Source organism: Zingiber officinale, chromosome 11A (genome assembly GCF_018446385.1).
Source record: "Zingiber officinale cultivar Zhangliang chromosome 11A, Zo_v1.1, whole genome shotgun sequence".
Classification (NCBI taxonomy): Eukaryota; Viridiplantae; Streptophyta; class Magnoliopsida; order Zingiberales; family Zingiberaceae; genus Zingiber; species Zingiber officinale.
In genome coordinates, this window is record NC_056006.1 from 97006439 (window position 1) to 97077248 (window position 70810).

The 70810-nt window shown below is 38.4% G+C and overlaps 5 protein-coding genes across 7 annotated transcripts; 3 read left to right on the top strand and 2 right to left on the bottom strand.

Moving 5' to 3' along the window:
• The first annotated feature begins 11009 nt into the window (after window positions 1–11009).
• LOC122032959 (glutamate synthase 1 [NADH], chloroplastic-like) lies at window positions 11010–25023 on the top strand. 3 transcript variants are annotated; one of them, XM_042592274.1, is made up of 23 exons: window positions 11010–11308; window positions 11551–12165; window positions 12292–12411; window positions 12591–12704; window positions 13416–13568; window positions 13672–13772; window positions 13950–14046; window positions 14513–14622; window positions 14718–14821; window positions 15192–15371; window positions 15452–15795; window positions 15883–15953; window positions 16032–16501; window positions 16757–17620; window positions 18099–18253; window positions 18531–18692; window positions 18850–20418; window positions 20667–20885; window positions 22025–22293; window positions 22891–23196; window positions 23575–23842; window positions 24146–24403; window positions 24512–25023. In XM_042592274.1, exons 2-23 carry the CDS (start codon window positions 11800–11802, stop codon window positions 24779–24781), a joined length of 6570 nt encoding a protein of 2189 aa, XP_042448208.1. In that variant the 5' UTR covers window positions 11010–11308; window positions 11551–11799; the 3' UTR covers window positions 24782–25023. The 3 variants fall into 3 exon arrangements, with proteins under 3 accessions (XP_042448208.1, XP_042448209.1, XP_042448210.1); XM_042592275.1 differs by lacking the exons at window positions 11010–11308; window positions 11551–12165; window positions 12292–12411; ... (1 more) ...; window positions 13416–13568; window positions 13672–13772 and adding an exon at window positions 14280–14354 and having other exon boundaries at window positions 13987–14046; XM_042592276.1 differs by lacking the exons at window positions 11010–11308; window positions 11551–12165; window positions 12292–12411; ... (2 more) ...; window positions 13672–13772; window positions 13950–14046 and adding an exon at window positions 14055–14332.
• A 4181-nt stretch (window positions 25024–29204) lies between these two features.
• On the bottom strand, window positions 29205–30687 carry LOC122030839. Its single transcript, XM_042589885.1, has 2 exons — window positions 30114–30687; window positions 29205–29444 (listed from the first exon to the last, which is right to left on the bottom strand). Exons 1-2 carry the CDS (start codon window positions 30670–30672, stop codon window positions 29338–29340), a joined length of 666 nt encoding a protein of 221 aa, XP_042445819.1. The 5' UTR covers window positions 30673–30687; the 3' UTR covers window positions 29205–29337.
• Window positions 30688–32629: 1942 nt separating this feature from the next.
• Window positions 32630–40658, bottom strand: LOC122032070 (mitochondrial adenine nucleotide transporter ADNT1-like). The gene is made up of 8 exons (XM_042591322.1): window positions 40287–40658; window positions 38168–38216; window positions 35419–35582; window positions 34783–34820; window positions 34070–34182; window positions 33858–33971; window positions 33167–33511; window positions 32630–33075 (listed from the first exon to the last, which is right to left on the bottom strand). Exons 1-8 carry the CDS (start codon window positions 40451–40453, stop codon window positions 32992–32994), a joined length of 1074 nt encoding a protein of 357 aa, XP_042447256.1. The 5' UTR covers window positions 40454–40658; the 3' UTR covers window positions 32630–32991.
• A 7296-nt stretch (window positions 40659–47954) lies between these two features.
• On the top strand, window positions 47955–51441 carry LOC122031793 (jasmonoyl--L-amino acid synthetase GH3.5-like). Its single transcript, XM_042590935.1, has 5 exons — window positions 47955–48300; window positions 48947–49255; window positions 49337–49438; window positions 49764–50584; window positions 50687–51441. The coding sequence occupies exons 2-5, from the start codon at window positions 48975–48977 to the stop codon at window positions 51232–51234; spliced, it is 1752 nt and encodes a 583-aa protein (XP_042446869.1). The 5' UTR covers window positions 47955–48300; window positions 48947–48974; the 3' UTR covers window positions 51235–51441.
• Window positions 51442–52312: 871 nt separating this feature from the next.
• On the top strand, window positions 52313–55328 carry LOC122032582 (protein phosphatase 2C 51-like). The gene is made up of 3 exons (XM_042591886.1): window positions 52313–53092; window positions 54331–54436; window positions 54535–55328. Exons 1-3 carry the CDS (start codon window positions 52370–52372, stop codon window positions 54855–54857), a joined length of 1152 nt encoding a protein of 383 aa, XP_042447820.1. The 5' UTR covers window positions 52313–52369; the 3' UTR covers window positions 54858–55328.
• Window positions 55329–70810: the final 15482 nt, after the last annotated feature.

A 70810-nucleotide genomic window follows, 5' to 3' on the forward strand; every position in this document is an offset into this window, starting at 1 on the left:
AATAGTTTTAAAATGATTTTTAAAATAGTTTTTAAATGATTTTTAAAAGTTTTTTTTTAAAATAATTTTTGAAATAATTTTTTAAAGTTTTTAAAATGATTTTTAAAATAGTTTTTAAAATGATTTTTAAAAAGTTTTAAAAGAATTTTTAAAATAATTTTTTAAAGTTTTTTAAAATAATTTTTTAAAGAATTTTTAAATAATTTTTAAATAATTTTTAAAGAATTTTTAACATAATTTTTAAGGTTAATTAGTAATTTTTAAAATGATTTAGTTTTTAATTTAATTTTTAATTAATTCGAAATTTAATGTGAATTTGAAATTCAATTTGAAATTTGAAATTTAATTTTAATTAATTTTAATTTGAAATTCAATTTGAAATTTGAAATTTAATTTTAATTATTTTTAATTTAATTTGAAAATTAATTTGATCCTTATTCATCTCACCCGATCTAGATTATCAATCAGGGAATGCTATAATTTTGTGAGATGAATTAGATTTAATTATAGAGTTTGGTTTAACTTTTGTTAGATTTAGGTTTAGCTTTGGTCTCAACAAATAGGCATTCTTCGGATAAACTTCTAAGCTTGGTGAGTCACTTGGACGTCATTAGAAGTAGCCAACCTTTCGAGGTTTTCCGAATAGTCCTATCCACGGAGCTTAGTATTAAACCTTGGTCTAACTAGTTAGGATCCATTTAAGGGTAGCTTCGGTCAGTTCCACTTGGCCAAATGCACCAGATCGAAGCCATATCTTTCTAGACATGCGATGCCCAAGCTTCCCTAACGTACTATCATCCAAAAACTTCACCAGTACCATGATTCAAGTTAAACTTGGTCTCTTTTTAACTAATCCTAATTGCCCTGCCGGGTTAGTTTGTTTGGGTTACCCTGTCGGGTAAGTTAGTTTTGGAGGTGCCAGCTATTCTGGAGCCTCCCCCTAAATCATTGGTCTTTAATTTAAGATTTTTGTATAATTAGAGTTTGTTTTAGTTAAGTTGTAATGTTTAATTTGTAATTTAAATTTAAGTTTTTAATTTTGAATTAATTAAATTGGTCAAATTATCTTTCTTTAAAAGAGTATATTCAACATTTAAATTTTCTTTCAATTTTATTGGGTTAATTGAATTATCTTTCTTTAATAGCTTATTTTTAAAGTTTAGGTTTTTATTTATTTTTGAGTTAATTAAATTGTTTGAATTATATTTCTTTAAAGGTTTATCTTTTAACTTTTTATTAATTGTTAATTTTAAATTTTCTAGATTGTTTTTGTTTAATATGTTATCTTTAACATTTAATTTTAAGTTTGTTAACTTTTGTTTTGATTTTATCAAAGTGTTTGATTTTATCCTTATATTTTCTTTACCTTTTAAGTTGATATAATTAGTGGAATTTATTAAATAAGTCTTATCATCAAAATTTAATTTTTTGTTAATTAAATTATCTTGGGTTTGGATAGAATTTTCCAGATTGATATTGTCTAGATTATTAAATAATTTATTAATTATGTCTAGATTAATATTGACCTTGTCATCCTTTTTGTTCGAATTTTCAAATTTGTTTAGGTTTAAATTCGAATTTTTAGATTTATTGATTATTTTTAGATTTTCTGTATTTTCTAAATTAATTATATTTATTTTATCAGAAAATATCCTAGGGGTATTTTCGCAAGTATTGTCATGTATACTATTTTCACATATACTTTCAGACATATCCAAATTAACATGCACATATTTTAAACTACTACTAGCAAGGGTGTTTTGGTAATTATTACTAACCTTGAGCGCAACCCCTAATTCAGCAGGCTTCTCCGTTGGATCTGACTCGAGTCCGGATTCGACTTTAACTTGATCTTCTAGCTCCATTGGCGTCTCGTGAAGCTTGATCAACTGGGTCCATAGCTCATATGCATTCTTGTATTTTTCTAGTCTGCATATAATATTGTTAGGTAAAATATTATAAATAATTTTACTTACGTTTTTATTCAGCTCCGAGTTCTGAGAAGGTTTTTTCAATATTAGCATATAATCGATATCTACGCTTCCTAAGAAGCATTCCATTCTTCGCCTCCAGTAGTTGAAATCTTCATCGTACGGTGGTGGTTCATTGGGGTTCCATCCTTCTTGAAAAGACATTGTTCTTGCACACAATGAAACAAAGACAAAATCCCAAGACTTGGTCTTGGATTAGCAGTGCTGAAAAAAATAATATTTCACTACTAATTTTTTTTTTAAATAATAAAATATTATTAAAATATTAATAAAAAATATTATCTCAAATTTTTGAAAATGTAATATTTTGTCGATACTAAATAATAGTGAAAAGATGACGATGTATTTTTCAAAACCAGTTTTGGAGGGGAAAAACGAAAGGCGTAAGGTTTTATTTTAAAAACGAACGATATATAATTTTTCTTTAAAAAGACCCCCTCTTTGTCTGATTGGTGGTTGCACCAAATCAGAGCGGATACCACTTGTAAGACCGTTGGATTCGATAGAGGGGGTGAATATCGATTCGAAAATCTCGAGTTAAAATGCAGCGGAAAAGTAAGGAAGTAAAGAAATGAACACGGTTGATTTTTTACTTCGTTCGGAGCCTGTGACGACTCCTACTCGAAGGCCGTACTCCTTGAGTACCTTCGTTGGGCAATTCACTAGCAATTCGGATAATTACAATTTACGTACAAATATTGCTAATGAAAAGAAAGAAAACAAAGCTAACCGACAAACAATGAATTAAAAGGAGAGCCGGAGTGAGTCGTCGGAGCTTTGTGAACGTTGTTGGAGCGCAGAGCAGCAGAGTGATTGGACTCAGAGTTCTCAGAAGACTGATGTATTGAAGCTCCTGCCTGGGGCTTCTTTTATATGCTGCTCCGGGCGCCTGGATCCCTTCCGGGCGCCTGGAGTGTGACGTAACACTCCCAACCAGCATGCTCCAAGTGTCAACGTCGTCCTGGGATAAAATTTGCCTCCGGGCGCCCGGACCCTCACTGTTCCCTACCTGCAAAACAGTGTTAGTCCGAGGCAAATAAACCCTGCAGCACAGTTTGTTAGCACATTTTTACAGATACGCTAAGTAATAAAAATTAGCATCAAGAGTATGACTTAGATTCCGTCTTTCCGAGACCGGAATCTAGTCACGATCTCGACTTAGATATCCGAAATGGATCTAAGCCGGATCGACGCCTAATGTTCCCTTCCCGGGAACGCGTCCTCGCAGTCACTCCCCTCCAGTGACTTACCTCACTTACCTGCCAGACGTCCGGTCAGCCCGTCGACCCGTCTGGACTTCTCGCCAAGCGTCCGGTCAGCCCGTCGACCCGCTTGGACTTCTCGCCAGCTATCCGGTCAGCCCGTCGACCTAGCTGGACTTCTCGCCAAGCGTCCGGTCAGCCCGTCGACCCGCTTGGACTTCTCGCCAGCTATCCGGTCAGCCCGTCGACCTAGCTGGACTTTTCCTGCACACTTGATCAAAGTGTCAGACAACAACACAACTAACTTAACCTATTTGTCATTCATCAAAACCTGGGTTAGACCGTTAGTGCTACCCGCACCAACAATAGCAGCTATGATTTCGTAACCGCTACAACTATAATTTGTAGGATCGTTAAGCATGTGAGAGGGGGAAGGTGAATCATGTGGTTTTAAAATCTATCTTTTTCAATTTTTTAAAATGAGTACGTAGTGGAAAAACTAAGTAAAACAAAAATCAAAAGCGCACAGTATGCAAGAGTATTTTTAATTCTAACCTATAGGCTATTCACCCACCCCTCCTCTAGCCTACCAACTAGGACCAATATTAAGGTATTTGGTTCTTTGGCTTATTATTACATTATTCCTCGTAATAGAGGAAACTTTGATGGACAATGAGAAATGCATCTTCATTGACTATAGTGATCATTCCAAATGCTAGGTTGCATAATCCCAACACTCAAGAGTTGATAATTTCAAGAAATGTAATTTTTGATGAAGTGCATGGTAATGAGAAGACAGAGTTTGAATCACATCTAACACCTTCCCTAAACAATGAAGTCACTCGTATAATTTCTACAAATCAACAAATCAACAAACTCTAAGTTTTTTTATCATCAAGTAATGATCAGTTGATTTCAGATACAATTGATTTACTAGCAAAAAAGGGTCATTCTTTACAAGAAATATATGAAGCATGTGATGTTGCTTTTGTTGTGAGCCCGAAAATTATGTGGATGCTGTTGGAGAAGAAGTTTGGGTACAAGTCATGAACGAAAAAATAAAAATGATAAAAAAAAAAAAAAAACACTTGACAACACATTGAAAAGCCACCATCCAAAGACATTATTGGCTTGAAATAGGTCTGTGAGACTAAGTATAACAAAGATGATTATTCAAAAGCATAAAGCTCACATTGTTGCCGAGGGCTATGATCAACAACATGTAATTGACTTTGGCGAGACATTTACACTGATTGTTTGTATGGAAACTATTCGTACATTTATAGCTCTTGCTGCTCAACTCAAGTTGCTGATATATTAACTATATGTTAAATTTGCATTTTTGAATGAAGAAAACGAAGAAGTATTTCTCCATCAAGCTCAAGGATATATAATTTCAAGTCAACAAAACATGGTGTGTTGACTTCAAAAGACTCTTTATGAGTTAAAGCAAACTCCACGGAATAATAAAATAGGCAATTATTTTTAAAAAAATGGATTCCAAAGAAGTCCGAGTCATCTTTGTATATAAAGACAAAAGGTACAATAAATTTTCTTATAACATGCATTTATATTGATGATTTGATATATATGGGCAATAATATGATGATGATTGAAGGTTTTAAGAAAGTCATGATGAAATAATTTAAGATGACGGATCTAAGATTTATGAAATATTTTCTTATAATACAAGTGAAGTAAGAGAATGGGAGAATTTTTATCTCTCAAGGAAATTATATTGTTGATTTGATAGAAGAAAATCAACATGACTTACTGCAAAGTCTCTTATATTTTTATGGTAGTCAATAATAAGCGTTCAAAAAATGATGGAGCTATGAAGGTCAATGAAACAATCTAAAAAAACGTGTTGGATCACTCATTTATCTCACAACCACAAGATTGAATATTATGTATGATGTTGGCGCTGTTTCAAGATTTATGAGTGAGTCTAATAAACTTCATTTTGCTGTAGCTAAACATATTCTTAGATATGTGCAAGGAACTAAGAATTATGGACTAATATTTGAAGCTAAAAAAGATAGTGAATTGTATGATTTTTTGATAGCGATTGCCAATTAGCAGGGGCAGATCCAAAATTTTTTTCAAGGGGCAAAAGTCAGATATCACAAATACATATATAAAAAAATCATCACATAAGAAAAATTAATTGATGAAGATTACCGACAAATAACATCTATGAAAAAAATAATTCCTTTTTATTCGGACATTAAGTTATAGATTAATGGAAGGGGTTTTTGGAGGATATTTTATTAAGAGGGCAGCTATGTTTTTGACTCGGACATTCGACTGCAGATTAATGGAGAGGTCTTTAGAGGATATTTTATTAGTGGAGCCACCCCTGATGATTGGGCATGTTCAATAGATGGTCACAAGAGTACATCGGGCTATATTTTTTTTTTTTTTATAGGAACAGAGTCTATTTCTTGGTTATGAAAGAAGCAAAATATTGTGGCTATGTCTTTTGTCGAGGCTAAGTATATATCAGCATGTGGAGCAGTATATGTGAGGCTATCTGGTTAATGACAATTCTCAAGGATATGAAGTAAGAACAATTTGTGCTAACCATACTCTTATATGCCAATATGTTTGCTATTACAATGACCAAGAACCCTATTTTTTTATATTCACACAAAGTACATCAAGTTACATCATCACTTCATCATATATAGCAAGTAAAGGAGAAATTGAATTAGCTTTATGCAAGAGTGGAGATCAAGTAGCAGATATCTTCATAGAGTCACTTTCAATTGAAAATTTTCTCAACGTGTGTGAATAAACTTAGCTTGTTAGATCTTTTAAAATTAAGAGGGAGTGTTAAAAGTTAATTTTGAGAATTAATACACATACATGCAAAAAAGAACATCTATATTAATTTCTCTATAATATCTCTAAAATTTAAGATAAACTATCTACTTTATTAATTTTAGACAATTATTTTTCACTATATTACATAACTATTCTAAAATTTATATTATCTTTACTTTATTCTCTTTCTTACTTCTTTTATTATCTTTTCTTTTCATATGTAATATCTATCCTATCTATTCCCTTATTTTTCTCTTTCCTAAATTAAATGGTATTTTAATATTTTAAAAAATGGATTTTATTTTCTAAAATTAAAGAGTTACTATTTAGGAATTAAATTTAAAAAATAAATAGAATAATGATATAAATTTTTTTATTTACGTAAAATGTAAAATTGAGGAGCTTAGATTCCATCCACACGTACGAAAATTAATCAAGGTCCATGAGAATTTCTTTTCTTTTTCTTTTTGAAAAAAATGGGCTTTTGAATTTAGAAATATTCGGGAAGCTTGTTCACTTAAAATTCAAACAATACGTGAGCAAGTATCTCACCAGGATCAATCAATTAATATCCTAATCAGATTTTTAAAGTAATTCGAATTTTTTATTCTTCTAAAGTAAGAAAAAGTCATCTTGTAATTCTCTTCTTTGATAAGCAATTTTCCAATCTACTTTTCTTTTTTTTTAAAGTAAGAAATAACATATTTATGACTAAAACCTCCTTTTAATTCCATTTATGTGTCATTTTAAGACATTAAATAAGTCTAAATCAATAATTTAGCAACTCCAAAGTGTGTGCAAAGTTAAGGTCATATCAATAGATTAATTTTGTTATTATTATAATGAAGTAATAGATTTTATTGACATTTATGTGGAATTTTAAATTCTAGTTTGAATGGAAATTTGTGATTTAATTATTTATTGAGATTAATAGTGAAGGTCAATTGGAGTGCATGTCAAGAATCACAGCAGTTTGTTGCTTGATGGAATAGTACTTGTGACGATAAAGTTGATGTAGATGTTGATTCCGAAAGAAAGGCTATAGAGTAATTAATTCTAAACTTCATTTTTTAGAAAGTATTTTAGTTAATTAATCAACTCTCAATCAAACTAAACTGAATTTATATTTTAGAAATATTTAAATAAAATCACTCGTAAGTTGTTAAATGTTGATACATAAATTGTGGTAGAAAATTGGATTTGTATATGATATGGCGTATAAATAAGGGCCCCACAATATTTAGAAGTTAAAGAGATGTGACAGCCAGCAGTTAGGATAGGAAAGAAGGAGTTAGACTGTCTGATATCATCAACCGCATAATTTTCGATCGGGAACAAACAGATCAAGGTCCCAGATATGAGACATAAGGTGTAGCCTGGGGTAATGCTAGATCTACCCCGATTAGTCGGGTTTCCTCAGCTTAGTCTGCATAGCCAGGTCTGGTACTTTCAGTAAGACAACTCACAGTCGGTCCTTTAGCAATCCAAACGAGAAAGATGAGACCCTCACCACAGCTCGTCATTCTTATCAAGACTTGAGCCAAGTGGCACACTCGAATGGTCATCCCAAGTTGTCCGTAGCTAAACCCGAGCGAGACAGAAAGCATTAGGCGACAAAAATGTCAGGAAATCGTAACCTCCTATTAGGGAATCACTACCATACGTCAGGAAATATTTCAGTGCTCCGCTATCAGCTGCAAATGGAATATTCTTTCAACCAATGAGAGAGCACCATATATCCTCATCGCCCAACAGGTCCTGATACCTGACATTCTCTGACATCGGTCAGGTTCCAGAGGTATGTATTGTCATATAAAAAGGAAGGTTCTCTCCCTTAGCCAGCACACATTCACACTTGTCTTCTACATTCTTTTTCCTTCATACACTATGCTTCTAAGGAAAAAGTACTTGATTTGAGAATCGGAGGACATGCGTCGGGGACTTTTTTTTTCTGATTTCTGGTCTCTAACATTTTGTGTACTTATCTGAATATGCGCATAGCCTAAGTACTGCCGATTTTGTCACCATTGTCCTTCAATCCCACGTGGGGGCCGCTTTCCTAGGCACATATGCTAGCTGTGTCCCCATCATTTCTCTGTAAATACCGACGATATCTTAGCCCACCTTTGTCTGATTCATATTTCAGACAGGATCAGTATATTTAATTTTTTTCTCAAAAAAAAAAAATTGTGGAACCGTCGCATCAGCGACCCCCTAGAGCCGGCCCCACAGATATGGAGGAAGGTAAATGCAGGTACACAACTGAAAGCACATGGCCGAGACGCTAACCCCAGATAATGACACCTTGAGAATCGAACCCTGAACCTTTCAGCCACGAAATCATACGATCCTAGCTATGCTACGCCCTGAGGATTTTAATTTTTTTTCTCAAATTTACAAACTTTGTGGTTGTTGGAATCGCATAATCATCTCCAAGATCTTAGTCAAAATTCTACAGCTGAAAATCTTTTTTAATTAGTTAGTGGAGTGCCTTATCATTATCAAAGTCATCAGCTGATTCATCAATTAAAATTAGAGGGATTCTTTAAGTAATTAATTAACAAAGCAAGATCAATTCTTAAAAGGGTAATAATAATAATAATAACCCCATAAAAAAACTTCATAAGTGGTGAAGGAATAAAGGTGGTATTAATGAAGCACTTGAGTGTGTTTCTTTATTTAAATTACAGAGCCTCATTAACATAAAAATATTTGATTAATTATAAAAGTAATTAACTTTCTGAGAATATTTAATTATTTTGCAGCATTGCTTTGCATTAAGTAATGATTTATTGTTAACCTAAATATATTAATTGCAGCTTGACTGAATCGAAATAATGGTAATCAAAGTGTACTTATTTTAATTTTCAAGCTGTTATATATGTAAGTTGATTTATATACCAACACAAATTAAATGAAAAATATTGTTATGCTTCCCCACTTTATACACACATCCTGTGACCACATAGTATAATTATTTTTTTTTATTTTATATATTTTTCAAGCTCGGTTATCCGGATTAAATTATACCTTTAGAAACATAATAAAAATTCCAAATCTAAAAATTTTTAAGTGTTTTTATAATTTTTTTTGGTCATTTTTTTAATCTCTCAATTATCCCAATCAAATTTTACCTTTAAATTTTAAGGGTTGAGTTATACTATTAAGTACAGAAAATTTTAAATGAAAAACATTTATATATATCTTACTATTTTACTATTTTATTAAAAATTTCTCCCCTTTATTAACGGGTGAAACCTAAAATGAATTTACGGTAATATTCTTTTTTCTATTCACACTAAAAATAATTCCAAGATTTATTAGTAATTCCATAAATGAAACAATTAATGATCTAGAGTTCGAGACTCAGCTGCGATATATTATTATGAATTTTTCTCATCATTAATTTTCTCTGGTTGTTTTATATAAAAAAATATAGTTTTCTTTAGTCACATATCTTAGAATTGATAACACTATGATCAAAAAATTTCTATAAATATTTTAAGCCAACAATGTTAAAAAATATATTTTCCTTAGTTTTTTTTTACTAAGATAAGTATAATATTAAATTAAATTAATTTTTTTTCATAGGGAAGCTGTAGGGTGACACTCGAAAATCTAAACAATTCAGATTTTCAAAGACCCAAATAATTCAGATTTTCAAAAGTCAGGTACTTGACCCTAATGACTATACTTTAATATTTTAATGCTAAAATACTTTAATTAATATTATATATATATATATACATGTCCGTCCGGACGTCCTGGTTCACCTTGCACATTCATGAGCGATTGATTGTGAGTCCGGGTGCTCGGAGGCTTATCCTTGCATCTCGATTCACTTTTACCGATCGAAATGTTCGGACGGGCCTCCCAGCAAAATATATATATATATATAAACGGGCCTCCCAGTAAAATATATATATATATATATATAATTCTAAAAAAAATGTATAATTATTTATTTAGTTTGTTGTGGCATCGTTGTCAATGATGGGTCGCTAATTAATATTTTTCTACCATGTAAATTCTAAAATAATTCAAGGTCAACTACCTCCCTACCTACCCTTTTTCTCACCCAACTCCCCTCCCACGTTAAATTATTATGTGAAAATATTTTATGTTGCAAATTAACCAAATTATATCTACCAAAAATGGTTTATGTTGCTAATTAATTCGTTCATAAGCATGCAAAATATATAATTAAGCACGTACGTCGATCCAAAACCCATTGCCGCATTGTTCTTGGTCTAAGCCGCTCAAACTGCCGGCTTCCAGATTAATTGCCCATCAACAATAATTAAGCAGATAAGAACAATGTTAGTGTCTATAATCGTCCATTAACTAATTATAATTGCCTTAAACCTTCTTCTTTAATGGAACGAGTTACAACCCCGAGGAGTTGACGTATCGTTACTGAATCGGGTTCGGTTTTTTATGGTAACAAAAGATTCGACCGAACCGGGCGGTTCGAGTTATCATTAATTATTATTTTTAATATACATTCGAACGAAGTCTGTTGGCAGGTGAATGAATCGATGGGCGCGGTGACCGTGAGTCGGTGAGCGGAAGCTGGGTCGGTGGCGCCTCGATTAATTTTAATTCATTAGGAAACCATTTCAGTTACGGAAGTTACAATAAGGAAAGTGATGCCGCGGAGGCCCGGAACCGAGCCAGGGGCCGCACACGCGCCTCCCACGTGTCCCGACCGAGGAGGTCTCGCTGTCTCTCCCGGGCCCACCTCTCCGTTCTTGTAACCACGTCGACGAGAAGCGTAACAAACTTACAAACCGCAAGAGATTAATTTTCTTTTTATATACGTATATGATAAAATTAATTACAAAAATTTGAAATTGTAATGGATAAAATAAATAAAAAAGATTAGGATAAAATGGAATGGAAAAGGAAAATAAATGGGGTAGATGGGGATTGAGACGATGCGGGGAACCCGACGCCTTCGTTATAAATGACCCGGTGGAGTCGAGGGGGGAGAGTGGGTAGAGATACTCGAGAGGGGGAGGAGGAGGAGGAGGAGGAGTGTTGGTCGGCGGAGCTGCGCTCGGTCTGTGTCTCTGGTGCCTCGTTGCGTCGCTCTTTTTGCGATCGAGGAGAAACGGTCGCCCCGGCGGAGTCTGCGAGGGTGGCAGATCCGGAGGGGGAGGAGTAGGAGTTAGTTCGCATCGCTTTGTTTCCCGCAGTGCTCTTTGGGTAGGTGGGAAGGGAGGAGCCATCTGTGGTTGGTGGCGAGGAGAGATCTATCTATCTGTCGACCTACCTAATCATTTAGAGGTAAAAAACGTGGATTTTGATTTGAAAAAGCGCAGCATCTCTGTGAGATCCATGTGATGTCCATTTCTCCGTGTTTTTGTCTGTCTTGAATCATTTTGGTCTGGTCGTTGATGTTCAGGAAACAGAGATTCATTTGTGTTTTTTTTTGTATTGCTCTCGTAGTTTGGGGTGGTAGATTCTGGGTTTGCAGATGGTATCTGTGTTTTATCTCGAGTTTTATTTCTCTTCCTCCTACTTTGCAGGGAAATCCACCGTCTGGGAAAAATTCCTCTCTGATGATCTGTAACTAAGCCGGTGTCTTTGAATCCGTTCCTTCTTCGTTTACAAGTTAATCAATTTGACAATTTCTGAAGATAAATCGGTTTTCTTTTTGGTGAATCCGTTTGAAGCTGCAAAGCTTTGCACAGACACAAACTTTCATTGTAATCTTCATAAAGAAAACTTTTTTGGGCGTTATTCCTCTGTTTATAAGCTAGAGGTCGGCGGCGGCGATGGCTTCAGTCCCCGGGTCAGCCTTTAAGCTCCGGAATGAATCGGTGGCGCTCTCAGTCATTGTCAATCATAAGCACAACGTCTCTAGTGGTGGTAGTGCTGCACGATTTCCATGCCTTAGACGCTCTCAAAGGGTGTCCTTGCATAGCCAGTTTGTTGGGGCAAAGCTCCGATCTTGTGAACGCGTTCATCTTTGGCGGATGGATGGTCCAGGACGTTCACCTAAGCTAAGAATCGTTGCTCCATCCATGTCCCTGTCACAGGTGCCAGAGAAGCCGCTTGGTCTCTATGATCCATCTTTCGATAAAGATTCTTGTGGTGTTGGTTTCATTGCTGAGCTATCTGGAGAGTATAACCGGAAAACAGTATGTTTCTATCCATATCAATCAATTCTGGATTCGTCGAAACGTCTAATAGGAAATCAATCATCATACAGTGCACATTTATCTTATTTGGCCCTTTTTTTTTTGTTTGTTTGATGAATTTTGCAGGTTTCTGATTCTCTGGAGATGCTTGTTCGAATGGCCCATCGTGGCGCATGCGGCTGTGAAACTAATACTGGTGATGGAGCTGGCATACTAGTGGCACTCCCTCATGGTTTTTTCGTTGAGGCATGTATCCACACTTTGTCACAATGTTTCCTGTAAAAATGTGTTGTTTAATTTGTGGCTTTTGCTAATTTATAGTGCTTGCTAGTTTAGCTCAGTCAATGAAAATGTTGAGCATATGCAATACTAATTATTTTTTCTTTTTCATGTCTTTCTTCTGATTCTGCTCTATGTTTTTTCAGGTCACGAAGGATGTTGGCATGCAACTTCCATCTCCTGGTCAGTATGCAGTGGGTATGTTTTTCTTGCCACAGGATGATAGTCGCAGGGAGGAAAGCAAAGTTGTTTTCACTAAGGTACCAACTAAGAATGGTTGACTTAAGAACTATGAGCACTTACATTGAACATTCTGAAATACATGGAAGTATAAGGATTTGGACATAAATCTAGCACTAATATTGAATCTTTAGCTGTTCATTTTATCTCAACTATTTGGGATCAGCCACACATCTTATCCCTTCACTTCATTGAGCTCTATGCAACACTATAGTTTTACTAATATTCAAAATTTAATTTTTTTTAGTCATGCAACATTTGTCTCCATTTATTTCTTACACCTATTCTTAATCATTCAACTCTTCTAATAGTAGTCACCATCAATAGATTTTATAGTTAGATGAGTTGAATTGATAGAGTTGAATGCATAAGAGTTAGTGAAACCAGATAGATATCTACTTAAACTGTTAAAGTAACAAAAAGTGATTTGAGGGGTTTGGATATTACTAGTGATATGGTCTTATATAGAGTCCAAGAGTGGATAAAATCAATGTAGCTAATTCTAAATTGTGGAGACTATGGCTTGATGACAAGAATGATTTCTACTGGATGCTAAGGTTAATTCTATTGTGTGTGGATATGTGATAGCCACTTGGAGTGTAAGTCTTTTTTCCTTTCTTTTATTTTATTGCATGTCTGATAACTTTTCCTTTCTGTATGAATCACATCAGTATCCTCTATGATGTTTTATATCTGAACAATATCCCTCTGATAATTGATCTTGCTTGCAGGTTGCAGAATCTTTGGGACATGCTGTTCTTGGCTGGCGCTCAGTGCCAACAGATAATAATGATCTGGGTGAATCTGCTCGTCAAACTGAGCCAATCATTGAGCAAGTTTTTCTCACTCCAAGTCCTCGGTCAAGTGCCGATCTTGAGCAGCAGGTTTGTCTCTAGCTTTGTGTTGGTCTTATTGCAGATCACCATAGGAACAGTCTGTCATTATTTGTTATAATGAGTTTTGACTTTGATATCTGAATAAATCTAGATGTATATATTACGGAGGATTTCAATGGTAGCTATCCGAGCTGCTCTCAATCTGCAGCATGGTGGAGCTAAGGACTTCTATATTTGCTCACTTTCTTCTAGGTTGTTTTTTTTTTAAAACTTGGTATCATCCCTTGTTGCAATCATTTTTGTTTTGTCCAATATGTGAAATTATTACTCATGTTCAAAATATAATATAAGCTTTCTAATGAATCAATTCATTTAATTTATTTATTATGTTTATGGTAGAAGTATCTCTTATGTGTCTGATTTTGACAGGACTGTTGTTTATAAAGGTCAGTTGAAGCCTGATCAACTAAAGGACTACTATTATGCAGATCTTGGAGATGAAAGGTTTACAAGTTACATGGCCCTGGTAAATACAAACCTATCTGACCTCTTTCTTTACTTATGAACTCTGATTGCAGCAGACTACAAGAGAAGACTGGTAACGGAACTCTCTTAAGGTTAAATAAGGTTTTGAGGCTTTATACTTTGAATTATATCTTGCACTCTTCTGTATTTGGTACTGCTTAAATTTGAGTACTGAATAACTTGGGTGGGTTGGTGAGATCTTTGTGGTCGATAACTTAGTAAACCATGTTGCAGAATCATGATGCACTGCTCCCCATGGTCAGTGGGATGAGAGTTCCAATTTGAAGGTGAAAAGAATTGTTGGTGAAGGTAGCTTAGGTTCCCGTGTTATTTTGTATTGACTATGACGATAAATAGAACTCATAGTGCTTTTGAGTGCAGATTGACGTTGACATTTTTAGAAGAGATCTCAAGTGCAAATGCAGATAGCTTTAATTTAGATCCCTGAGAAATATCTTCATGTGCAGGTTCATTCTCGATTCTCTACAAACACTTTTCCTAGTTGGGATCGTGCACAACCTATGCGAATTTTGGGCCACAACGGAGAAATCAACACATTGCGGGGCAATGTGAATTGGTATGTTTTGAAGCTAAGTGGGCTGTAATCCTTGTATCATGTTCTCAATAAAATGCCAAAGTAGCTTAACTCCTTTGATATTGTTTTCTCTAAAGGATGAAGGCACGTGAAGGATTGTTGAAGTGCAAGGAACTAGGTTTGTCAAAGAATGAAATGAAGAAACTTTTGCCTATTGTTGATGCTAGTTCATCTGATTCTGGTAGGTTCGGGCATTTATTATAACTTTATTATTTAATGGCTTATTTAATATGGTGTGGATATGTATTAGATGACCAATAAATATGGTGAAACTATAACAAATACACACATTAAATAAGGAAGAGGAATAATAAAAAAGATTTGGTTAGCAACGATAAAATAGAATAAAATTTATTTAAATATAGAAGATGATATAGCAAGTGAAAGTTCAATGGTGTAGGAGAGGATCTATATAGCTGATCAAGCTTGGTTGTTGTTGTTGTATTTGTTGTGTATTTGAACTGATCTAGTTTTGTGTGAACATAGGTATCATATTGAATTTTCCCCCTGAAATCTATGCGAGCTTGATCTGTATTAATTCATACTTTCAGGCGCATTTGATGGTGTCCTTGAGCTTCTGGTCCGTGCTGGCAGAAGTCTTCCTGAAGCTGTTATGATGATGATACCTGAAGCATGGCAGAATGATAAGAACATGGATCCTGATAGGAAGGCTCTCTATGAATATTTCTCAGCTCTTATGGAGCCCTGGGATGGACCCGCCCTCATATCTTGTGAGATTCAATGACAATGCTTACTGAAAATGCTGTAGCAGAATATTTATCTGAAGATGCATGCTAATTTTTTCTTACAGTTACGGATGGTCGCTATCTTGGAGCAACATTGGATCGTAATGGTTTGAGACCTGGCCGCTTTTATATCACTCATAATGGACGTGTTATCATGGCTAGTGAAGTAGGTGTTGTAGACATTCCTCCCGCTGAAGTGGCACGGAAAGGAAGGCTCAACCCTGGGATGATGTTGTTGGTGGATTTTGAAAATCATGTTGTTGTTGATGATGAGACACTTAAGCAGCAATTTTCACAGGCTAGACCATATGGAGAATGGCTTAGGAGACAGAAGATTTGCCTCGAAGATGTTATCAATTCTGTCCCTAAAAGTGAAAGTATTCCTCCAAGCATTTTTGGAACTGTACGGGTAAGTTTATATGTTATTGGAGGAGGACTATGTTTGTGTTTGCCTATGCATACGGGAGACTGATGATTGGTTGCTTATTGTTCTTAGTCTCAGACTCATGATGAGGACATGGAAAACATGGGGCTTCATGGTCTTCTGGCACCACTGAAAGCCTTTGGGTAATTACCAGCTAGGAAAGTTGCTTCCATCTTTTAAAAATCTATTTTCACTGAAATTTATCCGCACTATTCTTTCAGCTATACTGTTGAAGCATTGGAAATGCTGTTGCTGCCAATGGCAAAAGATGCCACTGAAGCTCTAGGTTCAATGGGAAATGATGCTCCCTTGGCCGTGATGTCAAATAGAGAGAAACTTAGCTTTGAATACTTCAAGCAGATGTTTGCTCAAGTTACAAATCCGCCAATTGATCCGATCCGGGAGAAAATAGTTACATCCATGGAGTGCATGATTGGTCCTGAAGGGGATCTTACTGAAACCACTGAAGAGCAGTGCCATCGCCTGTCATTGAAAGGGCCTCTTCTATCCATTGACGAAATGGAAGCTGTAAAAAAGATGAACTACAGAGGTTGGCGCAGCAAAGTACTTGATATCACATATCCAAAGGAGCAAGGCCGAAAGGGTTTGGAGGAAACCTTGGATAGGATTTGTTCAGAAGCTCGTTCTGCTATCCATAAAGGCTATACAACTCTTGTACTGTCTGACAGAGGTGAGGATTTCAAAACTTATGGTACTTGTTTTTTAACTGCTTAAATCATGTTAACATGATTGCTATGGATTGTCTTTTAATGACTTTGTTCGTCTATAGTAACTATCATTTTTTTTATTTGGCATATTTGGGTATATATAATCTCTTCATTTGTTTTAGTTTCTATGTTGCTTTTAACTTTCTGATTCTGCATTCTGTCTTAACAATGTCTATATTTTTAATTGTTAAAAGAGATTGAATTTTGGAATGATGTAGGTTTTTCTTCCAATCATGTTGCTGTAAGCTCCCTCTTGGCAGTTGGTGCTGTCCATCAACATCTAGTCTCAACACTTGAGAGGACACAGGTCGGATTGCTGGTTGAATCTGCAGAGCCCCGTGAAGTGCATCACTTTTGTACTCTTGTTGGGTTTGGAGCTGATGCTGTCTGCCCGTATTTGGCCATAGAAGCAATTTGGCGATTACAAATTGATGGAAAGATCCCTCCTAAAGCAGATGGAAAATTCCAATCAAGGGAGGATCTTGTTAAGAAATACTTTAAAGCCAGCAACTATGGAATGATGAAGGTTCTTGCTAAAATGGGGATATCGACCCTAGCATCTTACAAGGGTGCACAGATTTTTGAAGCTCTAGGACTCTCTTCTGAGGTTATTGAGAAATGCTTCAAAGGAACACCAAGTAGAGTTGAAGGTGCAACATTTGAAATGCTTGCTGGAGATTCACTCCGTCTTCATGAGTTGGCATTTCCAACCAGAGCGCCACCACCCAGTAATGCAGAAGCATTACCTAATCCTGGGGATTACCATTGGAGAAAAGGAGGTGAAATTCACCTTAATGATCCCCTTGCAATTGCTAAGTTGCAAGAGGCAGCCAAAGCTAACAGTATTACCGCATACAAAGAATATTCTAAGCGTATACAGGAGCTGAACAAGAATTGCAACCTTCGTGGAATACTGAAGTTTAAAGATGTCACTGAGAAAGTTCCTTTGGACGAGGTCGAACCTGCTAGTGAGATTGTTAAGCGCTTTTGCACTGGAGCTATGAGTTATGGTTCAATATCATTGGAAGCACATACTACTCTAGCAATTGCTATGAACAAAATTGGAGGCAAATCTAATACTGGTACGATCTTATTATGACCAAAATCCTGTGTGATTTATTAACAAATTACTAGCATCCACTGTTTTAATTATACACTAGCTTGAACTTGTTGCCTCTTCCAATCCAAGACATTGGTAAATCATCTTAAACTGATAGGGAATGTAAGCGTTCACCACTCATGACATGTTTCTCTGATGTTTTACAGTTTCACTCATAAGCTTCGCTTATTGAGCAGCAAAAAGCCTCTTGGCCTTTCAAGATTTAGTTCACTTAATTCTTTCTTTTGAATCTGAACCATGCATGGTCTTGTGTGTGTGTGTGTGTGTGTGTGTGTTTTCATATATTTCTATTAACACTTGAAATTTTTTCCATGACAATTATCTACTTTTTTTTTTTGGATCTTGTGCCTTTTGTTAATGATTGGACTAACATTTGGAGGTGAGAGATGGATGGTTTATAATTTATATTGTTCTATGGCTTATATTTTGTTCTTTTGAAGGTGAGGGAGGCGAGCAACCTTCTCGTATGGAGCCTCTGCGAGATGGTTCAAGGAATCCAAAGAGGAGCTCCATTAAACAAGTAGCAAGTGGTAGGTTTGGTGTAACAAGCTACTACCTGAGCAATGCTGATGAACTCCAGATAAAGATGGCTCAGGTAATAATTACAGGCGTCGTTTTCTCTAGCCAGTAGTTTTCTCTGTCCAATATTTAAACATTGGGAACTTTCTACCTCCTTTCCATCTATTGGAATGTAAGTTCCTACTGTTTATGAATCTGTGTTCATGGACAGATGATGCTGAGCTACAGTGCACTAATTATGTCTTTGTATCTATAATGATGAATACCTTTGCAATTTGGTGAGGTCATTTTCTGATGTTTATTTTTCTTATCAATACCTTTTGTTTTTATGACTTTTTTTTGATGTTGTATAGGGGGCCAAACCGGGCGAGGGGGGTGAACTTCCAGGCCATAAAGTTATTGGTGATATTGCTGTCACAAGAAATTCCACTGCTGGTGTTGGTCTTATTAGTCCTCCACCACACCATGATATCTATTCCATTGAAGATCTTGCACAGCTTATTTATGATCTTAAGGTATTTAGTCTTGACAACTGGTATTTTCTGGTTCCTTTTTGATGATAACCTATTGTCAGTAAAATAACAAAAGAAGATTTATAATTGAAACTTTCGATCTTTGTTCACTAGTGTGAAGAGTTTTCTCTTGTAATTTCATTATTATTTCCTTTTCTAGAACTCAAATCCTGGCGCCAGAATTAGTGTTAAGCTAGTCTCTGAGGCTGGTGTTGGGGTAGTTGCCAGTGGGGTTGTAAAAGGGCATGCTGACCATGTTTTGATATCTGGGCATGATGGTGGCACAGGAGCTTCTCGTTGGACTGGCATAAAAAATGCTGGTCTGCCCTGGGAGCTTGGATTAGCTGAGACACATCAGACTCTAGTTGCAAATAACCTGCGAGGACGAACAGTAGTGCAGACAGATGGGCAGTTAAAAACAGGCAGAGATGTTGCAATTGCAGCGCTACTTGGGGCAGAAGAGTTTGGTTTCAGCACTGCACCTCTAATAACTCTTGGCTGCATCATGATGCGAAAGTGTCACAAAAATACTTGCCCGGTTGGAATCGCCACTCAAGATCCTATTCTTCGTGAAAAATTTGCTGGGGAACCTGAACATGTTATAAACTTTTTCTTTATGCTGGCAGAGGAAGTTCGTGATATAATGTCTCAATTGGGCTTTCGGACCATGACCGAGATGGTTGGTCGTGCAGACATGCTTGAGATTGATAAGGAAGTGACTAGTAGTAATGAAAAATTGAGGAATATTGATCTTTCATTGCTTCTTAGACCTGCATCTGATATTCGGCCTGGAGTGCCTCAATATTGCATTCAAAAGCAGGATCATGGATTGCATGTGGCATTGGATCAGAAGCTTATTTCCTCATCAAAAGCTGCTCTTGAAAAAGGATTGCCTGTTTATATTGAGATGCCAGTTCGCAATGTAAACCGTGCTGTGGGTACCATGCTTAGCCATGAGGTAACTAAACGTTATATGTTGAAAGGATTGCCTACAGATTCAATCCATATTAAGCTAGTTGGAAGTGCTGGTCAGAGCCTGGGAGCTTTTCTCTGTCCTGGAATTACTATTGAGCTTGAAGGTGACAGCAATGACTATGTTGGGAAAGGATTATGTGGAGGCAAAATTGTAGTTTATCCACCAAGAGAGAGCCAATTTGATCCAAAAGAAAATATTGTTGTGGGCAATGTTGCATTATATGGTGCCACAAATGGGGAGGCATATTTTAATGGAATGGCTGCAGAAAGATTTTGTGTCCGTAACTCAGGTGCTAGAGCAGTTGTTGAAGGTGTTGGTGATCATGGTTGTGAGTATATGACTGGTGGTAGTGTTGTTATTTTAGGTAAAACTGGGAGAAACTTTGCTGCTGGTATGAGTGGTGGAATTGCTTATGTTTTCGATATTGATGGGATGTTTCAGACACGATGCAATCCTGAGTTGGTTGATCTTGAAAAGGTTGAGGATGAGGAAGACATCACAACATTGAGAATGATGATTCAACAACACCAACGTTATACAAGAAGTGTTCTAGCAAGGGAAGTCCTTTCTGATTTTGAATCTCTGCTGCCCAAGTTTTTCAAAGTGTTTCCAAGGGATTATAGGATGATTCTTCAGAAAATAAAAGCAGAAGAAAATGTTAAAGAATCTGAGGAGCAAGAAGAAAAAGAGCTAATGGAAACGGATGCATTTGAAGAGCTAAAGAAACTGGCTGCAGCATCTTCTGTTGCTAAGGTTAGTATAAAGTACTTTTTGTCATTTGATTTGGTTAGATTTATTCTGAGATTCGAATTTGATGGTATTTGATGCATTAGGAATTCGTTCAATGTTCTTTATCCAACTGAAATAATTCTATCGAAACCCATTTTGATAAAAGAATATTTATTGTCTATGCCAAATATCTTTCTTTCCGTTTTTCAGAGTAGCATAGTGTCTCAACTCTCATTGACTTGAGGGATTAAAATATTATTTGAACTTTACAGAAAGAAGAAGACTTGGCTGCAGCAAAAAGGCCAACACAGGTTGACAACGCTGTTAAGCATAGAGGTTTTATTGCTTATGAGCGACAAAGTATTTCATATAGGGATCCTAATGATCGAATTAAAGATTGGAAAGAAGTTGCTAACGAGTGTAAGCCAGGGCCACTGATGAAAACACAATCTGCTCGCTGCATGGATTGTGGGACTCCTTTTTGTCATCAGGTGATGTTACTAATCTTTACGAGAAGATTGCCTTATCTTGTGACAACTTTGTTTTTCCAATTTTGATGTTATACAGTGATGATCTATTTTCTTGTTATATTTCATTTTAAAGTACTCTTGAATCCTGATGATATGGCTTGGATGACCTTGCAAGATTTGACGGGGAAAATGCTAAAAGTTGACATTCTGTTATGTTTCAGTTTAGTAATTTGGTTTGTACCTTCCATTCAATTGCCTATAATTAACAGGTTATGTACTTTAATATGTAAATAAGTGTCATTCCAAATGCTAATAATATAGTTATTCTTAAGTTTAGCAGTTGAAATCTGTATTACACTTCTTACAGGTGAATATGATATTGTGAGGCCTCTCTATCATGGTTGGTGTTGACTTCTAGACTTCTGTATTATTTGTACAGGAGAACATTGATCTTTTGAGTGTTCAAAGTCATGGTTATTAAGGTTTACTTGAGCCTAAAACATAAAGAACATGAACCATAGTCGATAATCAATATTGGGCCTGGTGAAAAGCATCCAGAGAACAATATGTTGGGCATCACACTGGCACTTTTTTTTTCACCATGTGGCACTTCTAGTCCTTCGAAACAGATCCTTTTCAGATTCCTTTGCTGTTTCCTGAACCAGGTATCCTAATGATTGGTCTCTAGAGTGTCGATCGCTGTCAGTTGTGAAACACCATGCTCAGAATCAGATGCTCGCTGGATATTTTACCTGGTTACATTCTGTTCCAGTTTATTTTACCTCACAGTGGAAAAGTTTGTCTTTTATTATTATTATTTTTGTTCAGTCATTTCCTGTCAAGCATATTAGTTAATTTAATGCTTAAAGATCATTAACCATAAGAGCCACTTTGTCCCTACACATCGTAACCTAATATTTGCCTGGTCAGACCAAAACAGTCATGTAGATCTTATTTTTTTGGGGTTCTTTTAGGTTCAATATGAATTCTGCCATCTTTTCTGAATGTTTTGCTTGTTATATTATAATTTTACTTTCTTTTTTGCAGTACCAAAGTTTGTTTAGTCCATTTACCTTTTATTTTCCTTGAACATGTCATCATTTATGATTTTGCATGGCAATTATATCCTTTTACTAACTTTTTCTTGCTTTTACTTGCAGGAAAACTCTGGGTGCCCACTTGGAAATAAAATACCTGAATTTAATGAACTGGTTCATCAAAATAGATGGCGTGAAGCATTGGATCGGCTTCTCGAGACAAATAACTTCCCAGAATTTACTGGCCGAGTCTGCCCGGCTCCTTGTGAAGGATCATGTGTTCTTGGCATCATTGAGAACCCAGTTTCTATTAAAAGTATAGAGTGTGCAATCATAGACAAGGCATTTGAAGAAGGATGGATGATACCTCGTCCTCCACAGAAAAGAACTGGGTAAGGAACTGTTCCAAGCAATCTAGTCTTTTCATGATAGATCATGGCCAATCTAACTAATGGTTCAAAAGAAGCCCAAGAATCAGTGTTCCTTGGTTGAGTTTTCTGCATTTATATGTTGGAATCTATCATTAAGATTCTGTTTCCAATTACCCAATCGGTAGGGATTGAGTTTTTTCTTACTACCACCTGCTTGATACTTTTGGGCTTAATATCTGTGACTGACAGGTTAAATTATAAACAATCATGTTCTGAAATGTATCTCAATGCCATCTTATAATCTCCTTGTATGTAGTAATTCTGATGCCAATTTGTGACTCTGGTCTAAGGTACTACACCAATGGCAGTTATAATATTCTTTTTGTTCACAGAAATTGTTACTTTCTTATGCACAGGACAGTGGCTGTCTCAAGTTACTACACTAACAATTGGTTTTTGCAATCTTTGCTTTGTTGTGATTGATACTATTGTATGCCAATGAAATTGTTGCTTATCAACATTTTTGTGATGGATGCGATTTTTTGCCAATGCAATACTGACTTTTGTATTGAAGGGTAGATGCTTAAGGTATTGACAACTTTTGTATGACTAATACAGGAAGAGAGTTGCTATTGTTGGTAGTGGTCCAGCTGGGCTTGCTGCTGCTGATCAGTTAAATAAAATGGGTCATTTAGTCACTGTTTACGAACGTGCTGACCGAATTGGAGGGCTTATGATGTATGGTGTTCCAAACATGAAGACGGATAAAGTTGAGATCGTTCAACGTCGTGTGGATCTAATGACCAAGGAAGGTGTTAATTTTGTGGTAAACGCTCATGTCGGAACAGATCCCAAGTTCTCCCTTGACCATCTCCGTTCCCAGAATCATGCAATCGTCTTGGCTTGTGGAGCTACTAAACCAAGGTAAAGTTCTCTTGGAGTAATAAAATTTCTTAATATCTTTGAACTTGTGCTACCATTTTAACTAATATCTCATCTTTGTAGACATCTACGTGTCTTTGGTTAAATCAATGGTTGGCACGTTTTGAGATAGCATCGTAAACTAAACACTATATACCATGACAAACTTATGCTGTGTGTCTTTGTTCATCCATGGATAGATGTTGATGCTCTTTTCTTGAGTCATGACTTGTGACGGAATATTGGTTATGAATGCCAGTCCGCATTAAGCTGGTTTAAGATTTTTATCATCCATTCTGGTCTTTGTTTTATTGTTTCTATTTTAGTTTTGTTGCATCTTATCCATGATACTGAATAATATTCCCTCAATTTCTTGTTTAGGGATCTTCCTGTTCCTGGACGAGAACTCTCTGGAGTCCATTTTGCAATGGAATTTCTCCATGCAAACACTAAAAGTCTGCTTGATAGCAATCTATGGGATGGTAAATATTTGTCTGCACAAGGGAAGAAAGTGGTTGTAATAGGTGGAGGAGATACAGGAACTGATTGTATTGCAACATCTATCCGACATGGCTGTACAAATCTTGTAAATCTAGAACTACTTCCCGAACCACCTAAGAAAAGAGCACCAGGAAATCCATGGCCACAGGTTCTTCTCTTCCCTTCGATTCCATTATTTTTTCTGCAACTTCGAGGATAAACATCGAGGACACATAACATCTTGCCCCTTGCCTAAAATTGTTGGTCATGCAGTAAACTCATTGTCTTTCAACTTGTGATCTTCATAGAAGCCTTGAGAATGAATTTTATTTTGCAATATTTTGTAGTAATCTCACTGTTTCAACTTAGCACTCTTTGTAGGAACTCAAGATGAGTGCCATTTGTTGTCATTTTCTGATTTAATTTCTTCAAATATCACCAAATGCAGTTGCCTAATTTTTTTTTTTTACAGTGGCCTCGGATTTTCCGTGTAGATTATGGTCATGAAGAAGCAACATCCAAGTTTGGAAAAGACCCACGGACGTATGAGGTTCTGACCAAGCGATTTGTGGGAGATGAAAATGGAGTTGTCAAGGGCCTCGAGGTGGTCCGGGTCCATTGGGCAAAGGATAGTAGTGGAAAATTTAAGTTCGAGGAAATCAAGGGCTCTGAGGAGACTATAGAAGCTGATCTAGTTCTCTTAGCTATGGGCTTTCTTGGTCCAGAATCGGTGAGTTTTTCCTACTACAATATGCTCAGCACGAATCATCCGTCTCATCGAGTTATTCACCGATTAGTGATCTCCATTTCACATGCTATCATCATCTTAACCTCACAGGCAATTGCTGATGAACTGGGTCTAGAGCTAGACAACAGGTCCAACTTCATGGCGGAGTACGGCCACTTTGCAACCAGTGTAGATGGGGTTTTTGCTGCTGGGGACTGCCGGCGAGGCCAGTCGCTCGTCGTTTGGGCCATCAATGAGGGCCGTCAAGCTGCGGCGCAGGTCGACAAATATCTAATGAAAGATGTGGATACTAGAAGCAAAGACAGCCCCTCTGCTTCCAGCGAAGATTTAGTGCAGAAAATAACTGCTCAGGGAAAATAATTCTAGCTGTGTTAGCTTTAGGTGCTTGGTTCCATAGATTTTAGGGTCCATCGTTTTCGCAGTTGTCTATTTGTTGTGTTGGTGGCTGTTTTCAAAGGTTGTATTGGATGTGCTGGAAACGGTACAATTTTAACCATAAGAAAAGAAGTGCTTTTGTTGGCAACACCAAGGGCTATGAAATTGTAAGCTTCGTTTCTCAATCTTAGACTTTTAGTTGCAATAATACAGACTATACTTGTTTATAACATGGCTTAAAATGGTGGATGAAACAAGATTTCAGGTAGTTTCATTCTATACTTGTTCATGACTTAATTCTTTGCTCTCTGTTATGTTTCATATGCACAGATGGCTACTCACCGGTGGCAGAGAGGTGAGCAAACTTTGCAAGCTCACATCAGACATCAGCAGTCTCTCAGAGAGCCATGTGCTTTCCTTTCACGAGTCCAGATCCTCTGCGCTCGTCTCCCGTGCGCCCTCTGTGCCCGTCGCTACGCGACAAAAAACCCACGCGCTAAGCACGTGCGTTTCTCCGCTCCAGTAATAAAATTCAACTCCAACGCACACATATCGTTTCCTGCTGATCGGTCTGCTGACCGATCAGCATTCCAGCTTTATTAATTTTTTTTAATAAAAGAGCAGCACCTTTTTCCCATTTTGTGCCTTTGTCAAATCTCACTTTTTTTTCTTTATCTCATGTTCTTACACCCTTGATGCATGCAACTTTTTTTTCTCTATTCTCTACTCCCGCTTTGTATGTGCATAACTACTATAGTGCTGATTTTTAGCTTAATTTACATTGACACTGCTGACTATGCTAGTTTGCATTACTACGGGTCTTGTTTGATTCAAATCAAGTCCAACATGAGTCTTATTTCTTAGAGACAAAGATCATTTTCTAATTAATTCTTTCAATAATATTTTATCATCTTCAAATAGACTAAAATAAATAATAGAGTACATCGTTGACTCTTACACATAATTTTTTTTTTATTTTTAATAATTTTTGTTTTTATAGTATTTTAGATATTCTTAATATATCAGTTAATATATCAGGTATGTATGAGTTAAAATTTATATATATATAATTTTGTTTATATAATTTAATCCTTTTACTGCTCTTTAAATTTGAGTTTCCCATACAATGGGCACCGATAATTTATATGACGAGCATGTGAAACGTCACAACGTGGGTGAACAGACCTATTACTGACCGATATTTGAGGGCGGTGCAGGGAATGCTGATCGGTCTGCTGACCGATCAGCATTCTTGCTGATCGGTCAATAGACCGATCAGCAGGAAGCGATATGTGTGCGTTGGAGTTGGGTTTTATTACTGGAGCGGAGAAACGTACGTGCTTAGCACGTGGGTTTTTGTCGCGTAGCGACGGGCGCAGAGGGCGCACGGGAGGCGGGCGCAGAGGATCTGGACTCTCCTTTCACCCACCATGTGAAGACAGCATGAGCGACAGCAGACATTTGGCAGAACATGCTCAGTACTCAAATAGAGCTGCGTGAGCATATGCTTACAGACCGGGATGGAAATGACGTTGATTAATTTTAAAAATCAACACCATAATGATATAATTCTTTAAAATTCAACACCACACTATTATGGTACTTATTGTTCTTTGAATATAACACCATAGCAATGGGTGGAAAGAATACAATAGAAAACAAGTACATCTTCAATAAATTTGTTAAGTTAGGCGTCCCTTGTGAAAATTTTACAATTTTAAATGCATCATTTGATAAATTACTGATGGGACCATCCCGTCTCAATACCTGTTGGCATTGCCAGTTTAATTCTCGCAAAATTTAAGCTAACGGATTCGGATTAGAATTGATGGGGCTTTACCATATAGTAGGGATGTCGAATGTCTACCCTTACCGGAGGGAAGTGGATTCCTCAGCCTTGTTATTTCATCCTCATCATCCAAGAAATGGAGAAAAAAAAATATGATAAAGTATGGTGTTCTCCTCTCGATCACTTTTCGATGTCCCTCTCAATTCACCTAATGCCTCCTTTGATACATGACTCAATCTCAACTCATTTGGCATGCCCGACACCCTTGGCATGTGTCCCAACTTCATCCGACACCTTACATCGCCTCAAAAAATGCTCAACACATGGAATTATTTTCTTATAAAAAATGCTCAACACATGGAAGCTATAATTTCATTCCTTTAGCTTAAACTCATTGAACCTGAACTGGTCTCCTAATGACAACTGAGAATATCAATAATCGATCGTTCATCATTGTTTTTTTTTCCAATTGTTAATCATTCAGCTGTTCTTCCTGTTAAAAAATACTAAAATATTTATCTGCTCTTGGCTCATCCACATGTCTTCTTCAGGTTGACAGGACATCAGCTATTATAGTCCAAAGTGACGTTACACAATATTTTATGTCAAATTTCAATGCAACTATTCTAAATTTCTTAGGCAAAATTTTGATTTAATATTACGAAGGTGTTATTTTATCAAAGGATGCATCATCCCATCCTTTACTTTTTAAAATTGATATTATTTTGTATGTTATTATAGCAACTACAAGGTTATAATAATTATAGTATATACATTTCAACTTAAATCAATATAAAAATTTGTATTATAGTAACTATAAACTATAACATAGACAATTCAGTTCTAATGAACAATAATAAACTATATTGTAATAATACGTTATTACTAATCAACACAGATGAATATTATATTATAATAATATTTCAAGTACGATCAACACTAATAATATTAAATTATAACAATTAAAATTCTCTGATCATATTGATCTACATTAATTGATTAGTCAATATTATATTGTAATAACTATGAGATTAGTCATAATTACTATAATTACACAGCACTTATGATCTTCTTAGCTGCTACAGATAATTTCAAAAAGTATTATTTTGAGATTTGCTCAAATTTCTTTCACCGTGGCTCACCAAAAAGCCAAACTACATGAAATAAAACTATACCATGCATGGAAAAGATCAATCCAATAACTGCAGCTCTTGCTAGCACACACTGACCATTTTCTTATCCAAAATATATAATTTAAAAAAATATTTTATTAAATTTAAATATCAACTTTTTACTATATAATATATAGGAATATAATCGAATCGAACCGAATTCTTAAATATTTAAACTTGATTCATTTATAATTGAGCTAAATTTGAGCTTTATTTAACTAATGTATTCATGGTTCACGAGTTTATTCGAGCTTTATTTAAGGAATGTATTCATGGTTCACGAGTTTATTCGAACTTTTATCGAGTCTAAATGGAGCTTAATAAATATAAATTATAAATTTAAATATTTATTAAAAATTAAATTATATATTTTTAAAAAATTATAATATTCTTATTAAAATTTATAATTTTATTCTAATAAATAAAATTAATATATTTATCTATATTTTTCATAAGTAGAGTATAAAATTTATAAATTTAATATCACAACTATTTTTTTATTTAAAAATTGATTCATGAGCTTAACGAACGTGTTCACGAGCTAACGAATCGATGAAGCTTGAGCTTGATTTGTTTATCTTAATGAATATCATTAAACGAGCTCAAATAAACTTTTATCGAATCAAGTTTTGAATAGTCCACGAGTGACTTGATTCATTTACACCCCTAATAATATATCAAATTTTCTATTTATTCTCTATTCTCTATAATATTTAGGAAATAAAATCTATTCCCTAAATTTAGACAAGTGTCATTCATAAATGCTAAATTTAAGCAGATGGATAAGCTAGTTGATGGAAAAAAAAATTAATTATCCTATCTAAAATTTAAGATAAAATTTTTAAATAGAATAATTGATATAGATGCTCTAATGGTATATCGTCCTCAGGACTATGGTGTCATAGTAGGATATCTAGGTTGTCACTCAGGCACTCTCGGTTTGATCTCTAGCTATAGTGTATTTGTTAAAAAATTTCCTTTAAACGAGGAACATAATCAAAGGATGTTGAACTTCTGGGATGTCTGCCACGTGCGCTTCCCGATTTATCCCCAAGACCGGTAGAAAATTTATGTACAATTAGACTAGTCACTCCTAGAGGTAGTCATTAAAACTAACTGGATTTATCATTTTAGTTCCCAAAACTATGGTGCCGCAATAGGATATTCAGGTTGTCACCTAGACACTCACGATTCGATCCCCAGCTATGACGCATTTATAAAAAAATTTTGCAATTAAAGATGCTGGACTCCTGAATTAGCCACCGCGCGCTGAGCCATCAATGAGGCTAACAGATTACAGCATCTCATGAGTGAATAAATGATAAAAGACATGAATAACAAGGACATTAAGGGCGATTCGACATGATGTGCTGCAGTTTCACATCTCTAAACCATCAGATAAATTGCAATATTTCAGAGTGGAGAAATGATAATGAGAGACATCAAAAACAAGAATCAAGATGATGGATCTATTAAAGTTCAAATCCAACACTACTCAACCACACGGTCCCAAATTACAATCAACACAAGCCAAACGCATTCTCTCCCTCACAAGCAGAAAATGTACACTCCCAAGAGCCTTAGAAGAGCTTGTAGGGGGAGGAGGCATCCAAGGGGTGGATGAGGTAGGTCAGAACCAAGGCCACCAACATCAGAAGATAAGCAATGCCCTGGTCAATTGATGTACCTGACAAAAAAGATAAAAGCGGGGGAACAATGATGGATTTTAGTCTTCAAGCAATAGCTCAAAATATGGAGAAAGAACAAGTTTAATGGGATATACTGACCCCATCCCATGGTTTGATGATTAGATAATGGGATGAACATAAAACAAGTTTTTTTTTTGAAAAAAAAAAAACAAAATTAGAAGCATACAGTTAACGGTGATACAGTCAAGAGGGAGCCTTTGCAATGTAAGGAACCATCGAGAATAATGAAACAAACAAACGATCACTGAAAGATTCAATGAGCTCACAGATATCACAAAATATGAAATTCATGGTAAAGAACCCCACTATTGATGAGATCATAGCATACAGTAAGAAAAACCTATTCAAAATGAAGAAACAAGATCCACAGGCTTCAACACGAGTTAGGATTCAGAAAGGAAACCGCGCCCATTATTAAAAGATGATAAATTCAAAAAACAAAAAAGAAAAAGAGTAGGGGATGCCAAGAAAATCCGCCAAAATTTCACTTTGCCAAAACTTGAAACTGTTAGGTAAGAGAGCCAGGGAAAAAAAAATCAGAGTGCAAAACAAAATGAGACGCGTTAGGGGAGACGTAAAAAAAAGAGCGGATTTGACAACTAAATTAGCAGATATGGAGGAAAGAAGGGAATGGGAGATGAGATTACCGTCACTGGTGGGTGCGGGAGCGGGGGCATTGGCTCGGACGGACGGCGCGAAGATCGCCAAGGCGAGGACCATGATGGCCGCAAGACCAAGCGAAGCCCTAGGAATCCCTGCCATTTGCCTCCGAGATCTGCCGCCGCGAGTCGGAAAGCAAGCAACACACCCTGCGATCTCTCTCGCTGCCTCTTCCTTCTCTGCGAGAAGAACAAGGAGGAGGGGGAGAGAGGTTTGGAGGGTGGCTATGTGATCCGATTGGCCTCCGCCTCCGCCCTCGGGCAGCTGCTCTTGTTTCCTCTTCGATCCAGTGATATGTCGCCGGTACAAAGCGTTTCTGGATTTATAGCGGTTTGGGAGGGCGACGAATCCGGTACGCCGTCGGTTGTAGCGGTCCCTCCACCCAGGTGAAGGGAAGACCGCCTCGGGATGGGCCCGCCGAGTCAAGCACCAGCCTGGCGGCCCGGTTTTGTCGGCCGGAGTTAGACCACGTGGCGACCGGCCCACAAACAGAATACGCACCGCACAGCGCGACAGCGCGAGAAATAAATAAATAAATAAAATCATTTCATTTTAATAATATTTTTTCTCTCTTTTTGTTTTAAAATAATTTGGGTACAAATCGACAAAAATGGCAGAAGGGTAGAGGTAAGATTTTTTGGATCATTTTTGTAAGAATGTGCCATTTGAATTTATGATTGGATCATGAGCTGATAGTAAATAGTTATTCTTTTTTGAATTCATGATTTCTATTAAATTATAATTTTTATTTGGAGCGGACGATTAGAAGATCGTCTCGGGATGAGCTATGATCCGGCCGTAAATAATATGATAAGCCGTCGGATAATTTTTTTAATAAATAAGTAATTTAAAAAAATACAGAATTAATGAATTATCTGCCGCGAATACTTTTTCAGTTTACCGCAGAATGTTTCCGATGACTCTTGAAACCAAAATTGATCCATTTTCATTTAAATTAATGATAAATTTGACGATCAAGAAAATTCAAACTGTATCTTATATCACATGACAGAAAAACGTTCATACATATACCACCGAGATGAGGAAAATATATTTATGACTATATTTCTTTAATATAACATTCTCAATACGAGTAAAATGGTAAAAACACATTTGATAAAAGATTCACTCTTCATCCCACTTGGATAAAGAAAATCATAAATAATTACTAACCTATTAATATAGATGCTCAAGATATAAGAAAAAGAATACTCAGATACGTCAAATTTCGATCCCAAAATATCATATGAAAACATCTCCACCGCATTGTCCGAAAGGAAATGGTAAAAACATATGACAAAAGGTGATTCGCTTGCTCCCAACATCCCCGCCAACTCATCTCTAGACCAACACGACAGAAATAAATCACGAGTAGTTACTAACCATTAGTGCAGGTGACAAGGTATGGGGGGAGGCATGCTCGTATACACCGAATTTTTGACAATACTCTATGTCTTAATCATCGTACCGCCCTAAGGGGACTAGGAAATGGAAAAAAAACATGTGGCAAAAGGTGATTCGCTCATCCTAGTGCCCCCGCTAACCCATCTCTCGGCCAACACGACGGAGGTAAATCACGAGTGATTACTAGTCATTAGTGCAAGTGACAAGACATGGGAGGAGGCATGCTCAGACACTCCGAGTTTTGACCTTAAAATCTCATATAACAACACGTCATGTCTTAATCACCGCATTACCCCGAGATGACAAAAAATAGAAGAAACATGGTGACAAAAAAACTATTACACTCGCCCCCAATGCCTCCTCCACCAACCCTTTCTAGAACCAACACGAAGGAAGTAAATCACGAATGACTACTAACCTTTAGAATAATAACTAACACATAAAGGAGACATTGACCTCGACTATATTCAGATTTAAATCCCAAATCTCATGGTGGCTAAATCATTCTGAGGGGATCGAAATAAAAAATATGATGACAAAAGACGAATACGCTAGCCCCCAATATCTCTGCCAACCCGTTGTAGGATCACCACGGAGGAGGTAAATCACGAAAAAAAATAAAAAACATGATGACAAAAAGACAAATGTGCTCACCCCCAATGCCCCCGCCAACCAATCCCAGAGTCAACACGAAATAGGTAAATCACGGACGACTACTAACCTCTCCAAACCTCATGATTATAACACCTCATACGTTAACCATTAGACTCATCCGAAGAGACGGACAAAAATAAAAAACACGAATCATGTATTGGAAGAGATAAAATAAAATTATTTGCTTTATTAACCCAAAGTAAATAACTAAATGAATAATTGATTGATAAAATAAGGAGAATTTAATTGCCAGATTTCAATCCGACAAAAAATAACTATGGTACGAATAGAATATTAAAAGAAAGAGAAAACTTACAAGGTTTTTTTGATAATATAATGAGAAAAAATCAATTTAAAAACATAGTAGCATCCCGATGTCAATATTTCATCTGAAAATTTCTCAAATATACCGTGGCAAACTCAATGGAATTGAAGATGACAGGCAAAAGAAAAAAAAAAGTCTTAATTCTCCATTTAAGTCATCATCACGGGTAACCCGTACAAGGGAGATACCAATCACATCATATTTATTACTAAACATAAGATAGAAAACTACCAAAGGAAAAGAAACTGCCCTGGGCTTCATCGTCGAGCATAAAAAGGAAAAAAGTATTCTCAAAGCATTCCGTGAGAGCTACGTGTTCTCTCAAGCAAATAAACTATTTCGATTCCAGGTGGCAAACTAGATTGCCTAGCTGGGCATCGATCTTCCGGCGTATAGATTCCCGACCTCCCATTTAATGAACCTACACGGACAACAGCCAAAACGCCTGCAAAATACCACTACTCCCGCTCCTAATTCAAGTTTTAGTCGGATATTCTCATTTCCACTCCAAGAACATCCTTTACACCCTCATAAGTCACAAATGCAATTGCTATGGATGGTACCACCTGAAACTCAAAATGACAAAAATATTAAATGAGACTTATTATGGTTGCAATTCTCAACAAATGACTTAAGATAACAGTACACGGCACTAACCTTTACTGAATTGGGTACAAGACCCTTGTATAGGGCCCCAAAGCCTTCATGACGCACAGTTTTCCTGAAAGCATCGACCATTCCGGTGTATTCCAGGGGAGCTTTACTGTTTCCTTTCCCTGTCACAACTGAGGCAGCATCTTTCCAACCAACCATTTGCATTCTTCTGCGAATGACATCTAGAGGGTAGGCAACTGTTTGACCGACCGTTCCCGCAGCAGCACCGCAAGCAAGCCTCGTGACAACACTCAATTCCGAGTCTTGGACAAGGCCATATGGGTTAGATTTGATTAGCCAATCCTTTAATGACTCATAGACCGCAAAATTGAGTCCAACATATGGAATCTGCAAAGACAATAATAAGAAAGTGCTTTGAATTACACTATCAAATATTCATATAGCAAAATAATCTGTCGTGGTTAAGTTTGGGATGGGATAGAAGGCTTCTTCTGGTCATGATTCTTAAGAGCTCTAAGCTTGCAGTAGGTTAGCCCTTACTATGTCAAAACTTCGTACTATAGGTTTATCATTTCAGATGTATTACCAGAATGACAAGAAAAAAGTTGGTTGAGTTTCTGTTGATGTTTTTCTTACATCTGTTTCAATGGTAATAAAAATAAACATCTATAGTGCCAACTATTTGGATGTGCCAGCTGAAGAAAATGAAAAATGAGATTCTAAGATCACTTACTACTCCTATGACAGATGGAAGCCACCCTTTGTACAGAGCACGGAAGCCTTCTTCACGATAAACAGTGCCTAATGCATGAAACATTCCTCTGTACTGGTAAGGTGAGTTTTTGGTCTGTTTTGGAAAACAATATATTGGTAATCAATATACGCTAAGAGTTAAAGGATATACCATGTAATAGAAGACATGACAATAGCAAGAGGTAGGAGCACCTGAACTGTAATCCTTCCACGGACCATATCCATTGGATAAGTAGCGGACATAGCAATTATACCAGCACATGCTCCAGCACCAAGACGTAATACAGGACTAAGTTGGGCATCTTCTGCTTGAGAAATACAAAACCATTCACAAGCACTCATAACAAAGAATGATTTTACTGATTAATTGAAGAGACATTGAGTGACAGAGATCTATAGTGTAGACTTTAATGGGCATTTATTTTCTAATGTCTTCAAAAATACCATCCAAAACGAATTAATTGGAAAAATGTTCAGCCAAAGTAGTGAATTTGGCCTTACCAAGATGAATGTGAGTTATGTACACTACATCCATGCATCCAACTAACTGTAGAACAAACAAGTTGGCCAAGAACTCTGGTGTCCTAAACCATATCAACTAAGTTAATCATGAACAACTGCCCATTCTTTTTTTTCCTAAGGTTTGTTGTATTAACAATTATCAATGGAAAAAGGTGGTACAGAACTACAGATACAATATCAAAGGCATAATTGCATAAATGTCAGGATTGACTCAGAAACTGGCTTACTTTTAAAAAGGAAAATCAATTTGATACAATAGGTGGATGTGGAATGCTGTAAAATATTCTTTTCAGTGAGTTAAAAAACAACCTAGCAATGCATGAACATAATATAAGGTCTGAAGATAAAAGACAAAACACACATTATATGAGGGCAAGGCGTACCATTTCCAGATTGACGCCGGTAAAGCCACAAAATTCCACTGATAAATATATCAAAATATTAGTAATAAGAAACAAACATTTTGCCCCAAAAAAAGAGTAATATAAAAGAAATGGCCAAACTAGGCGGCAGACCTATTTTTTGACAATCCATTTTGATTTTATCATGACACCTCAATTAGATTCCTTGAGTGAGAAGATGATCAAGTTAGTTTTAGGACTAGAAAATAGACCACGACCATCAACTTGTGTCGTGCATTCTTAATCCTGTGATAATGTTTATCATATTTTCAGGTCAGAATGTCTGTTAAGTCCAATCTTAGAAAATGGCACTAGAATAGAGCTAGCACTTGACATGGTTTGAGATGAAGAGATTTTTTTTTCTCACTAGTACTGACAGCATGTTGGATGAAGAAAATGTTTACTTAGTTAAATTGCAAAACTTACTTTTGAAGCAAACAGATACGACGAATAAGTTTCCAGAACAAAGAGGACATTACTTCTCGGAAAGAAGGTTTGGAATAATAATTTTAAGAGACTTGATAGTTAATTGACTAAATCAGAACAAGGCTTCAGGTTACAAATCTTGCAACAATAAAGGAGAATTTTGAAATGTGATTGCATGACATCAAAACTTACCTTGATGCTTGTTCATAGCTGAAAAACTTTACAGCTGAGTTTGGGACAATACGTGCACAATTAGTACCATTGCCTCTGAAAAGCCCTCGAAAACCTTCAGTTTTCCATATATGCTTGAGCCCTTGAATAGTTCCATTATACTGAATAGCATGGCGGTTTTGAACCTATATTTATCACCATAAATTCAATATGAGAAAACAAAAATACATTGTGAACGGCACATACCAGATAATTTATGAACAATATTGGACATAGTACAGCATCAACTCCATATACAAAGACATTAGTTGCAAAACAATACCTACCTACATTTGAACTTAGGCCATCTCACAAAAATAAATAAATGAATATATGGATAATAGCAATCGAAAAAGGTTTGACACAGACAACCTTGGTAGAGTTGGATGGTCAGGTAGTGGAAGTGGAAGTCGGAGCACATGGTTGGGTTTGTGGGAGCACCGAGAGCAACATTTGGTGGCCTTCCCTCAACCATTTGATGTTCCCAGATCCATCAAGGTGGTGTGGCATAAACCGCCTTGGCCCAAACAATCTCATTTTAACTCTTTTATTTCCCAGATACATACTCACTCATACGAATCAAATAATGCCCTTATTTTTCGAAAATAGTATAGCTTTAGACCTCAAAATTAAGAAAAAAGTGGCTTTCATGACACAAAGGGTACTTTGGGCATGAAAAGTAGAAAAGGCAAGAGAAGGTACGTGAATTAAGAAAAAAACAAATGAGGCACACCTTTTGAGAATTTCCCAACTTTTGGTGTGTCTGCAAGTTAATTTGCCAATATTTTCTTTAGTTTCTTACTATCATTCCTGTTGGCAACAATCTTGAGGGTCCGGTGTGATCATGAGTTTTGATGTTTGGGTAAAGGGTTTAAATTAAGTTTACCCTTGTATTTGATATGTGTATTTGAGTTGTGCAGGTTTATATGATACACATATGACTTAGCTTGATGGCTTCGAGTCCAGTGAAGGATGAAACATTTGAGGAATCGTGGACAAAATACGTGAAGGATGACATTGGGACAAGCCAAGGAAAGAGCACTTCGAGGCATACGTGAAGGATGACATTGGGACAAGCCGCGGGCTTGAATGCATCCGAGGGACGAGAGCCAAAGGAAGGAGGCTTGAAGACAAGAGGTCAAAGCTGTGAGGAAGAGTTAACTGAGTCGTGAGGGTCTGAGTGCGAGAGAAATGTACTCGGGAAGGGAAACCTTAGGTTTAAGGTTTTACCAATCGACTGGCAACTGGACCAGTCAACTAGGGCAGGACACAGAATGTTTCTATGCCCGACGGCTGAGACACCAATCGATTGGTAAAGAGTCGTTGGCAGAATCACGGACTCTGTGGAGTGTCGTTGACTAGCACCAGTCGACTGGTGTAAGGACTAGTCGACTGGTGTAAGGACTAGTCGACTGATACAAGGACTAGTTGACTAGTAACAGTAAAATCAGCTTGCTGATTTCCCCAAGCTCTATATAATGAAGCTTGGGGTGGTTGACCTTGGTGACAAAATTAAAGATGGTTAACCCCTAATTAGAGTCTCCAAGTTCTTAGTGCAATTCAAGGTCTTGATCGAGTTTGTGGCAAGATTTCTCCACCGAGGAGGATTGTGCTAGTCGGAGTTTGCCCAGGACTAATCCACTAACGGATAGAGATCGTCCATCTTACGGATAACCGTAGAGTAGGAGCTTTTGTTGGAGTTGCAGGGTTGCAAACATAGTCCCACATGGAAAGATCATGGATTTATAAGAAAAAGATATCTCCATTAGCATGAGGCCTTTTGGGTAGAGCCCAAGAGTAAAACCATGAGGGCATAGGCCCAAGATGGACAATATCATACTATTGTGGAGATATCTAAATTCTTTTCGATCCTACAATTGGTATCAGAGCGAGGTCGCTCTTCACCGGACTAACCGCCAGAAGAAGCATGAGCCAGAGTCATGATCCAAGATCGAACCATGTGGGAGAAACCTTGAACAAAGTAGGGGAGGCCTGAGTAGGTCAAGGTGACCCGATGCTCGAGAGGAGGTCTTGAGCAGGTCAAGAGTGGCCCGATACTTGAGGGGGATCCTGTGGTCCTTTGTTTGAGGGGGGGATTGTTGGGATTGCATGGTTGCAAACATAGTCCCACATTGAAAACACATGGGAAAGATCGGCTTAGGCCCAAAGTGGGCAGTATCATACTAATGTCGAGATATCTAAATTCTTTTCGATCCAGCTTTATCTCTAAACCATGTTAAACGAACGTGTTAGAGTTTTCATTTCTTTCTTGTCTTTAGCTTTTGTATTCGTATTAGTTTTGTATTTCCGTTGTGCACTAACGAATATGTAGGAAAGCGAACGTTTGGGGTGATCGTCTATCCAACCTCCCTTCTAGCAGGCTACAATATCCAACAATTCCTTCACTATGATGGATTCAACTTTACTATGGAATTTATTGACTGACATTGAACATGCTTTCTCAACAATATTTGATGGTTTGAAGGGTCATCCTTAGAAATTTTTGCTAAAGAAGACATGCAAATAATGAAAGAAAACACTAAAATGCAGTGATGCACAAATATTTTTTGATTCTGTCATATAAGAAACGTGTACTGTGGTAATGATACCTGAATCTCAGAAAGAAACACAAGATAGGTTTTTTCACATAAATATAAAGTTGCCAAAAAAGAACAAAATCAAAAAAAAAGGAAGGAAAGAAAAATGATAGATAATCCAAACAAAATGCCACCTGCAATAGGATTTTTAGCCGCTCAAGTGGAGCAACAGCTGTTCTTGATCTGCAAAAACATTGAGCGTATGTTTAGAAATCCCTTTCAATTCTTTTACTTCATTCTTAAATAATGAGAACACATTTGAAGAAAAAAACTAGAACTTCAGTTAAAGTTAGATAAGTTAGATTCACACAGGTGAAAATAATAGTGCAACATGAACAAACAAACCTAATTCCTTATAGACAAAGGATCCTCTTTAATGACAATCACGCACACTTTTGTCAAAATAGTAGCACTCTTCTTTAGAGAAAAAAAAAAGAGAAAAGAAGGAAAAGTAATTAAGACGAATAAGATGTTTTTCCAAAAGTTCCAATACGAGAAAAAATGTCATATACTGCGCCTAAGCATGGCAAGACTTTCTCAAAACCTTTTACATTATGTTGAGAGCCTTAAAACAAGTATCCAAGTATATGCCTAATCTCACAACAAACCAATCAAAATTTTATTTTGTTGCAAACTTGAAATCTTGTTATGAAAATACATGATCACCTTATTTCAGGAGGATTAATTCTAGTCCCAGCCATCTAAAAATTTATACAAAGTATGAACTGGTAGTATTCAAGATCCAATATACGCTTCAGCAACTCATCTTCATAGTATTGCATATCTGCTAATGATACTGAATTGCCAATCTAAATGCTAAAATTAACAATTTTCAATAACAGAGTTTATAGAGACAAGAAATAAAGCAATACAATTAATTAATCCAATTATTTTGATTATTAGAGGTTGGTTTCCTCGAAGTGATCATTAATGGAGGTTGATTCTCTCGAAGTGATCATCCTATCCCTCTTTTCTCCATTTTTTTTTTTATGTGATAGGGTGCAGGTTCCTTTCAAATGATAGGATCCCCAAATACACATTCAAATAACACTTCAAGATATTATCCTTTAGAATAGGTAGTTAGATTTATTATTAATTTTCTCTTTCAAAATATTATCAGTTAGAATAGGTCGTTAGATTGATTATTAAAATGAGTACCAATCTAACAAAATATGAACCAACAAATCCAAAAAATGACAAATTTTAACTTTTATTCTGAAGAAACCAGAATTGGTAAGCACTAGGGGTTATACTTTTAGTATTTGTTTACCCTAGAGGATGAAATAAGCTTTAATAGCTAAGAAAAGGCTCTGAAAGATCAGCTAGTTATCATTCTTTTAGGGAATTGAAAAATAAATTCACAGTAGTAAAATAACACACATTCCCATCTATACTATAGTATTTATACTGACAACCTATGTGCCTAAAGAATTTTTGCAGTAATCAACAACCAAGATGACTCTAACCCAAAATGTTCATTTCTAGTTGACTATGAATTGCCATCATTCAGGGTGAAGGCTCATCTGGCTATCTAAAATGAGTAAACACTGAAAGAGTCTCCCAGCACCACTATGTATTATGGATTAGTGGAAATGTTCTGACCAAACTGAATTCAAATTATTAAGTTTGTGCCGAACTGAGCAGGGACAGCCACACGACATGGATGAGGTGGACTTCTGGCAAAAGTACAAACCAGAGCCAAAGGATTTCAACTCTCATTTGCTATAGCTCTCAAGGTCTATGCATAAGCCTCTGGCATTACATATTGGATGACATGCCAGTTCACAGGCTAGAATTGTGCAGTGTGTCAGCTTCGTATGGTTAGTTAGTCAGGCTGGTATCATTTGTTAGAGGTCAATCGGAATGATGACTCATTCTGAATTTTATGAAAGACTACCAATCTGCATAAAATTCAAATCTGTATGAACACATACCATATGATAAGTAATAAGGAGTTAAAAGTTATAATCGTTGAGCTTCAGACTTGCAATAATTATTCCGCTGAAATGTCGACGTGACTAACGACATTTTGGGAAGGGTAAGACTTGCAAGAAACAAAAAAAAAAACGAGAGAACCAAGATTACAGGTCAATAGGTCATAAGAAACCAGAAAGCAACCTTTGCACCCAGACACGATCAATGAATAGTTGGAAGAAAAAACAGGAAAGCAACTCTAATCATCAATAATTTCAAGAAAAAAAAGGACAGATCAGTGTCAGTCAATATTGGTGAAAAGAGACCAAAGTAACTCACACTCCTCCCGCTACTCCACCGGCCACAAGGGACTTGCAGATGCTCAGGATCGCGTGACTGGGAGCCTTGACTCCCTCTCGCGCGAGCTTCGCCTCCTCCGCGAGATTCACTATCGTCGTCACCGCCGATTCCCCCGTGCTCTTCCCCACCACATCCTCTGATGCCATCAAACTCCGCAGCAAAGATCAGATCGATCTGAAAACCTACACGGACCGAGCACTTCGGAGAGGCACGAAGCTTCCCGGAGGTCCTGGGACAAGCGGATCAAGCGAAGGCGACCTCCATTGGCTCTTTTCTTTCCTCGAAAGTGGCGGCGAGAGGTTCCGTTCTCCTGAGGGGGAGAGAAAAGAAAGAGGTTCGCTTTGTGCAGGTGTCAGACGGGGATACTCACTCTTTTACCCCGCAGTGCAGGGATCTGTATTGTCATGTGGGTCCCGCTTGAAGACGTTGTGCGTAAAGCGGGCTCTCACGTGTGTATGTGTTGGGTACAGTAGATAGGAAGGAGCCATTGTGACGAAACGATGATCCTGGCGGACACTGCGAGAGTAATTATTTGTGGATAGGATATTGTTTGACTATTGCTTCCTGATAAGAAATTTTAAGAATATAATTTGTTTTGTTTTTGCAGCAATGGGGCCAAATTAGCTGTTTATAGGGAAAAGTGGCGAAGCATCTGGTTCATGCATGGTGATTTGATTAATTTTGTGGCCGTTATTTCTTGATTTTTTTTTTCTGATTAGAGGGACAAAAGGTGTGGGCGATTCAACTCATATTAATATAAATGAGGTAAATCGTAGATGATCATTAGTTATTAGTATAGGTGATGAAAATATAAAAGTGTTGAATAAAAGCGGAGGTAGAAGAGGTGGAAGTTGAAAGAGATTTCATTGTGAATGAAATTTTAGTTTCACGTTGAGAGTTTCATGATATGATAGTTAATTTATATTGATTCACATGTATCGAGGATGTGAACAAATGCATGGGGAGAGACTCTCTATCATGTGTGGGTGATAGGGGTATAAATCTAGGGTCTGGATTGCACTGAACCATGTTGGTTCGTTTGTGGGCATGACCTGCGTGTGTTGAATGTTGGACCGGTCGAAACCAATATTTTACCACGTAAACTTTTTTTATCATTAATCAACCATTAACGTTGTCGTTGATCTAAGCTCTTATATAAGGAGACTTCGATCACAAGCAGAAGACACACAGCGACACAAGCTTCTCTCCACCTTCATTCTCTCATTCTCTGTCGTGCAACTCCTGCTCGGCAGAGTGCCCGTGATAACATTCGGATGCCTCTCAGTTCGTCGTGACCACTAGTGTTGGATGGAATCATGGTCAACTATTATATCCTGGGAAATAGACGACTCGAGTAAACCTCAAAGCACTGGCGAAGGTGGGCGAATCTGTTTCAAGGAAACTGTGTTAGTCGCAGGCCTCGGTCAGTTTTCCCAGTCGGTCTCTTCATCCATCCGGTCGACCTCTCTATTCGCCTAACCTGTCTGTCTGCTTCGCCTGGTCGGCCTGTCTGTTCGCCCGACTTTCACCATCCCGCTTGGTTGTCTGCTTCGCTCGATCGGTCAGTCTACACTCGACCTACCGCTACTCCCGGCCTGTCTGCTTCGACCGGCTTGACTGACACTCGACATGTCTGCTTAGACCGGTCTGTCTACGCTCGGCCTGACTGTTTCACCCGACCAGCTTGTTTGCCTGTCAGCTCGCCCGGCCTGCTTCTCGCCAGGCCTTTCTAATCGCCCGACCTTATTGTTCGATCACTTTGGTTGGACTACTGATCTGTCTGATCGATCTGCCTGTCTCTTGACTGCTCAGCTCAGAAATACAGACCTGCTGCTCAGCGGATCTGCCCGCTCGACGACTGAGTCCGATCAGCCGCTCTTCGGTACGTTGCAGAAATCAGCCCCTACTAACAGCCTGAGATTATCCGCTCAGGTCATCTCGATTGTAAGTTGAATTTAGATTCTATAATTTTAAATTCAGCTAAGTCTCTAAAAAATCTCTGACAACAAATTGTTTTTTCCAACAAGAAGATATATTTAGATGTGTCGAGTTTTAATCCTAAGATTTTATGTGATAACTATCTCAATCATCGTACCATCCCGAGGGGACTATTCGTAAACTTTAACGTCGTTATTTTTTTCTCGAAATAATCTAAAATTTATGTGATGATTAAATAATCTTAAAATTATGCGATGGTTTATATTTTTTTTGAAATGTTCCTATGTCTTGTGTCGCCAAGAGACCAATAAACCAAGAGAGCAATTATCCCGAGAGTCGAGGGTCGAGAAATCTAAAAGTCAAGAGTTGAAAAGTTAAGGAGTTGAGAGATTAAAAGAGCAAGAGGTTAAAGAGCCAAGAGATCCGAAAGGTAAGAGTCGAAAGATCTGAGAGAAATTAAAGAGTTAGAAGACCTGAGACTTTTCTATGTTAAAATTACCTTAACAGTTTTTATCAATTTTTTTTATCTATATAACGTCTACTAATGATTCTCGGGATCAAGTGCCGAGTTATTAATTTAATTATCTCATGAATTTTCTATTGAATGAAATTCATGGCAATAGAAAACTCGTAGAAGAATCTATTGGCAATGATGTTTTAAAATGGTCGAGTTCAACTAAATTATTTGGATATATTTCATGAGAGATTTAACTTAACTTTAGCATATTTGAAAAGAGAATATATTTGGATATAAAGAGATTTATCCCGTTACATCTTTTTAGGAGTTGATTCTAGTGGAATCGTTCGTCATAAATGATAAATCTCATTTCAATAAATGCTTTGAACAATTTCTAATAAAAATTAATGAGAAATAGCTGCCAAAAAAATTTTCAAATAAATTTTATGGAAGATTCATAAATTTTAACTATTTAATTCCATCTCAATGCTTTCGTTTAAAAAATGAAAAAAAAATATATAAATAACATTTTATGTAAATTTTGCTGCATTTCTAAATGGTCATTTTCCCGAATTTAATAATATTAGGCCTCGGACGACTGGGCCGCGTGCTAGCACAGGTCGACCGTCCACTCCCGCGAACCGAACCCGGTTTATATATATATTTTTTAATTCAATTCGGGGAAAATAAAAATCAACAAAAACTTATCAGAGCGAGGTTTCAATCCTCAGACCTGTGGGTTATGGGCCCACCACGCTTCCGCTGCGCCACTCTGATTTTTGAATTCTCATGGATTAAATAGATATTTAAAGTTATTTACAAGCCATTCAATTCGACTCCGAGGATGACGAGCACTTCAGTTCTTGCCAATCCACTAACTCTCCATGTCTCACTTATTAAAACGACCACTCACTGCACTCACACCATATGCTGTATAACTTTATCCAGTTCCCTTCATTTGTCTATCGCAATAATCAACTAACTTTGAGAGTTCACGTCTTTCCATACGTAACTACGCACAAGACTTGGATGGATGCAATTGCATGACGATATAATCCAACACACATGCGTAATGCACCGTCCGCCACCCACTGAAAAAACAAAAGATTAATCTGAATTTTCAGGACAATGTATGGAAAGTAATCGACAAAAATTTGCTCCTTTAAAAATGATATACAAAAACAACATTGCAATGAGCTTTGTTCATGCATTGAATAAGTCTTTTTGTAGTTAGTATCCGTCCCTTATGAAGAACGTGCTCTTGGACAATTCACATGCGTATGCATGTTAGGATGATAATATCATTGATACAGTGTATAATGATCAATGTTTTAAAAAGTGCGAAGTATGATGAAGCGCCGAGTCCAAACTTCAATCTTTATAAGCTTTAAGTGAGTTTAGGATAATTTTAAGCGTAAAAAAATATTTTTTATTTTTAAATAAAATTTAATTATTTTAAATAAATAAATAGATCAAATAATACTTAAACATGATAAATTTATGGTTCATACATAAATTTCTCACATGTTTAGAAAGACAAAAGTCACAAAGTTTATAATATCCATTAGTTTTCAGTTTTCACAATAAAAGAACATAAAAAACTACATATTATCTAATTCAATCTCCTCATCTTCATTCATCTCATCTTCCATATTATCCGATAAAAAACTAGATATTATCCAAAATCTTAATTTTTAACAAAAGACATACATTTAATATGATAAAAATAAGCAGAACAACTATTTACTACATGATCTACATGTTGGAGCAATCTAGGTGCCATAGGTTTTGATGTTTAGGCAAAAGTTTAACTTAGGTTTATTGTTATATTTGATATGCATTGTGAGTATGCAGGATACAGGTACAACAAGGAAAGTCCAAGTGTGATCTTGACAAAGGAGGAAAGTCCAAGAATGAGTCTTGGCGGTGTAAGTCCAAGCATGTAGTCTTGGCAACGTAAGTCCAAGTGTGACTTGGCAATGGATGAAGTCCCGGAGGTGAGGAGCCTCTTGGCAAAGGAAGACCCGACAATATGGACAAGGCCGAAGGAAGCTCCAGAAGGCAAGACGTGAAGGATGGGGAGACATCCGAGGGACGCGAGGCTGATGGAGGAGGCTAGAAGGCTAGGTCTAGGTTGGTCGGGCGAGGACGAGTGCTGAGTGATTGTACTCAGGGTAAAATTCTACGTGTTTTAGGATTTACTGTAGCAGTACTGTAGCAACACTGTTGTGGCACTGTAGCAGTATTGTAGCAGTTGACTGGTACACTGTAGCAGCCGACTGGTAGTCGAACGTTGGGTAACGGTCGGCTTCACTTAAAGGACCAGTCGACTGGTGCGTACACCAGTCGACTGGTTGCGGGAAAACAGCTTTGTGTTTTCCTCTCGAGCTCTATTTATTAGAGCTCGAGGTGCTTGAGCATGATTGACGAAATATACTTGGTTAAAGCCTATTAGAGTCTCCCAAGCCTTCGTGTGATCGGTGTGCTTGTATTCAAATGTTTGTGGCGAGGTTTCTCCACCGACAAGGAGCTTGAGCTAGTCGGAGGTTTTCCGGGGAGTCATCCACCGACGGATCGGGATCGTCCATCTTACGGACAACTGTAGAGTAGGAGCTTTATCTTCGAACTATGTTAAATTAATGTGTTAGGCTTGCTTTCTCTCGTTAGTATTTGTTTTTGTATTTTCGCTGTGCACTAACATTATAGGAAGCGATCAATTTGGGTGAGACGCTATTCACCCCCCTCTAGCGGGCGTCAAGGTCCCAACACTACATCTACATGCTCTTTGTTGGTTGCTTAAACAAAAAAGGATTGCATGATCTGGATTTGTCCTAATAATTGGTAAAACCAGAGACGACCATGAATCACATATCAGAGAATGACGATCAAATCGAAACCTGCTTTTGAGCGAGAGGTCAATCAATGAAATTTCAATAAATCGCCGGGGAGACTAACCGTGCAGAGTCGCCCCTGCCCCTGTCGCTGCCGCCGCCGTCCCACCGCCGATTTGTTTGCAAAATTTGAAGTTTGTGATAAGTTGTAATACTTTCCAATCACTTTTTCTAGGTTTTCTCGATAGCAGGCAAATAGGGGGTTTATGGCAGATTATGACTTTTCTCTCAAGAGTTAATAGACATTGTGTCTCTTCGTTTTCTCTAATTTTTTTTCCTTATGTTCTTTAAAAATTTACAAATCAATTAAAATTATAAATAAAAAATCGCGCTTAAGCGCGCTTAATCATGCTTAATTTGGTTAAACATACTTTGACCGTTTTTTTCCCCGCTTTCACCTAAAGCGAAGCTTTTCTTCCTCGCTTCGTGCTTAAGTGCGCTTAAGCGGCGCTTAATGACGCTTTTTAGAACACGGATAATGATAGAGTCTGGTCAAGGGGATATGATAGTCAAAAGTCAAGGGACGTGACAGTCAGAAGTCAAGGGACGTGACAGTCGGAAATCAAGGAGATCTATGGGACAGTAGGCGGACCACTCAGGCCCGTCTTGTGTCTGAAGGTAGAAAGGAATCTCCCGGTCAGGAAACCAGGGTCGTGGCAAGAAGAGCGGTCAGGACCAAACCCGACTTGACTTTACCAATCAGGGATGGTCAGATTGACCCACGTGAGCAAACTCATCCCTCTTGGTGGGGTTGGAATCATCAAAGCTGGCAGAAGGGGCCCGACCATTCTGTTCATCAGCACTCAATAGACTGATCAGGGTTGTTTCAATCATACCCGGGCATGATAGAAGGCACTACGCGACAATAGGTCAGGGTATCGTAACTATCTGTCAGAGAATATCTGCTGTATATCAGGGAATATTCCAGTGGTTGAGATCATTTGTCAGTAGAACCTTCCTCCAGTTTATAGGAGAAAGTCACGTGTCCTCCACCACTCAACAAATCTTGACATCCGACATCTCCTGACAGAGGTCGGTTTTCAGAAGGTACGTATTGTCATATAAAAAGGGGCGTCCTCTCCCTTGCGCAGGTACGCTCACTCGTACACTTGTTTACTTTTCTTCTTCCTTCGTACACTGTTTTTCTGGAGAAAAAGTACCTGACTTGAGCGTCTGAGGGTCTGCTTCGAGGACTTTTTTCCTGGTTCATGGTCTCTAACATTCCATGTGCTTGTCTGAGTGTGTGCAGAGGTCTAATATCGCAGGCGTAGGTCTAGCAGTTTTGCCGGGCCACGGTGGGAGTCTGTTCTCTGAAGCTCGTGAGATCATAATGTAACAATCTCCTCTCCGTCAATGTTAACAACACTTCATTTGATCTTCGTCTGACTCAGACTCTGGACAGGATCAGTTATAATGATAGTTGAATAAAATATTGTGTATTTCCCTTATTATTACTATTTTCCTTCCGTCCAAATCTTTCTTTACTGATCGAATCATATAATCCTTAAAATAACTTTAGTTGGAATAAGAAAATGGAGTATCAGGCTCTTGTATGTGGAATCAAGAGAACCTTAATTGGTGTATCACTGCAATTGGCTGAAACTGACCTCCATATTTAATGTACACTTTAGTTTAAATACGTAACTAAACAACTAACTTACTGTGTGCAACTTTTAATTATCTATCACCTTTCAACTAGCCTCTCTCTCTCTAGTCTATAGCTTGCAAGCTAAGTGTTGGAGTCGCAGTGTCGTCCACTCTATTCTTCTGCCCAATTCTCGCCTCTGCTTTTTTTTCCTTTAGTGACCGAAAAGAACCATTCTGCATCTCCATTGCCATTACCATCACCTAATGCCCATTCCTTTTCAATGTCAGCAATGCATAATGTTTTATTAAACCTCTCTAAACACGAACCTGAAAATTAATTGGCACTTTTAATCTTATCAGCTCCCAAATTTGATTTGGTCTCCCCTCTTTAGGCTACACTCCAAGTCTGCAATCCACTAAAAAAGGCATTGCACTGCATCTTCTTGTGATTTCATTCAGCTGCCACGCGTGTTCCTATCCATAGATAGAGAGCACTGACTTCCTTTCTGAATATGAGTTCCATTAACGCAGTTCTTATCTTCAACAGTATGCAGTATGCAGTATGCTTATTTAATTAGTAGTTATAAAAATAGTTTAAGATCTTTGTAGCAGTGATATAGTATTCTTTATGAATGGATGACAGATTAATAAATCCTCGAAGTTTATCCAAAATTATTTTGTTATATATTTTATATGATTAATAAAATTTCACACTGGAAATAATCTAGATGGCATCAATGATTGGTGGACGTGTTTTGAGTCCCGCAGCAAGCTAAATGGGATGGTCCCAGAGAGTTAAAATAGCGAGGACTTATGCAGTCTGTGTCCCATGCGGACTTCCGTTAGTGTCCCAATTCCACCGTTCTCAGCGCATTGACGTCGACGTGTGTCTCCGCCATGGTCGCCCAACCTGGGCACTAGTAGCACTTAACAGCGCAGCCGGCTGAGGAGTCGCTTCACTCACGGTCGGCAACCCACTCGACGCAGCGGTCTTCTTCCTTCATCCGGCTGCTGGGGGCTCAGCCGCCTAATCCTCTTCTCTATAAATTCGACCCCTTGGTTCGGCGTTCCTCGGCGTGGAGATTGCTGGAGGGCAGCGAGGGCAGAAAGGGACCTAAAGGTGAGATCTTGATGCTTCTGGATTGAGTAATACTCGCTAGCGACCATTTCTTTTATGACCGAATTGAAAATCGAGCTCGAGGAAGGAGGAGTTGTGTGATCCTTTCTTTCTCTGTCTGCTGTTTGTTGGATTCGAGCGCAGATCGGGTGGGGGAAAGGGTTGGCGGCGGCGGCTCTGCCGGCGGGATTCTTGTTAGGTCGAATTTGTTTTTAGATGGTGTCCGGGACAGGTGTCGAAAGCCGACGTTTTTATGCCTTTTCCACTGTGTTCTCGTTCCTCCGATTCCTGCTCTCGCCTTTCGGTTGCTTTGGCTTCCTTTTCCTAATTTATTTTACCTCCCATTGAATCTCTCTTTCTGTTCACTTTATTTTTCAACTAGTAGATTTTAAAGAAGTGAAATGACCTCAGTTTGTATCTTTACTTTCCTGATAGACACTGCTCGTCTTCTATCGTTTTTGTTTGATTTTGTGTTTTCCCTTTGCATGCATCCGTCCTGCTCTAGTAATTAAAGTTTGTCGGATCAAACGAGATTCTTGATTCTAGTTTGAGATCGGGCTCCTTAAAGAATCTGTTAGTGTTTTCCTTGTTCGTTGACTAGCTTTAATGCCCTTCAATGACTTGGGAGGTTTTTCCTTGCAACTTTTAGGAGGCTTCGCTGATACTGTAAGATAAAGATGAGAGTTTTCAGCCTCGAGAGCGTGATCGATGAGTTTGAAGAGCTGACAAAGGATGCTGGCCAACAGCAGAGGGAGACTCTTCGAAAAATACTCGAACAAAATGGTGAAGCAGAGTACTTGCAGAAACTAGGCCTCGGAGGAAGAACTGACCCTGAGAGCTTCAAGGCTTGTGTCCCTCTGGTCACTCACAGCGACTTAGATCCTTTTATTCAGAGGATAGCCAACGGAGATACTTCTCCCATTCTCACTGGGAAGCCTATACGTTCCATTTCACTCAGGTGGAACCTCTCTTTTCCTTGTTTTCCCTATTCACAATGTCTAGTAATTATAATTTTGGAAACTTGCTCTTTGTCACGTAGTTCTGGTACAACACAAGGAAAACCCAAGCTTTTGCCATTCACTGATGAGTTAGTTCAGTCCACAATGCAGATCTATCGAACTTCATTTGCATTCCGGAACAGGTATGATGCTTGATAGATTAATCTTCTCTTTCTACCCCTTCAATCTCATGCCTGAATCATAATCACTTTCCAAATCTTTCCATGTGGAATCTGTTGATGTGGTTTATGCTTGTGTTTTGGTAAATTTGTGATACCAGGAATGGTATAAAAGTTTACTACTCATTTTGTTGCTTCAATCTCATGTTCAATTACTTTCCAAATTACTGCATCTTCATGAATATTTTGAAATGTGATATACATTAATATGGTTTCAAATAGAACAAGCTAAGATGTGAGTTCATGTTCAATATATACTTCAGAGTTAAGAGTTAGATGTGATTTGCAGAGAATATCCAATTGGCAATGGAAAAGCTCTGCAGTTCATCTATAGCAGCAAGCAGGTTCAAACTAAAGGTGGCCTCATCGCCACCACAGCTACCACCAATGTGTACCGAACCGAGCAGTTCAAGTGTACAATGAAGGATATCCAATCACAGTGTTGCAGTCCAGATGAAGTCATCTTTGGTTCTGATTTCCAGCAGTCCTTGTATTGCCACCTCCTTTGCGGGCTGATCTACTCCGATGAAGTGCAGTTTGTCTTCTCTACATTTGCACATAGCATAGTTCATGCGTTCCGGAAATTTGAGGATGTGTGGGAGGAACTTTGTGAAGATATCCGAACCGGAGTTTTATCAAGTAGAATTACTGTTCCATCGATGCGTGCAGCTGTTTCTAAGCTTTTAAGGCCCAGTCCCGATCTCGCGGACTCTATCTACAATAAATGTATGATGTTGAGCAATTGGTACGGCGTGATCCAGGAGCTTTGGCCGAATGCCAAGTACGTCTATGGCATTATGACAGGGTCCATGGAACCCTACTTGAACAAGTTAAGGCATTATGCAGGAAGCCTACCCCTCATGAGCGCCGACTATGGCTCTTCGGAAGGTTGGATTGGAGCTAATGTGAATCCTAGTTTACCGCCTGAGTCTGTGACGTTCGCCGTGCTTCCTAACATCGGCTACTTTGAATTCATCCCTCTGGAGAAGCCAGTAGGGCAGGAGACAGAGATCAGTAAGGCCACCATTCACTATATAGAAGGTGAACCAGTTGGCCTTACTGAAGTTGAAGTTGGAAAAGAGTATGAAATTGTCTTTACCAATTTTGCAGGTATTGCTTTCTTTGCATTTGCTCCATTTATCTTATCTTTTGGCTTTACTTCTTTCTCTTATGAGAATGCTTTAGGACTAGCATATTGAAATCCTATGACAGGTCTCTATAGGTACAGATTGGGAGACGTCTTAAGGGTAGCTGGCTTTCACAACAGCACACCAGAGCTCCAATTCATATGCAGAAGAAGCCTTGTGCTAAGCATCAACATCGACAAGAACACTGAGAAAGATCTGCAGTTGGCAGTTGAAGAGGCAGCCAAACTGTTGGCCGTGGAAAAGCTTGAAGTTGTGGACTTCACAAGCCATGTCGATACGTCCATGGAGCCTGGTCACTATGTGATCTTTTGGGAGCTAAGCTCTGATGCTGCGACAGAGGACGTCCTCCACAGCTGCTGCAATTGTCTGGACATGTCCTTTGTGGATGCCGGCTATGTTTCTTCGCGCAAAGTCGGTGCAATTGGACCTCTCGAGCTATGCATCGTGCGCAAAGGAACGTTCCACAAGATCATGGATCATTACCTGGATCTCGGCGGCGCAATGAGCCAGTTCAAGACACCTCGATTTGTCGGCCGGTCCAACATCAAGGTGCTGCAGATCCTGAACAGGAATGTGATCGAGTGTTACTTCAGTACTGCTTATGGCATCTGAAACTCCAAGTTAAATACTACTTTTCTTCTTTTCCAGCTCAAGCAATGTGACTCTCTAAATCTTATATCTCAACTTAAAGCATAAGGGTGTTTCAAAAATCAAAACTCAGTCCAGTGCTTTACATTTGTCACATCTGATGTGATTTGCCTGGTGATTTTTGTTACAAGCTTAACCCTTGTTTGATAGTGATATTAGATCTTATTCTAATATTTATTTAACTATTTTGTGTATTAGAACAAGTTAAGTAGATTATTTGTCAAGGCCATTCGTTTTTTTGTTTTAAAAAATATTCAAGGCAGGAGAGATGTCAATTTGATGATCTTAGAAGGAGATTTTCCAGGAAACGTTTCCAATAAGTTAGGCTGCAAATTGTTTTTTTATGGTTTGCGGTTAGAAATTAAAATTAATTTGTGAAAAATAATTAATCATAAAGTCTTCATCGTAATCAGATGACGATAAATTTGGTCGGGAAATTAAGTTACGTGGCGGTGTCGGTTGATCTATGGGATCATAAGATACTCCGTAATATTTTGTGCCGTTATAAACGTGATTTTTTTTGATAACTAGCGACAGATTCGTATTGGTTTAGTGGAGCGGTAGCCGCAGCACGCCGGAACGTTTATCCGCCTCACCCGACAACTTGCCACGCGTCCCTCCGGGTCAACTTCGGTTGACCGCTTCCATCTGTCCGAGACGTCATCGCCGCAACCTCAGAGACTCCTCCTATTCTCACACCTCTCGTTGCCGCTGCGCAATTTCAGGTTGGCTACGCGTCCTTCGAACTACGTTCTGAGTAGGAAAAAAAAGCGGGTGTAAATAACGAACCGGTCTCGGGTCAATACAAAATCCCGATCGTCTCGCACCTGCCGCGCCACGTTCGAGGCGGAGCCTCATCTTGACCGTCCACGTCTCCTTCAGGGGCGGCCCCGCTTGATGATGGTCCTCGCGTTCGGTGTCACCAAGGTGGCGCGCATCGGAGGCGGTTGGAAGTATCTGACGGCTATTCGTTCTCCACGTGTTCCCTTTTCCTCTTAACTGATAGTTTAAACGGCGCTTCTGGCGTGCCTTTCGCCTTCCTCGCCGTTCTTTCTTTCGTTTCTGTCTCTCTTGTTTGGTAGCTTTCGAGCCCTAAACCATGGCGGGAGCCGACGAGATCCATTCGAAGGCCGGCGGAGCAGTGGGCTTCTCCCAAGAAAATGAAACCGTGTCCATCCTCCTCAAGAAGCCGTCGTCGGCTCGTGGTCGTCGAATCGGACTCCGTCGCGGCAGGTCTGTAGGCCTCGAGGTCAAGCGCTCCATGGATTCCCCTGAAGAGGGATCCAATTCTTCGCCAACGTCCGATCGGGATGCCGACGAAGGCATCTTCGGAATCATGGCCGGCGGCGGGGAGATCCGCGTTAGGGAGGGGCAGGGGACCCGGCTTCCTTGCCTGTCCCACGGAGCCGTTTCGTTGATCGGTCGGAGGCGCGAGATGGAGGATGCGGTCGCGGTGGTGCCGGGGTTCATCGGGGGAGGTGGGCCGTCTGAGTACGACTTCTTCGGGGTGTACGACGGGCACGGCGGCGCGAGGGTGGCACAGCTGTGCCGGGAGCGACTGCACGTGGTTCTGGCGGAGGAGGCGTCGGCCGTGGGGTGGCCCCGTGCGGAAGGCCGGTGGAGGGAGGTCATGTCGGCGAGTTTCTCAAGGGTGGACGGCGAGGCGGAGGCAACGGCGCAGGCTGAGTCGGAGAGGACAATGGGGTCGACGGCCGTTGTGGCCGTGGTGGGGACAAAGCGGATTGTGGTGGCCAACTGCGGCGACTCGAGGGCCGTGCTCTGCCGCGGTGGTGCCGCTCTTCCCCTCTCCTTCGACCACAAGGTAAAACCGTACAAGTACTATGGATTGGATGCTGTTAAGTGTGATGAATTGGCACCCAATATGAGATTATTCCAAAGAACGAACAACATTTTTTTTATTTGAATCTAAGCTACCTTGAATTTTTTTGGTTGATTTTTTTTTTTTAATGGTGCACTGACCTGAACAACAGAAAAGTGGTTCTTTTTCTTTTCGAACTGGCTTCTTCAGAAGGCTGAACCCTTCTCTTGCCCACATTTTAGTGTATAACATACCTTTTGATACGTTATGCAAACATGTGGTATCTGTTTCTATTATGTTATATCAGCATGCATTGAAGTCCTTTCAATAAAATTGTTTTGTCATAGTTAGAGATTGAAGAAAGGGTGGATCTTTGAGCCACACTGGTCTGTAAGAATTGTCTCTTGATACATGCTGATACATGTCTAGGGTTGATGGCTTTCTCTTTGAATTGGCTGAACTATGCTCTCACACCTTATGGATTAAATTGGATAGCTGTTGCACTTGACCTTTTAATTTGTTTCTTTTTGTGACATTCAATTTACTGATACACTTTTCATTCAATGTACATTATCCTCATTTTGGTTTAACGGCAAACAAGAGATCTGCAAAAGCCTTGGCTGTTCCTGAACATGGTCGGTGTAGTATCTCAAATAATATACTCTCATATAGTTAGATACATAAACAAGATGTGCGTGCATCTTGCCGTCCATTGTACTAGTTACTAGTCGTCAATGCTTGTTGGCAGTGAAGGGGGCTTCATGCAAGGTTCATTCTACTAGTAGGATTGTCTTCTGTGTGAACTCAGTTTAGACAACTTTAATGTATACACATGTAGGAGAGCAGGTTGAATTAGGATCTGACTTGTGTATCTTTTTCATTCAAACAGAAGTCACAAAATCAAAATGTTTACATAAGTACACTAATAAGAGATTTACTGTCTTATTTAACTATCATTTCTATCTCACACAAGGTACATGGTGCTATTTTCGCCTTAGTGGTCTTACTAAAGAGAATCTAATCAGTAGGAAAACCAATGATCTTTGCACAGCTTAGCTGCAAATTTGATCATTTGTGGTGAATGTTTTATATGTCTACAATTTGTTTTTGCTTAGTTGTTGAAACAAAATTGTTCAGCAGTTTGACTTTTATCAATCCTATCTTCTTAATTATCACTTTGAATGTTTTGGAAAATGATAGTTGTTTCCTGTTTGTGAATCTCTTATTCTTGAGCATCGCAGGCTGATAGACCAGATGAGATGGCAAGAGTGGAGGCGGCCGGAGGGAGGGTTATCAATTGGGAAGGGTATCGCGTCTTGGGAGTTCTAGCCACTTCAAGATCTATCGGTTTCTCTTCCGTCCTTCTCATGTCTTCCTCCTTAGTTAAATTCATGTAATTCATTGCTAGTCTGTGAACGGCCTGCCAAAGCATTACAATCTTGCAGGGGACTACTACCTGAAGCCATTTGTGATATCAGAACCCGACGTGACCGTGACCGAGAGGACCGACAAAGATGAGTTCCTCATATTAGCTAGCGACGGCTTATGGGACGTGGTGTCGAACGAGGCAGCGTGTAAGATTGCTAGGCAATGCCTCAATGGCCGGATGGCAAGGATGTTCCCCGATGCCGTCGGCGGCTCCACTGCCACCGAAGCAGCTGCTCTATTAGCTCAACTCGCTGTCTCCAGAGAAAGCGAAGACAACATCAGCGTGGTGGTCGTACAGCTAAAACCACTCCACGCCAGGACATCGTGGTGTTCGAATTAAACAGATAGGACGCCAGTCCTTCTGGTATATCCTTTGTGATCCATGATATTCTGCAGATTGCTGTAAGTGGCTCAGACAAGCAGTGAGCCTTCAATTCAAATCCATCTAGGCGAAGCCAGCAACAAGAGCTAGAGCCATTTCAAATCTTGTAATATATTCACGGCCACTTATTTCCTTTTTCCTTGCTTGGCCTAACAGCTATCGCTCACGCGCAAGAATCATGGAATAGGAGAGATGGTGACACACAGCCAATTCAATTTTTCTTTGCCAGATGGAAAAAGTCAGCTAATTGATTGCGTGCTCCCTGCTCTGTTTTTTGATGAATGATGTGATTCACTCGTGGTTGACAACTATTAATCTTTTGGTATGGGCAATACGGACGATATCAATTTGAGTACGTCGTCTATCTTCTTTTGCAAATTGCATTGATAGTCCGTGATAAAAGGTGATTTATTTTTTCTCAGCGTTTCAGTCAATTCATGTTTAGGTCAATATGAGGAAAGTAAATTATACCTAAACATGAAGAAAGTAAATTATTAGTAAGGAAGTAAATTATGAGTGATTATTAGTCATTAATGTTAATGTTAAGTATGTTAAACACTTTGAGTTTTGATCTTAATAGGTAATAATTGATGTTTTAATCATCGTATCGTTTCAAGGGGACATTGGTAGTCCTTAACGAGGTAGATGAATTAATATACTGCAAACAAAAGCACTAACTAGCACTAAATTATAAAGATGATTATATTTACATAATTGATTTCTCTACTGCTACAGTGAAACAGAGGAAGCGGACGTTATTGTTATGAAGCGAGTCTTGTGTTCCAATTTTTATTAATAGAATTTAAGAGGCTATTTTGTGTTGGTTAAACTTCCACCATAACATTTTAAAAAGTTCAAATTTTTTTTAAAGTTATTTCAAAGTAGCAACTGTGGTATAAGAGAGGTAACCGGTAACAACGAACTAATCTGTCTTTAACATTGCTTTTGAACTAAGCTGATTGCCCTTTACCGCTTTAATCTATATGATTTAATAAAAACACTTTTTTATATATATAAATGCGAAAGTGGTCCCTCGAAACATAACTCTGTGAGATTAATTCGTTACTCTGCTTTTGTTTTAGCATGGCCCATGTTTTGATTAATTTGGTTCTTGCAAATGGAACGTGTATCAAATCAAGAGAACTCTTCCTTGCTTGTGAGGCCGGATCCTCGGAATCGGAATCGGAATCGGAATCGGAATCGGAATCGAAAAGTACGGTCCAAAAAATGAATCATTTCATTCATAGATGAAATTTTATAGACTTCATCTGATCCCACTTATTAGCAACCCTTGGCTAAGGGTTACGATCCAGAGGATCCTGATTGTTTGTGAGACCGGATCCTCTGGACCGTAAAATACGGTCCAGAGGATGGACACTTCATTCATAGGTGAGATTTTATGGACCCCATCTGTTATACAGATAGGGTCCATGGGATCCCACCTATTAGCAACCCCTGGTCTAGGAGCGGACCAAGGGTTACGGTCCAGAGGATCCTGGCTGCTTGTGAGGCCGAATCCTCTAGACCGCACTGGACCACTTCATTCATAGGTGAGATTTTATGGACCCCAGCTGTTATACAGGTAAGGTCCATGAGATTCCACCTATTAGCAACTCCTGGTCTAGGAGCGGACTAAGGGTTACGGTCCAGAGAATCCTGTTTGCTTGTGAGGACGGATCCTCTGGGCAGCAAAGTGCAGTCCACATGATGAACCACTTCATTCATAAGTGAGATTTTATGGACCCCATCTGTTATACAGGTAGGGTCATGAGATCCTACCTATTAGCAACTCCTGGTCTAGGAGCGGACCAAGGGTTACGGTCTAGAGAATCTTGATTGCTTATGAGGCCGAATCTTTTGGACCATAAAATATGATCTAAAAGATGAATCATTTCATTGATAGGTGAGATTTTATGGACCATACTAAAATCGTCGAACAAATTCCTATTGGAACATTCTTTAAATAATTATCACGGCCATGGCATAGCAGTCGAAGTTAGTTATCATCCGATGGTTTATCCATTTAAATTTGTTAAGGTAGAAGAACGTTGAATATTTTAAATAAATGAAAAGATGCGAAGGAAAAATCTTAACTTTTGAACCAGTCGTAACTTTTAGGAAAAATTATAATTTTTGGTCATTTCAATATCCTGATGAACTTGATTATATGTAAAATGATTAAGTTGGATGATAAAAGAAAACACATTTTGACTCTCTTTTCTTTAGTGTTTTTAAATTGTCTTGCTCAGTGTAAAGTATAGATAATTAATTTCATCTAATTCTATAAGATATTTGATCTTTGGGATGCATAATTTATAGATCAAATAAATCTTTAAAGATAGTGTTTGAAACATGATTTGGAATTTAAGATTGATCTTATTTTTGAGCACTAGCCTCTAATACACTAATATTCTTAAGGCTTTATGCTACCATCCAAAATTACTAGGATTGTGAAAGACCTAACATCTAGTATAATTAAGTTTAATAGGTTTGATGAAGACAACTTGTTGGAAGAAGAGGATTCATATTCTGTTGGTGACCCTAAAGGTAGTTTATTGGCTCAACACCCCAAAGCCAACGCATGAAGGAGAGGAGGAGGAGACATTGGACAAGCTCCATGCAAAACAGAAATGGGAGATGGACACGGACGACAAAATATGTAGAGATCACATTCTCAACGCTATGGGGGATAACCTGTTTGATATCTACCATACAATAGGAACCACCAAGGAGCTATGAGAAAAACTCAAGGCAAGGTACATGAGAGAAAACTCTGTCGGGACCTTGACGTCCGCTAGAGGGGATGAATAGCGTCTCACCCAAAACGTCACTTTCTATACTTGTTAGTACACAGTGAAAAATAAAATACAAACTAACAAGAAGAAAGCCAAACCCTATAAACAATAAGGAAAGACAATAAACCAAAACAAACCGTAGCACAAGGCGTTTACGTGGTTTCGAGATTAAGGTTCTTACTCCACGGCTGACCGTAAGGCGGACGATCTCGATCCATCGGTAGATGATTCCTTGGAAAATCTCTGACTAGCTCAATCTCCTTGTGGGTGAAGAAACCTCGCCACAATCTTGATCACGTGCACACGGATCACACACAAGAGCTTAGAAGACTACTATTAGGGGTTAACCACCTCTATTTCGTCAACCATGCCCAAACACCCCAAATTCTATTAAATAGAGTTCGGGAGGAAAACACCAAGCTGTTTTCCGCCACCAGTCGATTAGTAAAAACACCAGTCGACTGGTCCTAAGTGAAATTCGACCGTTATAAGCCAACAACTTGATACCAGTCGATTGATGAAACACCAGTCGATTGCTCCACATGGGTTGAGCGAACAAAGGTATTCTATTCGCTACCAGTCGATTGATGAAAACACCAGTTGACTGTTACAGTAAACCCTAAACCTAGGATTTTATCCTGAGTGCAATCTCTCATGCACTCGTCCTTACCCGCACAACCTAGACCTACTCTTCTAGCCTCCTTTATCAGTCTTGTGTCCCTCGGATGCCTCCTCATCCTTTATACCTTGCCTTCTGGAGCTTCCATTGACCTTGTCATTATTGTCGGGTCTTCCTTTGCCAAAAGGCCGCACCTCCGGGACTTCATTCATTGCCAAGTCATACTTAGACTCTCCTTGTTACACTTATATCTTGTACACTCACAATATATATCAAATACAATAATAAACATAACTTAAACTTTTATCCAAATATCAAAATCTAGAGTCACACTAGATTGCTCCAACAAACTCCACAAGTAAGAAATTTCTTGTTTCAATATTCTTCAATTATAAAATGATGGACAATAGACCCATCATGCAACAAATCACTGAATGAATTGGAAAGAATGTTAAACCATTTGTCTCAACATAATTTGATTATGAATAAAATAATAATTGTTAGTGTTTTGATTGATAAACTTTACCCCTCTTGGAAAGACTTCAAGAGAGATCTCAAGCATAAAAAAAACAAGAGATCTTACTTGAAAGTCTAGCTAACTCTCTTCGAATTGAAGAAGAATTGAGAAAGCAGGAAACCCCTCAAAGGAGAATGACAAAGGTAAGGAGCCAACCATCAAGGTGAATGTCATAGAAGAAAGCCAAAATAGCAAATTTAAGAAAAAGACTTTCTATGGTAAGAACAATGACAAAATCAAGAAAAAAGAAGATAAGTATTGTCTGTTGGGGCAATTTCCCTAGGTCATGTTTAACCAGTTCGACTAAGCTTGAGTTGAATCGAGATTTAAATTTTGATATTTGACAATATATGGAGATTGCTAGGGCAATCGTCCGTTTGACAATGTATGGAGATTACTGGAGCAATCGTCCGATTGTGGAGATGGTCAAGGGATTGACCATGTTGATAAAAAGATAAGTCAAGTGGGTCAGTGTTGACCGGAGACTTAACCGGGTAAGTCCTAACTGGAGTTTAGGCAATGGTAAAGTCCTAACTGGAGTTTAGGCATCAAGGAAAGTCCTAACTGGAGGTTAGACAAGAGAGAAGTCAAGTAGGTCAAGGTTGATAGGAGACTTGACTGGGAAAGTCCTAATTGGAGATTAGGCAAAGGTAAGTCCAACAGGAAGGTTGGCAAGAGTGAAAATCCAAGTAGGTCAGTGTTGACCAGACTTGGTAGTGAAAGTCTTGATAAGTGAGATCAGGCAATTGGAAAGTCCTATTATAGCTAGACAAAGGGAAAGTCTTGGTGAGGAGCCAGGCAACTGGAAAGTCTAAGTGTGATCTTGGCAAAAGGAAAGTCCTGGTGAGGAGCCAGGCAATTGGAAAGTCCAAGTGTGATCTTGGCAAAGGTTGTAAGTCCAAGCATGTGGTCTTGGCAAGGTAAGTCCTAGTGTGACTTGGCGTGGAGAACCCGACAACTAGGATGAGGCCGATGGAAGCTCCAGAAGGCAAGGCGTGAAGGATGGGGAGATATCCGAGGGACGCAAGGCTGATGGAGGAGGCTAGAAGGCTAGTTTGAGGTTGGTCGGGAGTGGCCAAATGTTAGGCATGGAGACCCAACAAGTCACGGTTGACCGGGAGTTGGGTTTGGGAGTTTGGACTTGAGTTTGAGTCAAGTCCAGGCTGGTCAATCGATCGGGCGATCGATTGAACCAGGGACCAATCGATCAGTGGATCGATTGGAGTGTGCTGCGAAGGAAGGAATGGCCCAATCGATTGGTCGATCGATTGGGACCATATTTCGTGAGCACATAGCCCTTCCCAATCGATCGGGCGATCGATTGGGAGCTGCCAATCGATCCACTGATCGATTGGGCAGGGGTATTCTCGCGCGATCGCGAGAAGCACAGAATGCTTTTGGATCGATCCACCGATCGATCCAGATGTTCCCAATCGATCGGCCGATCGATTTGTTGGTTGCTACTCGGAAAACCTAATGGTTCCACTGTACAAAATTTTGTACAAAGGTCTGAACCTTTTCCTAGCTACCATGTGTTCTTTTAAATTAAAATTGGATCGCTTGCGGAACTTAACACGTTTGATCCAAAGTTTAATCTATTTGTTCTTTTAGGTTTAGACTTGGATCTCCTGCGGAACTTAACACGTTCGATCCAAATCACCTAGGTTATTAATTTCATTAAATATTAGTTTCCAAAATTAGCTTCCAGGACTACATGGTGAGGCACATGGCCTTTTTGGATATGGGAACAACCACCACCGCCTAGACAAAGCCTTTTAAGGAAAGTTAATATTTAATTTCCTTAAATAACTTTAGGTCAACCGAAAAGAACAATCAAATCACAAGGAAAATAAAAACAAAAGAACATAAATTCGAAAACTATTTCGAAATACTAGAATCGCAAGCCTCTTGTATTTGGTATTTTTACAAAGAAATAAAACTAGCATGATGCGGAAAAACATTACTAGTTATACCTTTCTTTTGAAGACAAAGACCTCTTGATCTTCTACCGTATTCCTCTTCTAACCTCGGATGTTGTATGGGCAACGATCTTCCGAGATGAGAACCACCTTTCCACCTTCCTACTTTCTTCTAGATTTCGGCCACAATAAACTCCTCCAAGGATGAAGAATTTCGGCCACCACCAATGCTCCAAGGGATGTTAGAGATGAAGCTTGCTTTCTCTCCTTCTTCTCCTTCCTTGATCCGGCCACAAACAAGAGCTCCACCAAGATGATAGATTTCGGCCAACAAAGAGGAGAGAAGAGAAATAGGGTCGGCCACCAAAACCAAAGAATAGAGGGAGAAAAAGAATAGAGATTATGTCCCTTGAAGGCACCTTAACCCCCTCTTTTATAATCCTTGGCCTTGGTAATTAAGGAAACTTATTTACAATAAAATTTTCCTTAATTCTTTTTGTCAATGGTTATTTAGGAAAATTTAATTAAACTTCCCTCTTAACCATCTTATGGCTGGCCACAACAAGGATCAAACAAATAAGAAAAAATTTTCTGAAAAATTAAACTTTCCTTATTTGCTTCCGGAAAAATTTTAAAATAAAATTTATCCCTTCATGGTGGATAAAAAGAAATTTCGGTAATTTTAATTTTTCAACATGTGAATAATTTATAAAGAGAAAAAATAAAATATCTTTCCAATCTACAAATAAGGAAAGAGATCTAATCTCTTTCTTTAATCTTTTGTAGATCCTTTTAAAAGAGATATTTTAATTTTAAATCTCTCCAATAATTTATATCTTTCACATAAGAAAAAATTTAAAATTAAAATTCTTTTTAATTTAATGGGGGCCGGCCACCTAAGCTTGGGTTCAAGCTAGGGCCGGCCACCCATGAACCAAGGCTTGGCCGGCCCTAGCTTGATCCACAAGCTAGCTTGGCCGACCCCTACATCATGGGTATGAAGGTGGGTATAGATGGGTATAGTACTCTATAAATAAGAGGCTACGATAGGGACCGAGAGGAGGAATTGGTTTTGGTCTCCCGATAAAATTAAGCATCCCATGTTCGCCCCGAACACACAACTTAATTTTATCATTAATAATTCATTCTACTAGAGAACTATTATTGAACTACCGCACCAATCCCAAATTACATTTTTGGGCTCCTTCTTATTATCAGTGTGTTAGTCTCCCTGTGTTTAAGATGTCGAATGTCCACTAATTAAGTGAGTTACTTACAACTCATTTAATTAATATCTTAATCCAAGAATAATACCACTCAACCTTATCGTCATGTCGGACTAAGTCCACCTGCAGGGTTTAACATGACAATCCTTATGAGCTCATCTTGGGGACACTATCAACCTAGATCTCTAGGACACAGTTTCCTTCTATAATCAACAACACACACTATAAATGATATCATTTCCCAACTTATCGGGCTTATTGATTTATCGAACTAAATCTCACCCATTGATAAATTAAAGAAATAAATATCAAATATATGTGCTTGTTATTATATTAGGATTAAGAGCACACACTTCCATAATAACTGAGGTCTTTGTTCCTTTATAAAGTCAAGATAAAAGAAACGACCTCTAATGGTTCTACTCAATACACTCTAAGTGTACTAGTGTAATTATATATTTAAGATAAACTAATTCTTAATTACACTACGACCTTCCAATGGTTTGTTCCTTTCCATTTTGGTCGTGAGCTACTGTTTATAATTTATAAGGTACTAATAACATCATCTTCTGTATGTGGCACCACATACTATGTTATCTACAATATAAATTAATTGAACAACTATAACTAAATGTAGATAATTTGACCAAATGTGATTCTTTAAAATAAATGTTTACAAAAGCTTAGGCTTTCAGTATACACTCTAAATGATTCGATTAGGATACACTCTAACGGTGGTCTACAATGTGGATTAGATGGGCGATGGATTGATGAATTCAATCGATTGGAGCTACTGTATAAAGCGTAGGCGGAGCTTTCTCTCAGTAGATCTCTTGCGATCTTTTGCATCGTTCTTCAACGATTCACAGCGAGCTTCTTCGATCTACTCACGTCAGTTCTTGAAGGCACTTAGGGAGTTTCTCCAAGGTTCAGGAGGCGACGACAAGCACAAGTAAGCAAGAAGAGGAGTGTGTTGAGTTGTATTTTTGTTTCCTCTTGTTGTATTTGTGTTGTGTTGTGTGTGAGTGTTGTACGAGGCTTTTCCACCTCCGGTTGCGATCGAGAAGGAGGTTTTCATAGTGGAGTAAGTGTGTCGTGTGGATCCTTGGATTAGTCACCTCTTCTTGAGGTGGATACCAAGTAAATCCTTAGTGTTAGCATTGTGTGTCTTGTGTTTATTTCCGCTGCATATTATCAAGACAAAGCAACCGACAAGCGCGACGAAACGCTATTCATCCCCCTCTAGCGAACATATTGGTCCCAACAATTGGTGTCAGAGCGAGGTCGCTCTTCTACAAACTAACCGCCAAGAAAGCTAGAGGAAGAAGAAGATGGAGTCCGAAGGACCGCTTGGATGGGATATCCGAATTCTACCTCTGTACGACAAAGAAGACTTCAATTATTGGAGGAAGCGGTTGGAGACATGGTTCCAAATGGATTGGAACCAATGGGTTGTCTCGAGTGACCCATTTGAAGATCCTACGGACAAGAAGGGTAAACGCCTCCGACATCGGCATTGCACCGAAGAGCAACGAGAGCAAGCGAAGGCGGATAAGGAGGTAACAAAAATTTTGTTAAATTTATTATCTTCTAACATCATTTCGAGTGTAGGTGAATGCATAAGTGCATGTGATCTTTGGAAAAAGATAATTGCATATCATGAAGACCCTACACAAGTCCAAGGAGTGGAAGAGCCCAAGAAGAAGGGCTCATTGGTCCAAGAAGAGAAGGACCAATCCGATGTTGACATGAGGTCAACATCCAAAGAAGAGGAGGAAGAAAAGATGCAATCCAATGTTGACGAGAGGTCAACATTCGAGGAGGAAGAGAAAGAGAAGGAAGAGGTGGAAGAGGAGAGATCTTCCACATCCTCAAGAGATGAAGAAGTGGAAGAGTCCACATTCTCAAGTGAAGAGGAAGAAATAGAAGATGATGTCATCTCTCCATTGCAAGAAAAATCAAATGGAGGATCAAGCATCAACCCTACAAGTGAAGGTATACAGATTTCAATTATTAAAGATAAAAATCATATCATTTGTTTTGAGTGTATGGAGCATGAGCACTACAAGAGTAAGTGCCCCAAATTGGCCAAGAATAAGGACCAAGTAGTATTAAAGGCTAAGGAGAAGCCTAAGGTAGTTGATCCCATGGAACACAAAAGCAAGGAGCACATTGTGTGCTTCTTATGCAATCAAAGAGGACATTATAGAAATCAATGTCCTAAAGGGAAGAAGACAACCAAAGTTAGAGGAGGAAGCACAAATCAAGGGGGAGCTTTTAAGAGCAAACCCAAGGTAACTTTTAATAGTGCAATTCCTTTGACGCATGATAAGAAGTATGCTAGAAATAATTTTTATTATTTTAATGCTAATTATCATGAAGATAGGAAGCATGATGACACTAAGGGTAAATACATACCTCCTCATGCTAGATCTATCATACCTAAAGTTAGGAAGGTAGATAACTACTTAGGCAACAATTCTAAGGACTTTAGATATAAGCCTAATGATAGCAATGCTCATAGGAATCAACAAAAATCCAAACCTATGGATTTAGTAAGGGGAAACCAAGTCTTAAGGTCAAGACTTGATAACTTAGAGAGAACTTTAGCAAGAATGGAAAACTTGCTTAAGGGTCAAAATGAGCATCACCTAGGGAGAGCTAGACAAGAGTCATCCAATGGCTATAAAGGTTTGGGATACAAACCCAAAGCCAAGAAGGATGTGACTTCCTTTCATAGGGTTCCATATAGTTATGTGACCAACCCTAGGTTTAGAGGTCAAGTCAAAGATACTAGGAAGGAATCCCTAAAAATACTTTTGGCAAGACCAATGTGATTAAGACTTCTAGGAAGTCTAACAAAGTCACAAAGAAGGTCATAAGGAAACCATCCCTAGAGTTGACCTAGTAAAGGTGACTAAGGCCCAAAAAGGCCAAACAAAGTCACAAATAAGGTTACAAGGGAGTTAGCCCTAGAAGTGACCTAGTAGAAGTGACCAAGGCTTCTAAGAAGCCTAGAAAGGTCCTTAGAAAGGTATCTAGGGAAGTCATCTCTAGTGAGTACCTAGAGCATCCAAGAAGCACCAATAGGTTTTGGGTTCCTAGGAGCATATTCTCTACACCCTAGATGGGTTTAGAGAGTGTCAACTCCATTTGGAAGGGTAGTTAACCCAACCTTGTTAAAGTTGACACTTGAGAGCATTTTCAAGGTTATTGTTAACCTTTGAAAATGAAAAGGATTATAGGGTTACTTTTTGAAAAGTAAGATGTGTCAAAATTTGAGGAGTTAAATCTAATTTTAATTGACACACTTAAGAGAAGCAAAAGTAATACCAAATTTGAAATTCGACATTTTCTTATGGAATTAAGGGCAATGTAAACCTTAATCCAAATTGTCACTCTTGGAAAGAGTAACATCTGCTAAAGTTTAAGAAATTATATTTGAATTAAATTGACATAATTGGGAAAACATAAGAAATACCAAATTGGGATTTTGGTATTTTCTTAGGGTAATTAAAGGAAAATCTAGGTCCGAATTTAAGATGTTTACTCTTTGGAAGAGTAAAATGTGTCAAACGTTGAGGTTTTGAACTTAATTTAAATTGACACATTTAGAAAAGGATAAAAAATGCCAAGTTAGGGTTTAGAAAAGGATAAAAAATGCTAAGTCTTAATTTGATTTCATTTACTCTTTAAAAGAGTAAAATGTGCCATACGTTGAGGAATTTGTTTAATTTAAAACGGCACAAATTTAGAAAAGGAAAAAGAAATGCCAAAATTGGATTTGGCACTTTCTTGATGAGATTGGGCAATCTAGGATTTAATTTTAAGGTTTAGCTAAGGTTTAAGGATACTTAGATAGAGTATCTAGGTATATTTTATTTATGCTAAAGTGCCATGATTGTTTGCCCATCATTTGTCATGACATCATATTTATTTTTGCATTCATGATTATTATGAAAAATACAAAAATACCATATTATGTCATACATACATCATGTAGCTATAGGAAATTCTCTTTTGAAAATTCTTTCTTTTTGATGTATGTCATAACATATCATGCATTATGTTAATTTCCTTGTAATTAAGGATAAAAGGCATTTACTAAGAATGGTAAATATCTCAACAAGTGGGATTATATCAAATGACATTCTAGATGGATGATCATGATTTTTACAATTCCTAGATAGATATGCATGATCCCTTAGTTTAGGGTAAAACCAAATAAACATCTCACAAATAATCATAAGGGGACTTGTATGTGTTTGAGTACATATTAGATACAAGTGAGATGTTAGGATGTCGAACAAAACTCAAGATGTTGATCTAGTGCATCTTGTTGAGTTTTAGGTTCATCAAAATACATAGTTATGTGTCTTCCAATCATTGGGAAAGCTAATGTACACGTCATGTGCATTGAGCATAAAGAACATGGTTGGATATTGGTTTTGAAAATGATTTTAAAATGCTTTTGGAAAACCTTAGTGAAGCCTATCTTTTGACAGTGAATAGTTAGACACAAACTTGAAGAAAACACTAAAGTTTTACAAGTTTTCAAATTTGTGTCAATCTTTGAAAATAAGAAGTATTTTCATAGAAAACTATTTTTTCCTGATAATATATACCCTAAATAATGTCTACATAAATTTTCATGATTTTTAGAATTTTGTAGAATTTCTGGGAAGTTTCTGAATTTCGCTGAAATTGAATTTCAGGAAATCAGAAACTCAATCGATTAGCCGATCGATTGGGATGAGTTCGATCGATTAACCGATCGATTGGGAAGCCATGTCCTGCGAACAGAAGGGTATTGAATCGATCGGGCGATCGATTGGCCCTGTTTCGATCGATTAGTGGATCGATTCAGAGGGCATTTTTGCGAGCAATAGCTTGCGAAATCGATCAATAGATCGATTGAAGTGATTTCAATCGATTGAGTCCCAACTTCAATCGATTAGGAAGTATGATTCTGGCATGACAAGCCTTATTTCAGCACTTCAAATCACTTCGAGTCCCAATAACCATTCTAAACCCCTTGGAATACATTTGTAGATATTTAGGGGGAATTTTCATGATGAAAACAAGTATGGATTGGTTAAGAGAAACCAAAGTGAAGTTTAGGATAAAGTTTAGTTTCAATTTTGAATTGTGAAACCTTAAAACTTCAAGTTTTGGTTGTCAAGGGTCATTAACCATTCCTAACCCTTTGGTATACACTTGTATACAGTTAGAGGGAGTTTTATGTTGAAAGTAAGTATGGTTTGGTTAATGTAGACTTATGTGAAGTTTAGGTTGATGTTTAGTTTCATTATTGAATTTTAAACCTCAAAACTTCGAATTTTGGTTTTCCTAATTATTTAGGAACCCCAAGTCATTGTTGGTGCAATGATAGAAATTTGACCATGTTTTTAGGGGAGTTACTCTTTGAAAACATAAAAATCTTTTCAAAGACCTTGAAGGGGGTTAAACCTTCGTGATGAATTAATACTGGGTCGAGTATTGGGGAGCAATGGAAGATGAGTTATTTTCATTGCTTGGATGATAAATGCTCTTGGATAAGCATTGAGAAGTAGTTATTGCTCAAGGGGAGCATTGGGTTAATGAAAAGGATCAGACCTTCATTGGTAAAGTGAAAAATACTCTTGGATGAGCATTGATAAGAAGATTACCGCTCAAGGGGAGCATTGAATACAATGAATGGATGGTTCATTGGGAAGTTGATGCATGCTCTAGGATGAGCATTGTGAAGTGAAGTAGAGTTCAAGGGGGAACTTTGGAGACAATGAAGAATATGAGATCTTCATTGTGGGGTTGTTAACAACATATGAGGTTGTAAACAATGAAGAGTTAACTCTTATGGAGAAGAGTTTGTTTTCTGATTTGATGTGTGACAAAGGAGGAGAATGGAAGGTTAAGTTAGGTCTTCATCCCAAGCAGAGGGAGTTTGCCCTCAGGAAAGGGAGAGAATGAAGGAAACCTTCATTCATGCTTTGTCATGAGAGGATTAAGGCTATGGGATTTAGCCTTGGTATAGAGAAGATATTAAGGCTATGAGATTTAGCCTTGGTATAAAGAACAGATTAAGGCTATGGAATTTAGCCTTGGTATAGAGAAGAAATTAAGGCTATGAGATTTAGCCTTGGTTTAAAGAAGATATTAAGGCTATGAGATTTAGCCTTGTGATAAAGAAGAGGTTAAGACTATGAGATTTAGCCTAACTTAGAGGAATTGTCAAACATCAAAAAGGGGGAGATTATTGGGGCAATTTCCCTAGGTCAAGTTTGACCAGTTTGACTAAGCTTGAGTTGAGTCAAGCTTCAGTCGGGATTTGAGTTTTGATGTTTGACAATATATGGAGATTGCTAGGGCAATCATCCGGTTGACAATGTATGGAGATTGCTGGAGCAATCATCCGATTGTGGAGATGGTCAAGGGATTGACCAGGTTGATGAGAAGACAAGTCAAGTGGGTCAGTGTTGACCGGAGACTTGACTGGGTAAGTCCTAACTGGAGTTTAGGCAATGAGAAAGTCCTGACTAGAGTTTAGGCATCTGGGAAAGTCCTAACTGGATGTTAGGCAAGAGAGAAGTCAAGTAGGTCAAGGTTGACAGGAGACTTGACTGAGAAAGTCCGAATTGGAGATTAGACAAAGGTAAGTCCAACAGGAAGGTTGGCAAGAGTAAAAATCCAAGTAGGTTAGTATTGACCAGACTTGGTGGTGAAAGTCCTAATAAGTGAGATCAGCATTTGGAAAGTCCTAGTATAGCTAGGCAAAGGGAAAGTCCTGGTGAGGAGCCAGGTAATTGGAAAGACCAAGTGCGATATTGGCAAAAGGAAAGTCCCGGTGAGGAGCCAGGTAATTGGAAAATCCAAGTGTGATCTTGGCAAAGGTTGTAAGTCCAAGCATGTGGTCTTGGCAGGGCAAGTCCTAGGGTGATTTGGCTAGGAGAACCCGACAACTAGGATGAGGCCGATGGAAGCTCCAGAAGGTAAGGCGTGAAGGATGGGGAGATATCCGAGGGATGCAAGGTTGATGGAGAAGGTTAGAAGGCTAGTTCGAGGTTGGTCGGGAGTAGCCAAATGCTAGGCGTGCAAACCCAACAGGTCATGTTTGACCGAGAGTTGGGTTTAGGGAGCTGGACTTGAGTTTGAGTCAAGTCCAGGGTGTTCAATCGATCAGGCGATCGATTAAACAGGCTCCAATCGATCAGTGGATTGATTGGAGTGTGCTACGAAGGAAGAAATGGTCAATCAATTGGGACCATATTTCGTGAGCACAGAGCCTTTCCCAATCGATCGGGTGATCGATTGGGAGCTGCCAATCGATCGGTCGATCGATTGGGCAGGGGTGTTCTCACGTGATCGCGAGAAGCACAGAATGCTTCTGGATCGATCCACCGATCGATCCAGATGTTCCCAATCGATCGGTCGATCGATTGGGATTCGACCATTGCGCAGGTTGCAGGTGGTGGACGACTGGGATTGTCCGGATGTGACGTGGCAATCGATTGGGGATGAATTCGATCGATTGGAGCTACTATATAAAGCCCGAGCGGAGCTTTTTCTCAGCAGATCTCTTGCGATCTTTTGCGTCGTTCTTCAGCGATTCACAGCGAGCTTCTCCGATCTACTCACGCCAGTTCTTCAAGGCACTTGGAGAGTTTCTCCAAGGTTCAAGAGGCGACGACAAGCATAAGTAAGCAAGAAGAGGAGTGTGTTGCGTTGTATTTTTGTTTCCTCTTGTTGTATTTGTGTTGTGTTGTGTGTAAGTGTTGTACGAGGCTTCTCCGCCTCCAGCTGTGACCGAGAAGGAGGTTTTCATAGTAGAGTGAGCATGTCATGTGGATCCTTGGATTAGTCAACTCATCTTGAGGTGGATACCAAGTAAACCCTAGGTGTTAGCGTTGTGTGTGTCTTGTGTTTATTTCCGCTGCATATTATCAAGACGAAGCAACCGACAAGCGCGACGAAACGCTATTCACCCCCCTCTAGCGGACATATCGGTCCCAACACTATCATTGCAAGAAAGAGAGACACTACAAGTACGAATGTCATATTCTCAAGAAGAATGGAAATGCTCTAAACATCTACAACAAAGGCAATGATGAGAAGACACTTATAGCCATGATCATTGAAATTGTTGGTGCAATATCCTCGGTCAAGGTTGACTGGGTAACCAAGCTGAGTCTTGGTTTGGGTTTAGATGTTTGACAACAAGATATTGATTGAAGAAAAGTCAAGTAGGTCAAGGTTGACTGGATACTTGACGGAAGTCCTAATTGGGATGTTAGGCAAAATGAAAGTCCCGTAAGTGAAGCCAGAAGAAAAGTCCCGTGAGTGAAGCCAGGCAGAAAAAGTCCCGTGAGTGAAGCGTGAAGGAAGTCCTAGTGAGTGAAGCTAGGATGGAAATCCTCGTGAGTGAAGCCGGTGAAAGTCCTAGTGGTGAAGCTAGGCAGATGGAAATTCTGGAGTAAGCGGTGAAAGTCCTAGTGAGTGAAGCTAGGCGGATGGAAATCTGGTGAGTGAAGCCAGTGAAAGTAAAGCTAGGCGGATGGAAAATCCTAGTGAGTGAAGCTAGGTGAAAGTCCCGTGAGTGAAGTCGCAGGAAAATCCGGATGGATCAAGGATGATCGACATCCGGTGTTGGGAAGTCCAAGTAGGTCAAAGGATTGACCGGATACTTGGCATGAAAGAAAAGTCCAAGTAGGTCAGGATTGACCGGATACTTGGCACAGAAAAGTCCAAGTGGGTCAAAGGGATTGACCGGACACTTGGTAAGGGAGTCCTAGCAGTCAAGGGAGTGACTAGATGCTAGGCATGACATACCAACAGTCA

Coding starts and splice junctions, on each gene's coding strand:
- LOC122032582 (XM_042591886.1), top strand. CDS start 52,370: ATGGCGGGAGCCGACGAGATCCATTCGAAGGCCGGCGGAGCAGTGGGC. Junction 53,093..54,330: donor CCCTCTCCTTCGACCACAAG/GTAAAACCGTAC, acceptor TGAGCATCGCAG/GCTGATAGACCAGATGAGAT. Junction 54,437..54,534: donor AGCCACTTCAAGATCTATCG/GTTTCTCTTCCG, acceptor ACAATCTTGCAG/GGGACTACTACCTGAAGCCA.
- LOC122030839 (XM_042589885.1), bottom strand. CDS start 30,672: ATGATTTTATTTATTTATTTATTTCTCGCGCTGTCGCGCTGTGCGGTG. Junction 29,445..30,113: donor TCCCGCACCCACCAGTGACG/GTAATCTCATCT, acceptor CTTTTTTGTCAG/GTACATCAATTGACCAGGGC.
- LOC122032070 (XM_042591322.1), bottom strand. CDS start 40,453: ATGGCATCAGAGGATGTGGTGGGGAAGAGCACGGGGGAATCGGCGGTG. Junction 38,217..40,286: donor GGTGGAGTAGCGGGAGGAGT/GTGAGTTACTTT, acceptor ATGTTTTTGCAG/ATCAAGAACAGCTGTTGCTC. Junction 33,512..33,857: donor TTCCATCTGTCATAGGAGTA/GTAAGTGATCTT, acceptor TTGTCTTTGCAG/ATTCCATATGTTGGACTCAA.
- LOC122032959 (XM_042592274.1), top strand. CDS start 11,800: ATGGCTTCAGTCCCCGGGTCAGCCTTTAAGCTCCGGAATGAATCGGTG. Junction 12,412..12,590: donor CTCATGGTTTTTTCGTTGAG/GCATGTATCCAC, acceptor ATGTTTTTTCAG/GTCACGAAGGATGTTGGCAT. Junction 13,569..13,671: donor GTGCCGATCTTGAGCAGCAG/GTTTGTCTCTAG, acceptor GAATAAATCTAG/ATGTATATATTACGGAGGAT.
- LOC122031793 (XM_042590935.1), top strand. CDS start 48,975: ATGAGAGTTTTCAGCCTCGAGAGCGTGATCGATGAGTTTGAAGAGCTG. Junction 49,256..49,336: donor ATACGTTCCATTTCACTCAG/GTGGAACCTCTC, acceptor TTTGTCACGTAG/TTCTGGTACAACACAAGGAA. Junction 49,439..49,763: donor TCATTTGCATTCCGGAACAG/GTATGATGCTTG, acceptor TGTGATTTGCAG/AGAATATCCAATTGGCAATG.